Here is a 72,089-nt window from a genome sequence, read left to right as displayed (position 1 = left end):
GAAAGCATGTAAAGAAAACGGGTCAACTACGAATAGTTGGTGAGTTTCACTAATTTAAATAAACCATGACAAATCATTATAAAAATCATAAATAAGCGATGTAATTATACTGAGTTCACGAGTAAAAACTCTGTTAACCCCGAAACACATCAAATTACCCCTGGGGACACTGTTAACCCAGAAACATATCTAATAACCTCTGGGGACACTGTTAACCCAGAAACATATTTAATAACCTCTGGGGGCACTGTTAACCCAGAACATTTCCAATATCCTCTGGGACACTGTTAACCCAGAAATACATTTAATAACCTCTGGGGACACTGTTAACCCAGAACACTGTTTCGGGCCTTACAATATTAGCAACTCAGTTAATTACCATCTTAATACATTACCGTACGATTTCCGTACAATAAACATTATATAAATACATTCGTTTCCATGCGATTAGCATGTACTTAAACACTTTGATAGAAACATGCTTTCCGCCCCGGGAAAATATTTAAAACAGTTCAGTAAAAAGGGGCTCGTGAAAACTCACCTTCTTGTGAGCAAGATGTACTACGGTGCACGGCTACTGGTACAGATCTGTAATACGATCCCCCAAATCGTTACTACACAATTTCTATCAATATAACTTAAATTCGTGTTAACCGGTACGTCTGGGGACACTGTTAACCCAGTACCGTACACGATCCGGGGACAATGTTAACCCCGAAATACTTTTCAGGACTTAGATTGTGATATCACTTAGAGTTCTTTAGTCAAAACTACCGTTAGTTTGTTTTCTCGTTTTGCGTGCCTAGCACGGTTATCCGTCTTTATGTTTTCAAAAATGAGTTTGACCACACACGACCCGAAAATAGTTGTTATTGATATTTTCATTAAAGTGGTGAAATTAGAGATCGGTTAGACACCCAGTTTGGCCGCGGGGCCCGTTTCCGTCTTTAATACACCGGAAACGGTTAAATCGGGTAAAATTACCCAAATCATCCGAATTATTTTCGGATGATTTATTTTTACTTGATTAACTTAGTTTCATGAAAATAGTCCATTTTTAAGGTTTTTATGCACCAGTCAGCTCGCTTAGGCGAACTTTGCCAGTTTACACGTTTTAAGCTTTAAAAGTTTGTTTTTAAGTTCCATTTAGCACAAATAAATATCCGTTTAGTCTCGGATCTTGAAATTTTGTACAAACCATATTTTGACAGTAAGGAATTTTATAAAATTTTTTCCAGAATAAATTTTTATATCTAAAATTTATTTAACCATTTTTAAACGTCATTTAAACACCAAATATGTCGAAAATACCAAACGACCTTCGAAAAATCCCAAATTTTTCTGGGATGACCCCTGTCACCCACATAGTTCCCTGTAATTTTTCCAGAACCAAAAACTCATTTTTCATGCCATTTTTAACAAAACCGAGCTAGAAATCCCTAGAACTCGTTTTACCGAAAAGCCTACTTAGACTTCTCCAAAGAACCTGAAATTTTGAGTGTGACTTTTATATGTTATAAAAAGATTATCTTAAAATTTCCAGAATTTTTCATGATGTTTAGCTATTTTTCACCATTTTTGGCCAAAACCGAGCATTAAATTCACCAAATATTCATCATTTATCCAAAAATTACCAAAAATTCACAGATCTCATATTTTCATGTGTAAATCATCTCTGTGAAATTTCGTGATCCAACTCTAGTTCTATCACAATCTGTCCAAATTATCTAAATCACACGAAAACCGAACTATCTTGTGTTTTCTAGCGTTAGATCGCAAAGATCTTGGTTTCTAGCCTTTGCTAGCCACTAGATACAACACTTACAAGCACAACAACACCACACCAAGCAAGTTATACCCACAATCAAGCCATTTCTTTCATGGTTTCGATTAAAACATCAAAACAAAGGTTTTGACCGTAAAAATTCGTTTTTGACTCTTTTAACTACCTTCTTGGACCAAGATCCTTTGTATAACTTGTATACATCACTTGATCCTCCAAGAATCGGTTTCATCTCGGGTTTCCACCCATATTTCACTTGAAACCTCATTTTCTTGTAAATGAATCAAGAAAAGAAGAATAACACGATTATAACTCGGTCTATACCTCGTTTTCTTGCTTAAAAACTTGGATCTTTGGATGAATGTTGAAGATTGATGAGAGAAAGTTGGGGTTGGGATGTTAAAAAAAGGAAATGAAATGTGTATTGGTGAGGCTATGGACCGATCGGTCCATAGTAAGGTGGGGAGGGGGGCCCACAACTCCAACCATGGCCACACATTTGGATTGTGTAATCCAGATAACGTTGTGGATAATCTGGTTCAGTTCGTTTTTCGGTTAAACGCTTAATTCGGCTTAAAACGAGGCTAAAACGGTCGTTTTTCGGCTTAAAAATAAAATTTATATAAAACCGATTTAAAATCTTTAAAAACTTAAACCATGACATTTATTGACTCAACACATCATATTGTCGGTCATTGTGCATCTTTTTCGGCTTGATCGATCGTCTCTTGCTTGGTTTGATGTTAAAGGTTTCGTTTAACGTACCGACGTACTAATAAATCGAAATCCTTTTTCTGTGCTATAATTCACTTATCCCGAAGCCTTAATACTTCGTAAACCTTACTAAACATCATATATTTCATCTATGACGTAATCCCCGATTCGTTCGGGTTTCAATAACCGTTCATCGGTTAATCGTAATTCTAATACGACTAACTGTTCATTCGAGTATAATTCGTACTGTGAATCTTATATACTCGTATAAACACATTATAATTCATATATTCAGTATTGAATAACACGTAAATAGTATATTCCGGCTAGGTTATACCTGAATTTGCCGAAATCGTTACATTCTCCCCCCGTTATAAAAATTTCGTCCTCGAAATTTTACGCGTCAACTACTTCCTTTTGAGGAAATAGGTGGGGGTATTTCTTCCGAAATTCGTCCTTTCGTTCCCATGTATATTCTGGGCCTCGTTGCGAGTTCCATCTAACTTTGACCAACGAGATCTTATTGTGTCTAAGTTGCTTGATTTTCTCGTCTACTATTTCTATGGGCTCCTCTACAATGTTGAGCTTATCATTTATTTGAACACCCTCTAAGGGTAACACCGATGTCTCATCCGACAGACACCTTTTCAGGTTCGACACGTGAAACACGTTGTGAACTGCACTCAGTTCATCAGGCAGTTCTAATCGGTATGCTACAGGACCGATTTTCGCAGTAATATCGAATGGTCCAATATATCTAGGGGCTAACTTCCCCGCCTTTCCAAATCTAACCACACCCTTCCACGGTGATACTTTCAAATACACTTTATCACCTTTCTCGAATGACAACGGTTTCCTACGGGTATCGGCATAACTCTTCTGCCGATCCCGCGCGGCCTTCAGATTGTTCTTAATTTAAAGGATTTTGCTGGTCGTCTCCTGGACCAGATCTGATCTAATAACCTGTGTGTCGCCCACTTCAGTCCAGCAGAGTGGCGATCGGCATTTCCGTCCATACAATGCTTCGTAAGGCGCTGCCTTTATACTGCTATGGTAACTATTATTATAGGAAAATTCAACGAGTGGGAGATGTTGATCCAATTTCCCTTAAAATCCAGTATGCATGCACGAAGCAAATCCTCCAGTGTTTGGATGGTCCTCTCAGACTGACCGTCGGTCTGAGGGTGGTAAGCTGTGCTTAGATCAATACGCGTTCCTAACGCTTCTTGGACAGCTTTCCAAAGGTTGGAGGTGAAATGACTATCCCGATCGGAGATGATCGAGATGGGTATACCATGACGAGACACAATTTCATTTATATAAATCTGCGCAAGTCTCTCAGTGTTATAATTATTTCTAATCGGAATAAAATGTGCCGATTTGGTTAATCGATCCATGACTACCCAAATTGCATCATGTCCTCGGGACGTCTTGGGGAGATGTGTCACAAAATCCATCGTGATCTGCTCCCACTTCCATTCGGGGATTTCCGGTTGTTGTAACATTCCCGAAGGTTTCTGGTGCTCCGCCTTAACCCTCGCACACGTCGTACACTTGCCGACGTATGTGGCTATATCCTTTTTCATACCCGGCCACCAGTAGAACTCCTTCACATCCTTGTACATCTTATCCGAACCCGGATGTATGGAATATTTTGATTTATGCGCTTCGTCCATGATTAATTCACGAAGGTCATGGAGGGTCGGGATCCAAATCCGATTTTTGAAGTAGAGAATTTCGTCCTTGCGCTGTTCGAAATTCTTCTCGTTACCGAAAAGTCCCTCTTTTTCCAATTGTTCCTCTTCCAACGCCTCGCGTTGAGCGACTCGAATCAAATCCGAAAGGTTCGACTGGACTATCATCCCCAGCGCTCGCACTCGCAATGGCTTAACCCGATCCTTCCTACTCAAGGCATCGGCTACGACGTTAGCCTTGCCGGGGTGATAACGGATGTCACAGTCATAGTCGCTTAATAATTCGACCCATCTTCGTTGTCTCATATTCAGTTCTTTCTGATCGAATATGTGTTGCAAACTTTTATGATCGGTGAAGATGGTGCACTTTGTACCGTAGAGATAATGTCTACAGATTTTAAGTGCGAAGATAACTGCTCCCAGTTCTAAGTCATGAGTAGTGTAATTTTTCTCGTGTACTTTTAACTGTCGGGAAGCATAGGCTATGACTTTATTATTCTGCATCAACACACATCCCAATCCTCTACGGGATGCGTCACAATACACGACAAAACCATCGTCTCCGTCGGGGAGACTTAAGATCGGCGCTTGGCACAATCTTTGTTTTAGCGTTTGAAACGCCGCTTCCTGTTCTTCTCCCCAATCATACTTTCGATCCTTTTGAGTCAGGAGGGTTAAAGGTTGGGCGATGCTGGAAAAGTTCTCTATAAATCGACGATAGTATCCAGCTAAGCCTAAGAATTGGCGGATTTCCTTTGGCGATCTAGGCGCTTGCCAATTCTTAACCGCTTCAACCTTACTTGGATCGACGTGTATTCCTTGGTGATTTATAACGTGACCAAGGAATTGCACTTCTTGTAACCAGAAGTTACACTTGGAGAATTTTGCATACAACTTCTCCTGATTTAGAAGCTCTAAAATTAATCTTAAGTGTTGCTCGTGCTCTTCTTTATTCTTCGAGTATATCAAAATATCGTCAATAAACACGATGACGAATTTATCGAGGTAGGGTTTACAGACTCGATTCATGAGATCCATGAACACTGCTGGCGCATTTGTTAGCCCAAAAGGCATAACTAAGAACTCGTAATGACCGTAGCGAGTCCGGAATGCGGTTTTTGGGATATCCTCCTCCTGAATTCTAACCTGATGGTATCCCGATCTAAGATCTATTTTTGAGAAGTAGCTCGCACCTTGTAGTTGGTCGAACAGATCATCGATTCGGGGAAGAGGATACCTATTTTTGATTGTCAACTTGTTCAATTCCCTGTAATCGATGCACATTCTAAGGCTCCCGTCCTTCTTTTTCACGAATAGTACCGGTGCACCCCACGGGGAATAACTAGGACGAATAAATCCTTTATCCAACAATTCTTGCGACTGGTTGGATAATTCTTGCATCTCAGATGGTGCAAGTCGGTAAGGTGCCTTAGCAACAGGGCCAGCTTGAGGTAACAGATCGATTCTGAATTCGACCTGTCGGGTTGGCGGTAATCCAGGAAGTTCCTCTGGGAAAACTTGTGGAAATTCGCGTACCACGGGAATATCGTCCACCCGTTTTTCCTCAGAATCAGTGGCCGTCAGGCTCGCTAGATACGCCACACATCCCTGACGTATATATTTTAACACCTTGAGGTGGGATATAAATGGTATCATGGTGCCGGATTTTTCTCCTTGCACTAATACCTCCTCGTCATCCGACACCCGGATCTTGACGATTTTCTTTTCACAGTTTATTTCTACCCTGTTACGTGCTAACCAATCCATTCCCACTATCACGTCAAAACTACCCAATTCTACCGGTAACAAGTCAATCAGAAAGGATTGTTCGTTCAGAATAAAAGGGCAATTCCGAACTATCTGATTAACTATCATGGTTTTACCGTTAGCGACTTCTACGGTGTAAGGTTCTATGGTTTCACCAATAGGAAAGTTTGCTATCGAAAGGAATCTAACGGAGACAAAACTTCTATCGGCGCCTGTATCAAATAATACAGAGGCGTAATGATCAGAGACGAGGAATGTACCTGTCACTACGCTGGGGTCCTGGCGTGCCTCGTTCGCCCCCATCACGAATGCTCGGCCTCGCGCCGGATTGGACGACGATGCCTGACCCGCGGGTTGCCGCCCATTTCCTCCCTGGTTCAGCTTCAGACAGCTTTTCTTGAAGTGATCTGTGCTACCGCATTCAAAGCAAGCACGACTGGTGGTCATCACTTGATTTCCTTGTGGGTTTTGTTGTCGGGCTGATTGGGTCCTAAATGGCTGCGCACGGATAGGTTGCGGTTGCCGGTTCAAGTTGTTCAGGTTTGTCCTACAGCTCGGTGCGTAGTGCCCAATCCTGCCGCACTGGTGGCACACCACCTCTTCGCACACGCCACCATGGTGGTAACCACATTTCCCACACTTAGGAAACGTTCCCTTCTGCGGTTCTTGCCTTCCGCCCGAACTAGTCATGGCGTAGTTCTGGGCAGTGGGTCTAGCACGTTTACCTTGCTGCCTTTCCTGGGTCCTATGGTCATGTGAACTCCGCTTCCCCCCAGCGGACTCTCCTACCACCTTCAGTGACCCGCTCCTTACGAAATCATACGTGACGATACCAGCTTGCGTCACCGCACCCTCATACGTCTGGTGTCCCCCAGAATTGACTATACTCCTTACAACTGGAGTTAGCCCCCAAATATAACGCTCCACCCTCTTCGACTCTGGGGTGACCAACCATGGTACCAATCGCGACAACTCATTAAACCAGTTCGTATAACCCAAATGGTCTGCCCCCTGCATCTCCAGGTTCCACAATTCATTTTCTAATTTTTGCAATTCGTTTTTCGGGTAGAAATGTTAAAAGTACAAGAGCCTTGAGCTCCGTCCAGGTCATGCGGTTTGTCGCCGCCTGGCCCCGGGTCTGCACTATCGTGTTCCGCCATGTCAAGGCATGGTCCGTGAATGTACAGGCAGCATACTTAACAACACAATCCTCGGGGCAGTTGCTGATATTCACCACGGATTCTATTTTCTCAATCCACTTAACCAACCCATTTGGTCCTTCAGACCCGCTAAACTCTAGAGGTTTGCACAACATGAAGTCCTTGATCGAACATCCCCTGGATGCACGAATCGGTTCAGTACGGTTCGTCTCTACCGTAGGTATAGGGCCATTACTGTCTGTAACGACCACCCTAGGCGGTGCGTCATTACTCGGAATCGTGTTATCATTCTGTGGAGGATTACATTTTGTTCCCCGTCATTATTGGTGGTCGTTTGATTGCTCGGAGGGGTTGGATTGGCCGAAATGTTAATACTGGCGGCGATGCGCGATACTATATCCGGTATCGCCGCCTCTAACTGTTGAGCAATCAAACGACTCACGTCCACTTCCGACAATTGGGCTGAACGTTTTGGTGCCATTCTACACAACATCAAGAAAATATATATAATCAATACAAGTTCCAATCATAAAACACAACAAACATTCCATTCATTAATAAACGTTAGTACATATTACACAAACATCCGTTCATATTACTTTCCTGTCACTATTACATTAGTTAAGTTTTCATACGTAGGGCCTATGTCGGCATCATCTCGACATAACCCGCAACGGGTCAGTGCTTGAATGATACCCAAAAGTATCTATACTGATATGCCCCAAAAGAGACCCACCCTAAGGGCCAGTGGTTGTATTATAACTAAACAAGATTCACTCCATGTTAGCATCACCACTAACTGCTTACACAGAGTATAAAAAAAACGGTCCCTGTCTATTCCCATCCCAACACAACTAAACACGGTGGTAAACCAACCCCACCAATATCGCCACCAACACCACCAACACAGCCATCATAACCCGGACCCGCATCTCCATCCGGCCGAGCATCCATTGGGAGTATGAGCACTCCCTCTTCAGCTGGGCAATCGCATACTGATGGTCCAGTATGCAATCACCCAAGTACATCCTCCTCTGGACTCCCACCGTCAGGGCGGCGGAGTGCTCATTCAACTGTTCGGTGAGCACTCGGAGCCAGGCCGCCGCGTCCCGTTCCTGTCTAGGAAGACCCCACACAGGTGGAGTCGCAGGCTCGGGCTGAGAGCGGGAGGACTCGCCCCTGCGGGTAGCAGGTCTGGGTGGGGGCGAGGTAGGTCGGACATGTGGGATACTGATCCGCGCCGTGAGGCGGGGTCCGAATCCGGGGGGTGCAGGGGCGGCCTGTGGTGCGGGTGGGGTAGGGGATCTGGCAATCCTAGCTGGGGAGGACTGGCCGGAACTCCTAAGGCTAGCCTCGCTAGGCTCTGTGCTAGATGCTACGAGTGGGCTCCCAGAGTCCCCGGAGCTGACCTCCTCCGGGTCCTCCTCAATCGACAAACTAGGAGTTCTTGACATTTTACCTGCACACAAGTTAACAAACATATAGTTCTTTCCATAGTGTAAATCATAATCAAATTAATATACACTTACTTATACAACTTGACCACATAACAATATTATCACATATTTGCACGTATGTTGCCAATTTTACCTATTAAAGTCCCCCGTGACTTTCCCCGAATTCCCTCGTGCAGACAAGTCTGTTATTATGTTCCGGACCATAATAACCCACTTGTCCATCCAAGTTCATCCCGATCTCGTCACAATAAATTATTAGTTGATATTCAGATCCTATAATACTTGAGCTACTGGTTATATTTTAGGTATCTTTTAAAGACATCCTAATTTTTTATAACCAATGGCTCTGATACCAAGTTCTGTAACACCCCGTAACCGCAGCGGAAACGTACACGGGATGCAACAGACACATTTGATATCAACAGCATTGTTTATAAAGAAAACACCACTACATTAATTTAAACGTATTACATTGTTCTGAGTTTCATAACCATCTAAGCGTTATCACATAAGTGTTACCGATAGTACATTAACATATTTAATGAAAAATATAAATCTCTAGACTTCCACAAAATAGCACACAGCATCGAACACATATCACTCATTCCAATTTGAGTGTACCTAGAAAACATGTAAAGAAAACGGGTCAACTACGAATAGTTGGTGAGTTTCACTAATTTAAATAAACCATGACAAATCATTATAAAAATCATAAATAAGCGATGTAATTATACTGAGTTCACGAGTAAAAACTCTGTTAACCCCGAAACACATCAAATTACCCCTGGGGACACTGTTAACCCAGAAACATATCTAATAACCTCTGGGGACACTGTTAACCCAGAAACATATTTAATAACCTCTGGGGGCACTGTTAACCCAGAACATTTCCAATATCCTCTGGGACACTGTTAACCCAGAAATACATTTAATAACCTCTGGGGACACTGTTAACCCAGAACACTGTTTCGGGCCTTACAATATTAGCAACTTAGTTAATTACCATCTTAATACATTACCGTACGATTTCCGTACAATAAACATTATATAAATACATTCGTTTCCATGCGATTAGCATGTACTTAAACACTTTGATAGAAACATGTTTTCCGCCCCGGGAAAATATTTAAAACAGTTAAGTAAAAAGGGGCTCGTGAAAACTCACCTTCTTGTGAGCAAGATGTACTACGGTGCACGGCTACTGGTACAGATCTGTAATACGATCCCCCAAATCGTTACTACACAATTTCTATCAATATAACTTAAATTCGTGTTAACCGGTACGTCTGGGGACACTGTTAACCCAGTACCGTACACGATCCGGGGACAATGTTAACCCCGAAATACTTTTCAGGACTTAGATTGTGATATCACTTAGAGTTCTTTAGTCAAAACTACCGTTAGTTTGTTTTCTCGTTTTGCGTGCCTAGCACGGTTATCCTTCTTTATGTTTTCAAAAATGAGTTTGACCACACACGACCCGAAAATAGTTGTTATTGATATTTTCATTAAAGTGGTGAAATTAGAGATCGTTTAGACACCCAGTTTGGCCGCGGGGCCCGTTTCCGTCTTTAATACACCGGAAACGGTTAAATCGGGTAAAATTACCCAAATCATCCGAATTATTTTCGGATGATTTATTTTTACTTGATTAACTTAGTTTCATGAAAATAGTCCATTTTTAAGGTTTTTATGCACCAGTCAGCTCGCTTATGCGAACTTTGCCGGTTTACACGTTTTAAGCTTTAAAAGTTTGTTTTTAAGTTCCATTTAGCACAAATAAATATCCGTTTAGTCTCGTACCTTGAAATTTTGTACAAACCATATTTTGACAGTAAGGAATTTTATAAAATTTTTTCCAGATTAAATTTTTATATCTAAAATTTATTTAACCATTTTTAAACGTCATTTAAACACCAAATATGTCGAAAATACCAAACGACCTTCGAAAAATCCCAAATTTTTCTGGGATGACCCCTGTCACCCACATAGTTCCCTGTAATTTTCCAGAACCAAAAACTCATTTTTCATGCCATTTTTACCAAAACCGAGCTAGAAATCCCTAGAACTCGTTTTACCGAAAAGCCTACTTAGACTTCTCCAATGAACCTGAAATTTTGTGTGTGACTTTTATATGTTATAAAAAGCTTATCTTAAAGTTTCCAGATTTCTTCATGATGTTTAGCTATTTTTCACCATTTTTGGCCAAAACCGAGCATTAAATTCACCAAATATTCATCCTTTATCCAAAAATTCACAGATCTCATATTTTCATGTGTAGATCATCTCTGTGAAATTTCGTGACCCAACTCTAGGTCTATCACAATCTGTCCAAATTATCTAAATCACACGAAAACCGAACTATCTTGTGTTTTCTAGCGTTAGATCGCAAAGATCTTGGTTTCTAGCCTTTGCTAGCCACTAGATACAACACTTACAAGCACAACAACACCACACCAAGCAAGTTATACCCACAATCAAGCCATTTCTTTCATGGTTTCGATTAAAACATCAAAACAAAGGTTTTGACCGTAAAAATTCGTTTTTGACTCTTTTAACTACTTTCTTGGACCAAGATCCTTTGTATAACTTCTATACATCACTTGATCCTCCAAGAATCGGTTTCATCTCGAGTTTCCACCCATATTTCACTTGAAACCTCATTTTCTTGTAAATGAATCAAGAAAAGAAGAATAACACGATTATAACTCGGTCTATACCTCGTTTTCTTGCTTAAAAACTTGGATCTTTGGATGAATGTTGAAGATTGATGAGAGAAAGTTGGGGTTGGGATGTTAAAAAAAAGAAAATGAAATGTGTATTGGTGAGGCTATGGACCGATCGGTCCATAGTAAGGTGGGGAGGGGGGCCCACAACTCCAACCATGGCCACACATTTGGATTGTGTAATCCAGATAACGTTGTGGATAATCTGGTTCAGTTCGTTTTTCGGTTAAACGCTTAATTCGGCTTAAAACGAGGCTAAAACGGTCGTTTTTCGGCTTAAAAATAAAATTTATATAAAACCGATTTAAAATCTTTAAAAACTTAAACCATGACATTTATTGACTCAACACATCATATTGTCGGTCATTGTGCATCTTTTTCGGCTTGATCGATCGTCTCTTGCTTGGTTTGATGTTAAAGGTTTCATTTAACGTACCGACGTACTAATAAATCGAAATCCTTTTTCTGTGCTATAATTCACTTATCCCGAAGCCTTAATACTTCATAAACCTTACTAAACATCATATATTTCATCTATGACGTAATCCCCGATTCGTTCGGGTTTCAATAACCGTTCATTGGTTAATCGTAATTCTAATACGACTAACTGTTCATTCGAGTATAATTCGTACTGTGAATCTTATATACTCGTATAAACACATTATAATTCATATATTCAGTATTGAATAACACGTAAATAGTATATTCCGGCTAGGGTATACCTGAATTTGCCGGAATCGTTACATGATGGCTCGGTTTTATTAAAAGAATGTAAACAATTTGATTTGTAAAATCAAACGAGGTTTATAAATTAAACACTCGGGTATTTATTATCCGAGAAGCTTTTCAAACAAATTAAATATTTTACAAATGTTTCAAAATGATATATTAATATTTTAATATAATTTTCAAGACTTTCGCTAAACTTTGATACATTTTCAAAACATGTACCAACTATTGGTCACACGCCTATGCCCTAAGTGAGGGTGTGACATGTTGGTATCAGATCCATCGATTTTAGCGAATTAGGTATTTAATCATACCTAGGCTTCGATCAGAATTTGGTTTATAATAATCATTAGTATCCAAGCAAGGATATCATATAAATAATTGAATGATTAAAAATTAAATACGGATAAGATATAACAAGTACGGATAAGATAGGAAAAACGCGCTCATATACCTAATATAACCTCGTATAGATGTCCGAACGTCAATCTAGCGAAGAATCCGTTCAGCTTCGATCTGGTAAAGTAAAAGGCTACATAGGAACATCTTTTCTCCCGATTCCTATATCAAGTGATGAAAGTTCATACCAAACAGCAATGGAGGAAGACTCAGATTCATTTGATTCCAAAATCCCGCTAGCTTAGATTATTCCAAATGGGCACACATATGGAGACGTACCAAGTAGAACCGAGAAACCAATAATGTCGAAAGGAAATGAAGTAATGATTTATCCAGAAGAAACTCCTTAGGGACAGGAATATTATTCAACAATGCAAGATCCTTACTTTACTCACACTAAAGAAATGGATACTGAGGAAGTGCGAAAAGAAAAGGAGAAAGGAGAAAACACTAAGAAGGAAAACAAGATCAAGAAATTGATTATTCGATGGAAGAAATGAGAATCTTATGAGTTGTAAACACATGCAAGTGTAATAAATGTCGTGTAATCTTGTAGTAACATAAATAAGAGATATATTTAAAATTTCCTCGTAATTAATAATATATCTTTTAAAAAGAATTATGTCAAAGAAAGATTACACAAACTCTCTAGATAATTCTTCCAAGTACATCTGGAAGTAAGAGAGTAATAGCTAAGAAATAAAGGAAAGATCCAGGTGGAAAAAGTCTAAAAGATGACTAAACTCAAGTCAACGCTACGTGAAATAACTAGCAAGGATTAAATGAAACATGACCTAGAAATAAGAATTATAAAAACTCTTAGGGGTCTATTTGTACACAAGGTATGTACTAACTATTTCAAGAATATGCAACAAGAAAATATTGATGCCTCTCAAGAACCCCATCGACTATTAAAATATTTGGAAAGTAATATTAAATAATTATCGTTTCATACGAGTATTTCAAACATCAAATTCTCAAATAAAAAATAAATAAATAGTTAGATTGCGTCATTACAAGGCGAACAAAAGATTAGAAAGAATCCTCTCGAAATGCGACAAGCTTAATTGAACATTTCATAAACAAATCAATCTATTGTACTTATATCAATGTCACACATCCGTTGTAAACATTCAATCATTAGTATATAAATAAAGAATTTCGTTCATACTAAAATTTATTCTATCTACAGAATGTCGAACCCAAACAATCAAGAGAATAATGATGAAGCTTCAACTCATAGAAGCAACAAGGATATAACAAAACCTGCACAAGAGATTCCTAAGCAGTATCTGGTTAAATCCAAGACATGACTCATAATGCAATGACTCCCTTCATAGATGCAATGAAAGAAGAGTCACACAAACGTAAAATAGAACATTCAAATAAATCTTCTAGAAGTCATCCATATCAAAATCCTTCTCATCATGAAGAAAGTGTTCATAGCTCCAACGCTGAGAGCAAATTCAAGAAAAAACTAGTAATTCAAGGCAGTATTTTTAAGAACTTCAAGGAATTTGGACCAAAAGAATTCTATGGCGATAAAGGTGCCATATCAGCTGTACGATGGCTTGAAGAAATCGAGTCCATTGTTATCATCAACAAATGTACTGAGATTCAAATGATTCAATACTCATCTCAATACTTTAGAGGTGAAGCTTTTGAATGGTGGAATACCCTGATCATGTCAAAGGGTAGAGAAACGATGTATCAATTGAAGTGGGAAGAATTCAAAGAACTAGTGTTACGAAAGTTCTCTCCCATGCATGAAATCGATCTTATTCAAACTAAGTTTTTGAACCTCAAAGTGGAAGGCACTAATATCAAGGAATACAATACTAAGTTTCATGGGTATTGTAGATTGGTACCACACTTGGTAATACCCGAATCCAACAGAGTAACCTGCTATATTTGGGGTTTACCTCGGAAAATTAGAGATATGGTATGATCTCATTTGCCTCAAACCGCTGATTCAGCCATGGAATTAGTCGGTTATCATATGAACGGTCTTATCAGAAATCAAGAAGAGTATAAGATTGACAAAGGAAAGAAGGAAGAAACCGAGGAAAAGAAAACAAAGAAAGGCAAAGAAAAGGAAGAAGGGTTTTTTAAATTTACAAGACCAATCTGCCAAAGCCATGGCAAAAGACATCACGGGAAATGTTTAAGACCAACCAACTTTCCCAAAAATACTCCATTGATCACATGCAACTTTTGCAAGAAACTCGGTCATTCGGAAGACGATTGCAGAAGGAAAACAGTTGTATGTTTTAGCTGTGGAGAAAACGGACACTTCAGCTCAGAATGTCCGAATAAGACAAACAACACAAATGAAAGCAGTGCTAAGAAAGGAAAGGCTAATATGTTAAACATACGAGAAGCAGCCGACGATCAAGAATAGAAGTAGACAAGAGTATGCCAACGAAAGTTATGATCTAAAGGCATTAGAAATAACTAATAGTTAGCTCTTGTAAAGTGTTTGTAATCTCGTTTTAAAAGAGAAATTTTGTAATCATATAAGGGTATTTAAATCCCTAATGTATAAAGAAAGATATTAGCATATAGATCGTGTATTTACACAAGAATGCTTATATGCAAAGGAAAAGAGATAGTAAAATTTCCAAAATACAAGAAAGTATGTTATTTAATAATCATCATCTATAGAAAGATGAACTAAAGATGAAACGAATAAATTAAATTAAGACATAAGAACATGTCTACTCAAAGAAAAATCAATTATCCTAACATTTAAAGTTCCATAGTATAATTGATAAATTTCGTCAAAATCATGAAGTAAAGGAATATCATTACTCAAATATAAATATCTTGCAAGGTATCGATATGAGTAAGTTATAAAGATTCGATAGACTGAATCCAAGAAGCAGTCTTGTTAACATCAGTAAATGTTTAGAATACAAAAGGTAAGGTAAATAGTTAAACACAACTGGCCACTGTGCTTAGCAATTTACAATTACTTGTGATATTCTAAACTATTAACTGAATACATCACCCAAAGATATAAGTTAACAACAAATCAGGAGTTGCAATCATTCAAATGGTTCGAGTTAAGCTCAAAGAATCTGTTAACAAATCGATAAGCAAGAAATCACTCACAACGAATCTCGAGGACGATATTCATTCCAAGGTGGGGAGGATGTAACATCCCCAAAATTTCGACCCCAAAGATGACGAATTTCAAAAATAAGGGACCAAACTAAAAAATTTTTCCTTCACGTCCGATCGCAACGCGCGATGGCTGAAGACCCTATGTCATCGCGTATCGCGAGGACGAGGTCTAATAGGGTGACACGTGGCATAAAGCCATAACGAGGTGACACGTGTCCCGCCACGTGTCACAAGGTGGCACCATGTCTTGCCACGTGTCACCACGGGGCGCCACGTGGCGAAGCTACTGGCGAGTCATCAATGCTACGTCGTGATACACGACGGGGTTATTATCAACCATCGCGTATCGCGATGGGACCCCTGATCAAGTCTATAAATAGAGGCATGTGGCCTCTCATTTTCACACACCAAAACCCACTCTCTCTCTAGAAACTTTCTCTCTCTACCTTGATTTCCGTGCCACCGACCCGGCAAATTATAGTTTCATAATCCGTACCATATACCGACGACATTTCGAAGTTCGTACCGACAATCCCGATGACCGGCGCACCTTGTTTTGCGTGCCGACCTCGTAACACGTGATGACCTCATTTTGCGTGCCGACCTCATAAACTGTTCTGACCCGAGACGACCCGACATCCCGCCTCGAAGTACGTGCACGACCCGGCGACCCCTGAACGTTGCCTCGATTTGCGTGCCGAGGAGTTATTGATCAAGATTCTCAATATACGTGCAAGCGTCGAAGTGCTGCCCGAGAATCTAGAAAAAAATAAGCTAAGCAAGGTAGGGGTTTTGTCCAAATAAAATATTATTATTTCAAAGGCTTAGACCCGAGTCAGGGATATAGCCTAGACCTTGATCAAAATTAAAAGGTAACAATTAAACAAAGATTTCTTTATTAATAAGAAATACAAAAATATATAAACAAATATTATAGCAAAAATATAGTTTCTTTATGATTAAGAAACCTAGGCTTTTACATAACAAATGGTATAGTGAAATATATAAGAAAAATAAAAGTTTATATATAAAGGTTATAGAAATGACGTTTCTTCTTGAAGAAGAAACATATCATAAACAATTCTTCTTGAAGAAGAAACATAGTACATGATTGGCAAATAAAGAGAAAGGAATTCATGTCCAAAATAATATATAAACAAACGATCAATCAAGGTTTAAGCTATCAAAACCAGACTAAATGTCTGTAGCCGGATTAAGAGACGATCCGGGTATTCATATATAAACTTATTTTATTATAGGTCAATCAATCAATCAATCATTAATTCATTCACAAAGGTTTTCAACCGAGATCACCACATCATTCAGAACAGAGAGTCACAGGTGAATACGTTAAACCTTTTTCAATCAGTCAAGATAAACGGGCTGTTTATCTTAAAAGAAAAACAGTCAAATAAATATTTATGGGATTACGTGATCCCTAATAAAATACAATATATAAAATAAAAGCAACTCAGACCGAGTACACATGTGTCCGGATCCAAACATAATCAATCTAGTCTATCAGTCAAGGCTACGTGGCCGTAGACTAGAGATCATAATAAAAGTTCTTCAATGGGCATCAGTTCCCAATGGGCGTCAGTTCCCAATGGGCATCAGTTCCCAATAGGCGTCAGTTCCTGGAAGAACCGTAATTGTGTGTGTATGGAAAGTGGTACAAATCCCAGAAATAATAAACGTTTCTGCTGAGATTGTTTTATGAAAACTATCTTGTCAGTCAAAGAAAGATTTATAAAATGTTTTTAGAGTCAACGATTCACCAGCATATCTCTGACGTATTTTTTTTCCCAAACATTTCAAGAAAAAAAGATAGTTCAGGTAGCAAGGAATATAGCCATCCAAGAAGATAGACACTCACAAAGTAGTGATGGCTCGATTTTATTAAAAGAATGTAAACAATTTGATTTGTAATATCAAACGAGGTTTATAAATTAAACGCTCGGGTATTTATTATCCGAGAAGCTTTTCAAACAAATTAAATATTTTACAAATGTTTCAAAATGATATATTAATATTTTAATAAATTTTTCATGACTTCCGCTAAACTCTGATACATTTTCAAAACAGGTACCAACTATTGGTCACACGCCTAGGCCCTAAGTGAGGGTGTGAAATTACTCAAGCACATTGATTTTGTATCAATAGAAACGGGTCCACATCTATTTAGTTGTTTATATTTTCATGCGATTTGTAATGCTCATCATTTACATGTGAATTATAATTTACCTATCTATATATATAAACTAAAACATATGTATTCTCACCAACATTCGTGTTGACAAACTCTATTTTTAAACATGTTAAAGGTACAAGAAATTGTCATAGTTCACGATCGAAGAAATTAGTTTTACCTTAGGATATTATTCAATATACAAAAAACATGATGTATTTGTTTCTTATTATTGAATATATGTACTTGTTTAATGTTAATTAAATGAAATAATTATTGTCGCCTTACTTAGTGTCTTATGAGCTACTGTCCAATTAATACGTAACGCCCCGACATGTTCCACAGTATTTGGTCAAGGTGTGACAGATTCGTATCAAAGCCGAAGAATATAAGATAGGTGGTTAGATTTAATGACCTAGTAGCATACTTAGGGTCCTTGTACGTGATATGCCTTTATGTGTATGCAACCTGAATTATATTATTGATTGCAGTAGCTTAAATATTATTTAATGATTTAATATTATTCTTGTATACAAAAGCACACACTTATTCCGTGGCTATGCCTCACTCTCAAAATTATTTTTAAAACTCTAAGAAGATTTTTAATCAGGAAATTCCTTAAGAAATCCCACCTTTTTATTCCCCCCTCCTTGAGGACGATTCGAGTCAGATATGTAGTAAACTGTAAAAGGGACACACTTGTTCACCGAACCCTTGACACAAAGGCTTGCGAGCCTAAGGAAGTGCAATGCGCATAAATCTCGATCAACTGCGAGACCCAGTTGCCTTCCTTGAGTGTTCTGTGAGGGTGTGAAACTTATTAAGCCAAAGCATATCACACTAAACGTACCCAAATCTACTACCCTCATTGTATCAAACGTGGCCATGTGACGATCATACCCTTAAATCATAACTGAATTCACTGTGATACGTGGTTAAACTCGGTTCTTCCTTATGATGTTTTAGTTGAAAGAATGAGTGGGAAAAGCCATGGTGATACATGAATACTCCAACCATTCACCTCAACCATTCACCAAACCATTAATACTTACGCCACCCCCCGTGAATCAAAACCCAACTACTTGCTCCTTCAAGCAATTCATGAATGCTAAGCCAACCGATTACGTTGGAGCCGTGGGTGATACTACCCTCCTACAACTATTTGAACATATGGAAAGTGTGTTTCTCCATTGTGCATCTCTGGAAGAGAAAACTACGTGTCAAGCGCCTTCAAATCGAGTGCCCTCACTTGGTGGAATGGTAAAAAGTACGCTCTTGGGGCTGAGTTTACCACGGCTTTGCCATGGGACGATCTCAATAAGCTCATGCTAGAATCGTTCTGCCCAAAATATGAACTCCGTAAGTTGGAAGAGGAGTTTTGGAACTTGAAGCAAGAAGGTGGTGATAATACCGTTTACAATAATTGCTTCCACGAATTAATCATTGCCATCCCGCACATGGTCACTCCCTTGGAACGGGCCATTGATAAATACATCTCGGGTTTGCCTATGCAAATCCAAGATTCCCTCCTGAGTCGTGGCCCAAAAGTCCTTTATGATGTGATCATTCTAGCCGGTACCCTCACCGAAAATCATGTTAAGGTCAGGACCTTGACGCGGAAGAATTCCAAGAAACCCATGACAAGCCTGCACCCGATCCCACTAAAGAATCCAAGACCAAATCTTCTAAGCCTGAATACTCTAAGCCTGAATCCTTCAATCACAACAACAACTCTCCCCACTACCGCAACAATCAAAGAAAGTTCAATTCTCAGAACTATGTCTTGGCCCAATAGTAAGCCCAACCCACTATGAAGCCCTACGTATGACCCCACCCATAATTTGATAAGTGTAAATTTCACCATTCTTCTAATATCATGTGCCATCAATGCACTCATTGTGGTTGTTTTGGTCACCTCTTTACCACATGCTGTGAAATCAACCAACCCATGATTCAACCATTTACCTCTACCCCAAACTTTATCTTATGCTCAACCTTTTATTCAAGAACCCACAACTATTAGAGCATTTTACAGTTGTGGAGATCCTATCCATTATCGTAATGCATGCCCAAGACTCGCACACATGAACCAAATTTAATCCCACCCAACCCAAACCACTTAATACCAAGCTTACTATGCCCAGGTCTATCCAACCCAAGTCACCCGAGCCCAATTCAACCAAGCCCGAGTAAATCAACTTCAACCAATCCAAACTCAACCCATCCAAGAAATTCAAGCCCAACCCATTCAACCAATTCAAGCCAACCAAATCCCAATCAACCAACCAAACTCAAGTAACCAAGCTACTTAAGGACAAGTGTGTTACATTAACGGTTCCAAAGTCTAAGCCTCACCTTTGAAGAATACATCCTATACAAGAGATGTTTATTTTATTTCTAGTTCCTTCCATTTAAATCTATTGTAATGACATCACTAAGTTTCAAATTTTGTTATGAATAAAAATTTATGGTTATTTATGTTTTAATTCAATTTCCCATCTATTTCTATTATGTCATTTATTGCACACATTTATTGTGTTAAATCAGTCCTTGGTATTGCTGTCAACTTAAATTTTATAACAAATATTTCGGAAATTTATGTGATATGATTTAAAGTTCAACTAGGGCACAAGATATCAGAAGCTATCAGCCTCTAATCTCGACATTCTTAATTTGATGTTTTCCATGTCTCCCCAACTTGACTTAAACCTTGAAATCAGTTGATCAAAATACTTTGAATTTCAGTTTTCGTAATCTAGCAAATAATCCCCACTACAAGATATACCCCCGTTATCAAGCAATAATTCAAGTCTTCCCATGGATGAGTATACACGATTCCATCTGTATGGCTTACATACATTTTGTTCCATGTGGTTCGTTTCTTATTGGTAATAAGACGCGAGCAAGGGGACAACGTATGATTCACGGCGTGGTTTGATTAAGTCAGTAGTGAATTTGTACAAAGTACAACTGTTATCAAGTTTAATGACTTATAATCGCAGATAAACTAGACGCTTTAGTCATTTAAATTTGTAACATTTTTGGTCATCAAACAAATTTAAGGCTTGAGTATGACAGGCTATTACACTTCTGTCTTAATCACCAAGACTTTGTAAGAAACTAACACATCTTTCAATTTGACATTTTTTATGTTTTATATCACATACTCTTCCTTACATGTTTGTTTAGGCCTACCAATGCACTAACACAATTAAGCACACGGTCTTTTTCGCATATTTTTTACTGAATTTAGGATACAAATGATCAATGTACTATCATTTTTCCCTTTTGCTTCAAAAGTCATTTTTAGGAACAATTTTTCAATGTTTTTGAAATTTAAAATATTTGAACGTTTTTTGGATTTTATCTATACAAACAGAAAGCAAAATATATTTGTATTTTTTCTATTTTTCTCCCCCCCCCCCCCCCCCTAAAAACCAAAATATTAAAGAAAGAAAAATAACTTAAAAATAAACTGTACAAAACAATACAAATGATTAACCAAGCTTAGGAATATCAACAAATGATTTTAAAACATTTAAACCAAGCAAAAATTTAAATATTGTTTTATCAAATGCGTTAGTAAAAAAGTCTACCCTTTGATGATCCGTGTGTACCTTGTCAATGTTAATTAGTTTCTTTTCGTAACAATCACAAATAAAATGGTAACGAATTTCGATTTGTTTTGTTTGTGCACGGGGTTTTTCGTTATGCATGTCGCATCAAGATTATCAATAAAAATTGGAGTAGTAAGAAACTTCAAGCCATAATCACGCAAATGTTGCTGGATCCATAGAACCTTTGAACAACAACTCGAGGCTGCCACATATTCAGCTTCAAATGGGTGATCTTGAGTTTTTTTTTAGGATGGAAAGAAAAGGAGTAGGAGGAGTTAGGAGGGGTTAAATTGATGTTTTTTCCCGATAAATTATCCTCTTAAAAATGGGCCGATTACTAAGGATAACATAGTTATCATTTCCTTTCCTCTAATTTCCTTCCAACTCAAGAACACACCTAATTAAAAAATTTTCCTTCCCTTACCTTCCCTTTCTTATCCTTCCCTCTCCTTTCCTTTTCTTTCCTTGGTTAAAAAACTCAAGAACAAGACGTAAGAGAGAAGTATGATCAAAACTATCATCCTTGAGATATAATAACCCGATGTCATGATTACCCCTCAGATAGTGGAAAATATGCTTCACAGCCTCCTGATGAGTCACTTGGGGAATCCCTTGATACCTGGCACAAAGACAAACAACAAACATTATATTATGACACGATGCAGTTAAATATATTAAAGAGCCAATTATTGCTCGGTAGAGGGTAGGATCGACGGTATCCTCTTATTCGTCCGGTGACAAATTGTGACCCACGGGAAGAGGAATAGAAGGGACTTATCCGGCAGTTATCTTGAATCGGCTCAAGACATCGTTCACATACTTCTTTTGATGGATAAAAATCTCTTCGTCAGAATGAAGAACCTGCAACCCTAAGAAGAAACTCATATCTCCCGTCGAGCTTATCTCAAATCTTGTTTGCATCGATCTCTCGAAGTCCTTATATAAATTTTCGTTTGTTGAGACAAATATAATGTCATTGAGATAGATCTGGACTAGGGGAAAATCTTCTTCGACCGTCTTGTAAAAGATAGTACAATCGGCAGTCCCTCGTTTGAAGCCACTATCAGTCAAATTTTCAGCAAGTGTGCTATACCAAGCTCTCGGGCTTGATGAAGACCACATAGAGTCTTGTTTAATCGGTAAACACGCGCAGGATAGTCCGGATCTTCAAAACCAGGAGGTCGCTTCACATACATTATTCATGAAGCTCCCCATTAAGAAACGCACTCTTAACATCCATACGATAATCTTGAAATTCTTAAAGGTAGCATAGGCTAAGAAAATGCATATATCCTCCAGTCTCGCAACTGGAGTATATACTTCAGTGTTATCCTCACCCTCTTGCTGATTAAAACTTTGCGCAACTAATCGTACTTTGTTGCGACAATGACCCCATGATCATCTTTTTTGCATTTAAATACCCACTTTGTCGGGATAGTCGTTTTAACCCGATCTGGTTTATTGATGATATCCCAAACACCTGGTCTCACGAAATGGTACAACTTTTCTTGCATCGCTTCTACCCAAGATGAATCTTGAAGTTACATAGGAACACTTGCCGGTTCAATCTGAGAAAAGAAGCAGGTGTATCTAGTGATACTCATGATTCCCGAAGCATGCATATCCGCATATGCACACAATATATTATCGTTGCAAACGTTAGTAACCTGTCGTCGTATGTTAACACAATCATTCACATCACCAATTATATTTTCCTGAGGATGATACGAATTAATCCGAAGTGCCGGATTTTTATAAACTAAAATGCTATCTTGAAGATTGGTGACGTTTTCTTCAGCCGATTGATCAATCAAAGATGGGAAGATTCTTCAACATGTGACTCAAGAACATCTTGAGTTTCAACACTTCGGTACTCAATTTTACATCTAATCGCTGAATTTCATGTGAAACCAATCATTATATCATGTTTGATTTTGATTCCAGTTTGTTCGGATTGAATTTCAGTTAATTCGGAATATAATTTGTTGATATTGACGTTTAGAACTGTTTAGGATTCATCCAGGAGTGTATTCGTATCCAAATCAGAGTTCAAATTGATGTTCGGTTGAGTTTCCAATGTGTTTTCGGGCATATAACCGCATCTCCGGCGATGCAACTACTTTTCCGGCGAAGTGTAACAGTTGTTCCGGCATATTTATTCAGATTGTGTAAGCTTTTCTAGCGGTGGTAACTGGATTTTCCATCAATTTGATTTTCTGTCAGCCGCCTAAAAGTAATTTCCGTCAAGAAAACTGAATTTTCCTGTTACTATAACAAACTGTTCCGACCAAAACTAGGGATGACAGTTAAACCCGGACCCGATGGGAATACCCGAAACCCGACATATTGGGACGGGTTTGGGATTATTTTCGAAATTTTTTGCAGGTCTGGGACGGGTTTGGGATTTATAAAATACCCGGTTACCCGACCCGATTACCCGATAACATTGACCCATTTACCCGATATACCCGGCATAATTTTTTATATATATTTATATATATATATATATATATATATATATATATATATATATGTTTAGTATATAATAATATTAAAAATAATATATTTGTTTGCTTTTGTTAGTTTCGATAAGTCATCGAATGTTTAGATATTTGTTTGCTTTTGTTATATATGCTTTTATATATTTGTTATATATATATATTTATATATATCGAATGCTACACGTACTGACATACATATTTCTAAACTCATATATATATACTTAAAGTCATCGTAACATTGAAAAGTTTAATATTTAGTGTGTGTGTGTGTGTGTGTGTGTGTGTGTGTATTGTCAAAACCCGATAGATACCCGATGGGTTTAACTTGGGTGTGCCCGACGGGTATGCCCGAAACCTGCGGGTTTACCCGATACCCGATGGGTAATTACCCGATAAAAACCCGGCGGGTCTGGGACGGGTTTTTATAATCGGGTTCGTCTGGGAATACCTAGACCCGTCCCAGACCCGACCCATTGCCATCCCTAACCAAAACATAATTTTCCGGTCATCGGAAAACTAAGTCTGTTTTTCATCCTGCTGTAAGCTGCTTGTTGTGTTATACATATCAGTTTGTGCATTTGAGAGAAACCCTAGCTATTTGACCCCGATCTCCGATGATGTTAAATTTTGATTCCGCGTTATTCTGATTTGTGTTTCGATGCTTCGATAGTTCATATGATTCTAATTTGATCCATGTATTCGCTGTTGTAAATATGGTGTTCAAATAATTGAATATGAATATAGAACAAGAACACGCTGATGATGTTAAACGAATTCTTTGATTAATAAATTTTGTCTGATATAATTATAATGATCGATGGAGGGGTATATAAACCCTACCAAGCGATGCAACGTTTCATCACAAACGGTTATAACCTATTTACAATACTAACCCTAACATATTTACAATGGCACTTTTAACCTAAACATACTTTAAACTAATAACAAACAGATCCTTAATGTTTATAATACAACTAATATTTTGTTTAACTTCAGTATTCCCCCTTAAACTAAATATAGTTCAAGTGAGGTCTTCAATCTTCTTCAAAGTAGAGTTGGTTCCTCGTCCTCCTCCTGGATCAGATTCGCTTCCTCTTTCTTTTCCCATGTTGGACATTCATTCATGTAATGCCCAAGTTCATGACACTTGTGACACCGTATGTGACGCTTGTCCTATTGTACTCGACCATCGCCTCGACTTCTACCGGACCCCCGACCTTTTCCTTGGCCACGTCCAAAGCCCTCCTAATATGAGTTCCCACAACCGCAATGCTCACATTTATGGTGTTTGCGCATTTCCTTTTCATTCATTTTAGTGAATAGAAGTTTTCCTGACATGTCTTCCTCCTTAGTTTGCTTCTTAGTGCGTTCCTCGAAAGTCTTTAATCTCCCAACTGCTTCTTGGAACGGCATCGTGTTAAGATTTGCAAACTGTTCGATCGCTGCTACTATATGAATGTATTTTTCTGGTACAGACCCAAAAGCTTTCGAACTAATCTTTTATCATCCAAAGTGTGCCCAAGACTACTTGCTTGTGATGCGATTTGACTAATCTTTCCAGCATAAACATCGAGTGATTCATTAACATTCATCTTTAATGATTCAAAATCTGACTCGAGTGTTTCAATGCGTGCTTCCTTAACTCTATCAACCCCCACATGTCGAACCTTTAATGCATCCCAACTATCTTTTGCTGAAGTAAGATTTTTAATTTGCAAAACCATATTTTCTGGAAGTGCTTGGTATAGTAATGCAATTGCCATATTATTTTTCTTTTCATCCACTTCCGTTTCTGTTTCCGCATTTGGTTCCACTACTTCCCAAATTCCATGGACGTTAAAAATTGCTCGAATCCTTACAGCCCAAATTGTGTAATTTGTGGAATTTAGAATTGGACATTGAAAAGTCATTGACGTTCCTCCTTCCTTAATAACAACTGGTTCTTTGTTAGATGATTCATCCCCCATAGTGCGTGCCTACTTTCTATTCTAAACTAATAAACACTTCTACTAAAAATAACTTTCCTTATCTTCCCACAAGTACTAATCAACTATGATAATACTTGTACAAGATTTAATAAAACAAAACCTGGTTATCCTTTTAGTTCCTAATCTGATCAAACCCGCTTCGCTGTTGAAAGTCAAACCCTCCTGCTGTTGATGCCAATCCCGCCAATATGATGTTGACAATCAAACCCGCCTATCTGATGTTGACAATCAATCGTGCTTCTCCGCCGTTGATCACGATTCCCCTTGACCAAAAACCTTAATCGTTTGTTACCATTCCTTTTCTCTTTTACTCAATATTCAAAACTTGCAATATTTGAGGTTGAGTAAAAAACAAACACGTACATACAAAAACTTCCTTATACTCCTTATCAAGAAAACAAAAGCCACTTTTGACTTTGACCTTTTTTTTTCTTCGTCAAACCAACGAACAACTAAACAACAATATTTGATGATGATGGCCAATAAACAAGAGAAACTTTCTGCCCCCTTTTTTCCAAACCCAACGATTTCAAAATTTCAAAAGAAAACAACAATTCTTAATGGCATTTAAACCAATACAGGACAATCTGTTGTTTTCTCAAAACAACCTAATTCTTAATTTATGGATTTTAAATTGAGAATTCCAAAGAAGTGCAGTAACAATTCAAATATCAATAAGCCACTGCTTCAATTTAAAATTGTTAATTCCTTTATTCGTGAATTTGATAACCACACCATCGATGGAAATCAAACCAGAATATTCTAATCCAACGAAAAATCAATCCTATATTAATAATCAAACCTTTTAATTTCAATTGGCGATGACTTCTGATTTCAATTTCTGCCTATGAACGATGCGAAACATAATCAAGTTTGGATTCAATTGAAAGTGTCATCTGCTTCTATTTTGAACGATCAATCAAAACAACGTCCTTCCAATTGATCAAACAATCAATTTCATAAACAAACCCTTCTGTGTTACGCAATTATAAGTAGGGGGACTAAAATAGTTAATATTGAGTAGTTAGGGACTAATTGGTAATAGTCTGAAAGTTGTAACAATTACTGGTATATGACAGTTGAACCGAGCTAACAAACTCAGGCTTGGATTTGATTAATTCTTTTCTTTCTCTTTGTTCATTTCTCTAATTCTAAACCCAAAAGTGGTATCAGAGCTGTTCGAACCTCTCGGACACTCTTCCACCGGCGTTCAATTTCAATCAACATTCAATTTAAGGCAAAATACCCCAAATTGAATCAATGGCAACAACTCGCAATCAAGATAAGAATCAAGAACTGGAGAAGACTGTAAAGGAACACGAAAACTCGTTGCTTCGATTAGAATCAACGGTTAATCGTAATCAGCGATCAATTGAAGATCTTCATGAAGTCTCGAAAGGAATTAAAGTTGCAACAAACAAGAATACTGCAGATATGGCGGAATTGAAGGCAATGATGGCGGAATTACTCAAGAATCAGAAGAATAACAACAATGGCGGTACCAATTCCAACAACCACAACAATGGCGGTGCCAATTTTAACAACCATAACACCAGTTTCGATCATGAAGCAGGCCCTAGTCATCACAACAATTACTGTAATCAGGCAGATGATTACGAATCATGATTGTCTCGGAATTTCAATCGTTTCACTAAGCTTGATTTTCCACAATTTGATGGCACAGAAGTGGAAGAATGGATTTACAAATGTGAGCATTCTTTGCAATTGATGAAACACCTGAAAGATTGAAGATCCGATACGTTGTAGTAAATCTTGAAGGTAAAGCACTTAAATGGCATCAATCTTATATGAAAATAAGGCAAAATTCTGGTGTAGCCTTACTTGGGATGAGTATGTTCGATCTGTGACTTCAAGATTTTCATCGGTTTTAATGGAAGATGGAATGGGAGCCCTAAAATCACTAGTACAACAGATTCATTGGAAGAGTATTTTGAAGCCTTTGACCTATTACTTAACAGGGTCAATATTATTGAAGAATATGCTGTAAGTCTCTTCATCCAAGGGCTTAAACCTGAAATTCGTTGTTATTTGAAACTTTTCAAACCCACCACCCTGAAAGATGCATACCACTTAGCCAAATTACAAAATGATGCTAATATCACCATGTTGAATTACAACTCATCTCACAAACCTATTTCTAGCTATACCCCTAGAGCTCCTACATCTTTTTCAAAAGGATTTGCACCTGCTGCAAATACAAATAAACTGTCCTTGCTACAAAGACCACCAAAAGTTCTTAATCCTAATCCTGTTCCTTTAAACCACATAATCACAGGAGAGTTTTTAGTAAAGAAATGGATGAGAAGAGGGCACGTGGTGAATGTTTTTGGTGCCCTGAAAAATTTACATCTACACATAAGTGCCCAAACGAGCCACTGTATATGTTTGAAATAAATGAGGAGGTTGATAATGATACTTATGTGGAAGAATCAACAACTTCTGTTGGTGCATGATGTCAGTAGTTCAGTCTCTTGTGTTTTGTATGTGTCTGTAATCGTTTTAGATTGTTTGTTTGGTTTTGAATATTGTTTGTATAAGTTCGCCTAGGATGTAAGCGAACTTGTGAAGCGAAGTTATCACAACTTCGCCTAGTATGTTAGGCGAAGTTGTCGAGGTCTATTTAAACCTCCACTTCGGCTTGTTTGATAAAAGATTTTTCCAGAACGTGTTTTAATGATCTTGTGCATCACGTGTTGGAAATTGAAATACATCAAGTTCTCAAGTATTATCTCATGTGTTTACATACTCATTCAACGTATTGCTTATCTTACACTTGTATCGTATTACGTGGGGATTTCGCACCCTCGTGTTACGAGATACTCCTGTGTAGATCCGGCTGGGAACCTACAATTGGTATCAGAGCATTTTTCTCGTGATTGTGTGGTTCGGGATTATCACACGGATGTTAAGATCGTTCCGTTTGACTATTCGCGGAACGAGTTTACGTTGATATACTTCGTTTTTGTCTTTTTCCCCTCTTCCCTCATCAAATAAACCTCCAAATCACCCTCGCGTCCCTCGCAATCAACCTAACCAAACCTGCAAAAACCTTTGTTCTTTGGGCAAACTTGCCGTCACAGAACGTAGGGTTTAAGCAAAGTTAAGGTCCAAGCAAAGTTAAGGTCCAAACGAAGTTAAGGTCCAAGCGAAGTTAGGTCCAAACGAAGTTAGGGGACAAGCGAAGTTGTCATAATTCCGCCATTTTTGTTCCCAGAATTCTGTTTTTGACTCTTGAATCACAATTCTTTCAACTATGACTTTGATAAACATCACAGAGCTGGTAAAGATGGTGGTTGAAGCCGGTTCAGCAACTAAAGCTCCGAAACTGCTTAAGGGTACCAATTTCGTTGCGTGGAAAGATAGATTTGAACAATATGTGAAGTATCAAGACGCAAAGATGTGGGTTTGCATTCAAGACGGGTACATTCCTACAACGTCCTTGTTTGAGGGTCGTGAACAGATTAAGAAGTACAGTAAGATGGAAGATAATGAAAAGAAAATGTATGAGGCAGAAAGTAAAGCGCATGCAGCTATAACAATGGCACTTCCATAAGAGATTCTCCATACTTTCAAAAAATACTAAACTGCTAGAGAGCTATGGGAAGAACTAGAGAATAGATATGAAGGAAATGTTGGGATACGTACCTCCAAGACAAAGCTGCTGAAAACTCAATTCTCCGTATTCAAGTATCTGAAAAACGAATCACTTGATGACATAATCACACGATATTATCATCTGATGACCAAGCTAAATAACTACTCCATTGAATACAAGGAAGAAGAGATAGTGGAAAAGCTTCTTGATGCTCTCCCACCAAAATGGGAGATGTACACAGTTCTAATGAGAGAATATAAGGACTTTGAGAAGATTGATTTGGAGACAGTGGTAAATAAGTTACAGAATTTTGAACTTAACATGGCTCGAAAGGAGACATCTACTGATTAGGTTCAGGATCCGGGAATGTATGGTGCTAAGGTCACTTCAATCTCAAGTTCAAAAACAGAATCCAATGCCTACTACTCAAAGGGGGAACCAAAATCCACTCCAGATGGTCATGTGATTCTCAATATGGATGGTGACGTATGTTTTGTAGAAGGAGGTAGTAGTTCCTCAAAACCTCAAACCACATCTGGTAATTTCTCAACCAATGCTTCTAGCAAGAACTACTCACAGATGCCTATGAGTGTGAAATCAGCTGAACAATAGCTTGCTCTTTATGCCTCCTTCATTGCATCTTATGAGAAATACACCAAAGGAAAAATAGTCGACCCTGCAACTTTGGATGAAGACTATGATCAGATAGATGCCGATGATCTTGAAGAAATAGATCTGCAGTGGCAGATGGCTATGATAGTAAGAAGGGTAAAGAGATTTATGAAGAAAACTGGTAGAAAGTTCGTTGGAGAAAGACCGGGGTTTGATAAGTCAAAAGTTCGTTGTTATAACTGTCAACAAAATGGTCACTTTGCTAAAGAGTGTACAAATGAGAGAGTCGAACGAAGCCAAAACAGACCTACTCAACAGAATGGGGGTGGAAGTGAAAACAAGGCTATGGTATCTCAACAAAACGGTGGATACAACTGGAATATACAAGTAGAGGAGGTGTTCGAACAGGCAAATCTGGTAAACATCGAAACTGGAGGAGGTGATAAAGAAATGGGAGAAGATCAAGCGTACATGGCAGAAGTGAACGATCAGCTCTCTGAGGTAAGTTCTGAACTTCATTGTGAACAATGTGAAAACCTGTCTGATCAGTTGAAAACTTAAACTGATCAGTTTGTTAGTTTGGACACTCAATTTAAAAACTTAAAAGAAGATCATCACTATTCTAAAACTAAAGAAAACAGTTACTCGGTAAAAATAAAAGCTAGTGAAAAGGATATCAGAAGTCTTAAAGCCGCTCTAGCTAAAAAAATACAAGTGATTGATCTTAGTTATGAAGTGTTAGAAGAAAAGACCAAACTAATTGCTGAAAAAGATAAACAGATAGCTGATTACCAGGTAAAAGTGGTGGAACTGAATAGAAAAATTGAACAATTTAGAAATTCTTCTGCGATGTTAGATCACATCATAAGTGTTCAACGTTCCCCGATTATCAAAAGGGTAATTGGATACTCTGAAGTTCCACCACCGTACAACAATAATTACACATTTAATCCTAGTAATAAGCAATCTGAGAATGTTGAAATTAGTCAGACAGTTCCAATAAAAGTTTATGCTAAAGAAACCGAAGTTAATGAGAGTGAAACAAGTAAGACAACTTCTAATGTCACTGGATCTGTCTCTAGTTCCGTCTCATCAAATTCAGACAAGTCTTCTGAATCTGATGAGATAGAAGAAAAGGTTGTGTTACTAAAACGTGGGGAGGAATATAAGCCTGATGAAAAGAAATCTTCCCTAAATCTGTTTGTCCCGCCATATGTTAGACAAACGGTTAGTAACGCAACCTCGACATCTGCAACAACTGTTGAGACGAAAGTTCAAAACAGAAGTTGTTTCAGATGCAACAAAGTAGGACACCTTATCGCTGATTGTCCTCTGAAACAGAGAAAATTTAGAAGTATGAGGCCTCTGAAAACTGAGAATAAGACGAATACTAATTATGATGCTGGTAAGAAAGTGAACACACCAAATTTCAATCATTGGACTAATCCAAGATTTCAAAGAAATCAGTCTCGTTTTTTCGCAGTAAACTACCAAACCAACAATTATAATTCAGTTAATTCACGAAGGTTTGGATGGCCTCATAGCCAGTCCTCTAGAAGTTTTCCGGTCAGAACTTATAGAAACTATCCTCAAACTGACTTTGGGCAATCAAGGTACTGGATACCGGATAACAGGTTTACTCAACCCAAGACCAGAAGGTCTTGGGTCCCCAGATTTTAATCTATCTCTTTAATTGTGCAGGAACAGTCAAACATGGCTGTAAACAATATGTGGGTTGTTGACAGTGGCTGTTCCCGGCACATGTCTAGTAACAAGAAATTGTTACGTGATTGGAAAGTTGTTCAAGGAAAAAAATTAAGTTTTGAATGAGAAAGTGGAGGGAGGTTTACAGGCATTGATATGGAAGAAAGGATGGATACTCAGATGTTGATTGACGAAGAAGAGGGTTTCAGGCATAACTCAAAGGGTGAAGATAAAAGACAAACCGTGGATTGTGCTGAGAAGAAATTATTCGTGCTTAAGAATGTTGATTCTTTTGATAATTTTGCCGATCTTTTTACTAAAGCGTTTGGCCGATCCCGTTTTCAAAATCTTGTTGGGCTTAATGGGATGATCAATCCCGAGTAACCGTGTTTTCTCTATTTTTATTATTATTAAAACAAAAAAAAACATTATCGCTTAAAATTATGTCGGTTGCTCTAGTTTGAAGGACATATCCAAGGATATGTTTGTTCCTTACTTCTACCTGTAGATTATAAGGATAGCCATTAACCAGATGACTGAAAGCGATCGGGGCGGTTTATGATGGGTTTTTATTCTTTTGCTTAAAATTAGTCGTTCATACTTAGTTAAAAGGACATATACTTGTATGTGGTCGGTCCAGCTGATCCATTGGATCTTCAGGAGAGCCATTTACCTAAAGACTTTGACTTGATCGGGGCGCTAGAATTTTAAAATATTTTGGGGGAGATGATATAATTTTTCAAGTCTATAACTTCGTAAGAAGTTTCAATACGATGTTTAAAAGAAAATTGATCCAACCTTGGAAATTGATAGAAAAACTGATTCTGTGTGCTTAACTGGTGAAGTTATTAGGCCTAAAAGACTCTCGAACAGTCATTGTATGTAATGGTAGCTTTCTATGGTGCGTAAAAGTAGAAGTGATACAAACTAAATCTTCTCGATTTAATGTGGAGAATCATTCTGAGTTATGTATGTCTCCATATACATCTTTCCGAATGATAGGCAGAAAAGTGATTACCCAGTCATACACGAGCCCGTGAGTGGTCTGATTCCCAAGAAGATAGTATTATGTAATCTGCAGTGATCCAGATTCGGGACTTGCAGGTATATTATGGTCTTTAACTAAAAAAAATAAATAAAAAAATAAAAAAATATTATAGTTGAGCCTTTGAAGCTAGTCTCGTTATAAATATCAAGAAAGAGGCAAGAAAGAATATTTTCTAAGTATAAGAAAGAACGGGAAGAAGACTCCGATGATAGACTTGTGCTCATAGATTAATCAGACACTACAGGTCGAAGTCAACTCGGGGTGACTTGGGAAAGCCAAATACGCTTTGAGAATAGATAGGAGGCATCACAATCTCTCATGTGATGTCCATCTAAATTTTGAGCTTAATTGAACCTAATCCGTATCACTGAGCAATGAAAACCATACTAAGTTTTATACCTGCCTACAACCTGCTTCTTTATGTCATAATACCGCTGAACGTGAATCTGAGTGACAGCCGCTTAATCATTATGATTCCTGTTCGGATCTTTTCAAAAACATGCAGGATTTCCTCAAGACTGAAATTTGATCCCGTCAATGTTATTTTACGTCTTTCTATTTTATACTATTTTATTTGTTTATCTTAGTTGTGTATAAAATAAAGTATTGGGTTTTTCATAAAGTATAAAAGGAAGACAAGAGTCAAAATCGGTCAAACTTTCACTCTTAAAACCCTCGGCGAAATTTATCTAAGAATCATCTTTGTTCAAATCTGGCTCTGGAACGTTTTGTTGCCGAGCGGTAATGGATAAGTACTTGGCTTCTCAGGGGGAGAGTAGCTGCAAACGTGATGAGCTGAGAACAAAGACAAGACAAGACAGAGACAATGATCCCAATGTATCGAAAGATGCAGGTGGTGAGCTGCTGTAACACCCCGTAACCGCAGCGGAAACGTACACGGGATGCAACAGACACGTCTGATATCAACAACCTTGCTTATAAAGAAAACACCACTACATTAATTTAAACATATTACATTGTTCTGAGTTTCGTTACCATCTAGGCGTTATCACATAAGTTTTACCGATAGTACATTAACATATTTAATGCAAAATATAGATCTTTAATCTTCCACAAAATAGCACACATCATCAAGCACGTATCACTCATTCCAATTTGGGTGTACCTAGAAAGCATGTAAAGAAAACGGGTCAACTACGAATAGTTGGTGAGTTTCACTAATTTAAATAAACCATAACAAATCATTATAATAATCATAAATAAGCGATGTAATTATGCTGAGCCCACAAGTGAAAACTCTGTTAACCCCGAAACATATCAAATAACCCCTGGGGACACTGTTAACCCAGAAACACGTTTAATAACCTCTGGGGACACTGTTAACCCAGAAACCCATTTAATAACCTCTGGGGACACTGTTAACCCAGAATTACATTTAATAACCTCTGGGGACACTGTTAACCCAGAAACATACTTAATAACCTCTGGGGACACTGTTAACCCAGAACTATGTTTCGGCCTTACAATATTAGCAACTCAGACAATTACCATCTTAATACATTACCGTACGATTCCCGTACAATAAACATTGTATAAACACATTCATTTCCATGCGATCAGCACGTACTTAAACACTTTGATAAAAACATGCTTTCCGCCCAGGGAAAATATTTAAAACAGTTTAGTAAAAAGGGGCTCGTGAAAACTCACCTTTTTATGAGCAACGATGTAATACTGTGCACGGCTACCTGTCCGGATCTGTAATACGATCCCTAAGTCGTTACTACACAATTTCTATTAATATAACTTAAATTCGTGTTAACCGGTACGTCTGGGGACACTGTTAACCCAGTACCGTACACGATCCGGGGACAATGTTAACCCCGAAACACTTCTCAGGACTTAGATTGTGATATCACTTAGAGTTCTTTAGTCAAAACTACCATTAGTTTGTTTTTCTCGTTTTGCGTGCCTAGCACGGTTATTCGTCTTTATGTTTTCAAAAATGAGTTTGGCCACATACGACCCGAAAATAGTTGTTATTGATATTTTAATTAAAGTGGTGAAATTAGAGCTCGGTTAAGACACCCCGTTTGGCCGCGGGGCCCGTTTCCGTCTTTAATACACCGGAAACGGCTAAATCGGGTAAAATTACCCAAATCATCCGAATTATTTTCGGATGATTTATTTTTACTTGATTAACTTAGTTTCATGAAAATAGTCCATTTTTAAGGTTTTTATACACCAGTCAGCTCGCTTAGGCGAACTTTGCCGGTTTACACGTTTTAAGCTTTAAAAGTTTGTTTTTAAGTTCCATTTAGCACAAATAAATATCCGTTTAGTCTCGGATCTTGAAATTTTGCACAATTCAGTTTTTGACAGTAAGGAATTTTATAAAATATTTCCAGATTTAATTTCTATATTTAGCATTTATTTATCTATTTTTAAACGTCATTTAAACACCAAATATGTCGAAAATACCAAATTACCTTAGAAAAATCCCAAATTTTTCTGGGATGACCCCTGCCATCCACATAGTCCCCTGCAATTTTTCCAGAACCAAAATCTCATTTTTCATGCCATTTTCACCAAAACCAAGCTAGAACACCCTAAAACTCGTTTTACCGAAAAGCCTACTTAGACTTCTTCAATGGACCTGAACTTTTGTGTGTGACTTTTATATGTTATAAAAAGCTTATCTGAATTTTTCCAGAACTTTTCATGATGTTTAGCTATTTTTCACCATTTTTAGCCAAAACCGAGCATTAAATTCACCAAATATTCATCCTTTATCCAAAAATTACCAAAATTTCACAGATCTCATATTTTCATGTGTAGATCATCTCTGTGAAATTTGATGACTCAACTCTAAGTCTACCATAATCTGTCCAAATCTTACAAATCATACGAAAAACCGAACTACCTTGTGTTTCTAGCTTTAGATCGCAAAGATCTTGCTTTCTAGCCTTTGCTAGCAACTAGCTACAACACCTACAAGCACAACAACACCACACCAAGCAAGTTATACCCACAATCAAGCCATTTCTTTCATGGTTTCGGTTAAGACATCAAAACAAAGATTTTAACCTTAAAAATTCGTTTTTGACTCTTTTAACTCCTTTCTTGGACCAAGATCCCTTGTATAACTTGTATACATTACTTGGTCATGCAAGAATCGGTTTCATCTCGGGTTTTCACCCATTTTTCACTTGAAACTTCATTCTCTTGCAAACAACTTAAGATCATGGAATCAAAACTATGAATCAACCATTATAACCATGTTTTTACCTTATGATTCTTGTTAAAAATCAAGGATTTGGATGAATGTTGAAGAGTGTTGAGAGGATTGTGGAGTTGGGGTGTTAGAAAAAGGAAAATGAAATGTGTGTGTGTGTACTAATGGACCGATCGGTCCATGTAAGGTGTGGGGTGGGGCCCACATCTTCAACCTTGGCCACACATTCGGATTGTGTAATCCGGATAATGTTGTGGATAATCTGGTTCAGTTCGTTTTTCGGTTAAACGTTTAATTCCGCTCAAAACGAGGCCAAAACGGTCGGTTTTCGGCTTAAAATTTAAATTTATATAAAACCTATTTAAAAACTTTAAAAACTTAAACCATGACATTTATTGACTTAACACATCATATTGTCGGTAATTGTGCATCTTTTTCGGCTTGATCGATCGTCTCTTGCTTGGTTTGATGTTAAAGGTTTCGTTTATCGTACCGACGTACTAATAAATCGAAATCCTTTTTCTGTGCTATAATTCATTTATCCCGAAGCTTTAATACTTCGTACACATCACTAAACATTATATATTTCGTCTATAATGTAATCCCCGATTCGTTCGGGTTTCAATAACCGTTCATCGATTAATCGTAATTTCAATACGACTAGCTGTATATTCGAGTATAATTCGTACTGTGAATCTTATATACTCGTATAAACACATTATAATTCATATATTCAGTATTGAATAACACGTAAATAGTATATTCCGGCTAGGGTATACCTGAATTTGCCGGAATCGTTACAGCTGCCAAGAACTGAACAAACTCTTGGAGCCTCCACATCCCAGGGGGAGTGTGCTGGTCCGTCAGGCGGTGCAGGTGATGAGTTAGTGAAAGGAGAGTATCAAAGAGGAAAAAGTTTGAGTTACTAAAGCTTCAGAAGGGGAAGCTAGTCGATGACAAGGATCGAGGTATGAGGGCTGTTGGTAAGCTCTGGATGGTAATGAAGTATAAGCCAATTCGTTGCTTGAAAGAGGTTCCGATGAAGATGATGCCAAAGACGTGTTAAAGAATCTCAAGTGGTTGTACGTTGATTGTCAGACAGCTGAAGCTGTTATAGAAGATGAGGACGAACAGGAGATTCTCAGAGTGTATGATCCCATGCACTTGGTTAATTTGTCTCAAGCTGATTTGCATGTACTGAATGATAAGAAGATATTCCATATTCCTGCGTGGAAGGATGAAGCCAAGAAGTACCAGAGGGTGGTCTCTGTCTGTGTAAGGCAGGGCGTCCATGCTTGAAGACGAGTGGTATGAAAGTTTTGGGATTACATGACACGAGAATGAAGATAGATATATGAAGCTACTGCCAAGGGGGAGTCTGTTGGTTCATGATGTCAGTAGTTCAGTATCTTGTGTTTTGTATGTGTCTGTAATCGTTTTAGATTGTTTGTTTGGTTTTGAATATTGTTTTGTATAAGTTCTCCTGGGATGTAAGCGAACTTGTGAAGCGAAGTTATCACAACTTTGCCTAGTATGTTAGGCGAAGTTGTCGAGGTCTATTTAAACCTCCACTTCGGCTTGTCTGATAAAAGGTTTTTCCGGAACGTGTTTTAGTGATCTTGTGCATCACGTGTTGGCAATTGAAATACATCAAGTTCTCAAGTATTATCTCGTGTGTTTACATACTCATTCAACGTATTGCTTATCTTACACTCGTATCGTATTACGTAGGGATTCCGCACCCTCGTGTTACAAGATACTCCTGTGTAGATCCGGCTGGGAACCTACAACCAACAACTGACCCTGTACAAGATCAAGATCCTCAGATTTCATTGAATGCAATTACTGGTATTCTTTCCTTTTCCACCATGAAAATTGTGGGAAATATAGGAACTAAACCATTACAAATATTAATCGATAGTGGTTCCACACACAATTTCCTTAATGATAAGTTGGCTACAAAACTTCAATGTCCTGTGCAAATTGTAAGCAATATGCCAGTTACCATTGCTGATGGTAATAAACTAAACTGCATGAAAATCTGTAAGGATTTCCAATGGAACATGCAAGGTAATTGGTTTAAGGGTGATATGTTGATTATTCCATTAAGCAACTATGATGTTGTGTTAGGCATACAATGGTTGCAGACCTTAAATGACATCACTTGGAACTTTAAAGAATTAACTATGAAGTTCACTATTGACCAGCACAATTTTGAACTAAAAGGGTCAAAATCCAAAGGTGTAAGTCTATGTTCAATGGAAAGATTAAATTCCTGGTTGCAGCAAAAAGATACCATTGTCCAAGCCCATCTTTGCAGCTTATCTACAGATTCTGATCTTCTTAACCAACACCAACCCACTATGATTGGATCATTTGATCAGGTAGCCTTAAATGCTCTTTTAAATCAGTTTGATGATGTATTCGCTATCCCGAAAGGACTCCCTCCTAATCGTCCTTGTGACCACAAGATCAAATTGAAAGATGCAAATGTCAATTTGAACTTGAAACCCTATAGGTATCCTAGTGCACAAAAAGATGTAATTGAACAAATGACTCAAGAGTTAATTGATTCAGGGGTGGTGAGGAATAGTACAAGTGAATATGCTGCTCCTGTAGTAATAGTTAAAAAAAAGATGGTACTTGGAGGATGTGCACAGACTATAGGAAGTTAAACGAAGCAACAATTAAGAATAGTTTCCCTATTCCTTTAATTGAGGATTTATTAGATGAACTAGGTGGGGCCACTATTTTTTCTAACCTGAGATCTGGCTATCACCAAGTCAGAATGTCTGAAGAAGATGTTCCAAAAACTGCTTTCAAAACTCACCATGGTCACTTTGAATTTCTGGTATTACCATTTGGCCTCACAAATGCTCCTGCAACCTTCCAAGCCTTAATGAATGACACCTTTAAATATGTCCTAAGGAAATCAGTTTTGGTGTTTTTTGATGATATATTAGTATACAGTCATTCTTGGGAACAACACCTCAAAGATTTACAAGTGGTTCTTTCCCTCATGAGGCAAAATGAATTAAGAGCAAAAAGATCAAAATGTTCTTTCGGGGGTCATCAAGTGGAATATTTGGGATATGTGATTTCAAGTAAAGGGGTAGCTACAGATCCTTCAAAGATTAAAGCCATAAATGAGTGGCCTACTCCCACCACTGTTAAGCAACTTAGAGGATTTTTAGGCCTTGCTAGTTATTATAGGCGTTTTATCAAGTCCTTTGGGTCTATTGCAAAGCCTATGACTGACTTATTAAAAAAAGATGCTTTTGTGTGGCATCAAGAAGCTCAGAATTCTTTTGAGCAGCTTAAAGTTGTCCTGACTAATCCACCTGTTCTTGCATTACCAGACATTTCAAAAACTTTTGTTATTGAAACTGATGCATCTGCAAGAGGCCTAGGAGCTATGTTAATGCAAGATAATCATCCAATTGCATTTATAAGTAAGGGTATTTCAGTAAAGCAACAAGTTTTTTCAGTTTAGGAAAAAGAATTGTTAGCCATATTGCTTGCTGTGAAACACTGGCACCACTATTTGATAACAAAACACTTTATTATCAAAACTGATCAGCAAAGTCTTAAATATTTGCTTGATCAGAAAGTGGTCACACCCTTACAGCAAACTTGGCTTTCTAAACTCCTCGGATATGATTATGAGATCAGATATAAACAAGGGATTTCTAACCTAGTTGCTGACGCTCTTTCAAGGGTACAAGGATTAGCTCTCTTCCAACTCTCAGTTAGTTCATTAAATCCCTTGTTGTGGGACAGAATTCAGAAATCTTGGGCCGATGATTCTGAAAGTCGAAACCTAATAGCCAAATTGTCCGAGGGTATTTTGGTCAAAAATAAAACTTGGGATGGCAGGACTCTCAAAAGAAAAGGGAAGCTTTTGATTGCTAATTATGCTTCTCTTAGGTATGATATTCTTACTTATTGTCATGCTTCCTCTATGGGTGGTCATTCAGGAATTAAACCTACTCTAGCAAGATTGAAAGAAACCTTCTATTAGAAAGGATGCAGTAAGGATGTTCTCCAGTATGTCCAAACATGCAATATCTGTCAACAAGCCAAATATGAAACCTTAGCCACACCGGGTCTCTTACAACCTTTACCTCCTCCTCAAACAATTTTTAGTGATCTGACCATGGACTTCATTTCGGGTTTACCTAAAGTCCAAGGTAAAGATACAATTCTGGTAATTGTTGACAGACTTACCAAATTTGGCCATTTTATTTTACTATCTCACCCTTACTCAGCTCCACAAGTTGCTCAAGCCTTTATGGACACTGTTTACAAGATTCATGGCTGTCCGAACTCCATTGTCTCTGATAGAGACCCAATTTTTCTCAGCAATTTTTGGAAAGATTTTATGAAATTGTTGGGAATTACTCTATCTTTCTCTACTGCGTATCACCCTCAGTCGGATGGGCAGACTGAAGTTTTAGATCGGTGTCTGGAATCATACTTAAGAAGTATGACAATGCATCAACCCTTTGGAACCTTTGGCACAATGGTGGTACAATAGCACTTTCCATTCGGCTATTAAAATGTCTCCATATGAAGCCCTTTTTGGTATAAAACCCCCTATTCATCTACCTTTTATACCAGGAGACACACAAGTAGCTGCAATAGAGGAAATCCATAGAGACCGTGAAGCTATGATTCAGCAATTAAAAGCAAATCTTGAAGTCGCTAGAACCCGCATGAAACAACAAGCAGATGCCAAGAGAACTGAAAGATCTTTCCAACCTGGGAATTGGGTCTATCTCAAGCTTCAACCGTTTGTACAGTCCTCACTGAAATCACAGCGTCATCAAAAATTGAGTCCACGTTTTTATGGTGCATCTTTGGTTCTGGAAAAGATTGGCTCTGTGGCGTATAAGTTGGATCTACCCCCGGAATCTCATATTCATAGCACATTCCATGTTTCATTACTCAAGGCAGATAAGGGCGAAATTGGTCAGATTCATCCATTACCCACAATTCCTCGATTTCAATTTCAACCTCGTGCAATTGTGGATAAACAAATGGTCAAACGGAATAATCGAGCTACAATGAAGGTTTTAGTACACTGGGAAGGTTTACCTTTATCGGATGCTACCTAGGAATTTGTTGTGACTTCAAATTACGATTTCCATCTTTCCATATTTGAGGACAAAAATGTTGTTAGGAAGGGAAGTATTGTTACGCTATTATAAGTAGGGGGACTAAATAGTTAATATTGAGTTAGTTAGGGACTGATTGGTAATAGTCTGAAAGTTGTAACAATTACTGGTATATGACAGTTGAATCGAGCTAACAAACTCAGGCTTGGATTTGATTAATTCTCTTCTTTCTCTTTGTTCATTTCTCTAAATCTAAACCCAACATTCTGATTGATTGTGTTGATGTCAGTGCTTTCCAAGAATGAATTTGATAAACTGACTCTAATGCCACTGTTGCAAATATGGTGTTCAAATAATTGAATATGAATATAGAACAAGAACACGCTGATGATGTTAAACGAATTCTTTGATTAATAAATTTTGTCTGATATAATTATAATGATCGATGGAGGGGTATATAAACCTTACCAAGCGATGCAACGTTTCATCACAAACGGTTATAACCTATTTACAATACTAACCCTAACATATTTACAATGACACTTTTAACCTAAACATACTTTAAACTAATAACAAACAGACCCTTAACGTTTATAATACAACAAATATTTTGTTTAACTTCAATATTCGCGACTGTTCATTCGTTGGCCGATTAAGACCGTTCATTCGTTTGAAACTAGTTATTTGTTGAATATTGAATAGAGGGCAAATTACTACAACAAAAGTTCAGATTTGTGTTAAGTTGTTTAAAGATAACTTTGGGATGTTTTGACACAAGTTTGGGATGTGACAACTCAAGGGTATTTTGGCCGGTTGCTGAAATTGACTGTTAAACGAAAGAAAATTACAAGTTCAGTTGTGAAAGGGGCCAAAACGTGCTGAATTTAATTGTTTTAGTACTGAATTGCTGACAAAACGGGCCAAAACGCACTAATTTAAGTGCTGATTTTTGTCGAAAAGTTGCCGAAACGAGCTGATATACGTGCTGAACTACTGTTTTAGTGCTGAAATATGTTGTTTTAGTGTTTTAAGGTACTGTTTTCGCACATAAACTGCTGAAATGAGCTGTTTTCATGCTAATTTTGCTGCTGAAACTGCTTGTTTAGTGCTAAAACGAGCTGAAATCAACTGTTTTTGCATTAAAACGTGCCAAAACGAACCAAAACGTGCTAATTTTGCTGCTGTTTCTTGTTAAACGAGCTGAACTTGCTGAATTTTACGGATTACTCGAGTGATGATATTTTGGGAACTTTTTGTTTAAGCGGTCAACAGTTAAACGCCAGGTCCAAATCTTTGAATTAAACGTGAGGGGTATATTGGGCGTTTGTTTGAAATTTGGTTAAAAGTTTTGTCGTTGACTTTATTTGTCAAACAAGCCAAAGCAGAAGAAAGTTTTATCGAGTGTTTTTCGGTGAAATGTTTGAAAGTTTTTCGTCATCGCTTGTGTAACTCGTTCAAAGGAATGTTCGGAGAATTTTTATTTTTCGGGTCAGCTCGTACGCTAGATTGTTTAAGTTTTAGCTGCTGGTGGCGTTTTTGTAATTAACTGTAGTGGCAGTTTCGTAATATTGCAGCAGTGACAATTTGGTAATTACTTAGCAGTGACAGTTTGGTAAATACTGAAAACTCAAGTTGAAAGTTTTAACGGGCTTAATGAGCGTTTTTTTTATCAAACTTTTCAATGGAATAAAGTTTGATTTGGTCAAAGACGTCATTTCAAGTTCGGATCAAGAAAATTTTTAGATTCCCGTTTTGGTGCTCAGCTCGCTTATTCGTTAAATTTCAAAGATGAAATTGTTTTATTCTTCAATTGCAACTAAGTCGATTGGCGAAATCAGTTCTTCTTTCAATTATAATAAATACTAAAGACTACAAGGACCATACCAGTTGCAACTAATTCGATCGACGAAGTGTTTGACTACGAGTCCGACTCCGACTGAAGACACGAGCTAACGGAACAAATATTAAAGACTAGAGGGAGATTCTTAGGCCCATTTTGTTATTAGTCTATTGTATTTATTTGTACCTTAACGTTTATGTAAGTTAGCTAGTCGGTTTGTCTTTGTTTGTATATTTGGGCCCGAGGCCATGCAACTTGAAGCCCATTGGGTCGTATTAATACAATGAATGGTGCATGAGAACACACACTATAAATAGTGTGTGCATCTCATGCAAACACAACCTTTTGCCAAAATACACAACCTTATCCTCTTACCAACCTCTCTCTCTCTCTCACTCTCTTTCTTTCCTCTTTCGGCAATAACAAAACCAAACAAGATCCGAGATCTCAGTTCCTCACTAGTGATTTCTGCTAGCTAGTATTGAGATTGATCCAAATAGACTAGTCGTTGTGTTGTTTGATCCGTCCATAGGACCTACAATAATATATGAATCACCAATCCATAAAATAAATTTACTTACTTGACTAACACAAGTTAATCATAAAATCTTCTAGCCCTTAATCCAATTCCACTAACAATTATGCAAGTATGGGTGTGTGATACCTGAGAGAAAAACAAAAAGAGAGTATGTGTGCGCGCGCATATGAGGGTCGGCCAAGGGAAGAGAAAAAGAAATAATTTCCCACTCAAAAGTCTTTCCACTTACACGTTCATAAATCCCTCGTAGTGTCAATGCTCCCATTAGTCTTTAGCTTTATAAGTAACCAAAAATATACTTAGGATAACCTTTATATTAATAAAAGATGCTACATATACATATTTTTCTAATATACTTTCTCTAGGCATAACATAACATAAGTTTATTATACACATAACATGTAGCATATGTAATAAGTAACAAGTAATACTTTTATAGCATGTAACATGTATAACAAAGTTCATAATTACATCTTGCACTTATATAATTTAATGTGTTTCACTGAAACAAAAAGAGAGTTTGTGATTTATTAACTTTTTTTTAATCACCAACGTACGTGAACAGACTCATGTGTGTATGCTCACGTGGCAAGTGGCATGCATGTTCTTTTTCTTATAGAGTTAACAAAGATAACATAGTTTAGCTAACGGAGTTAACTTAAAAGTGTCGGTTGACATATATTGATTAAGGTGACCTGACCTAGAATTGTCAGTCGCACAAAACCCTAGAATGTTCTGAGCGTTGATTGTAATATATAATGTTCTATTAGTGGAAATATTTTGAGGGAATCTTGTTATTATGTTCATTAATTACTTTCCTAAATTAGATCTAAACCTATTTTGTGGATTCCGCACGCTTACAAGCTAGACCTGTTACCGATGAGGATAGTACTTGTCGTGAGAGATAGAATAAGGCACCTAAGTAGATATGTTACCAATTTAGGGTACTTTTCTTTGAATTCCGTTCAAGTAAAGATGGAAAGGTACAGCAGGGATATGAATAAGCATCTTTGATTAATTGGATAGGATTTCTACCCGCACGACTTCGGCTGAAAATATATCCAGATTATTTCGGTTTTGTGTCAAAATTGTTTGGATGTTCCGGAAATTACACCTGATCATTTACTCATTAAATGTGCAGTAGCAGATACTGTTTGGAAACACATCTCTATACTGTTATGCCTTCTCGGTCAACGACTTCATGTAATGTTACGAGTTTGTGAATATTAGCAAGAGTCAACAAAACTTGTTCCAAAACCATCTTTTGCATCACGAGTTGGAGCATTTCGGAGGTTTGAAACGACAATCTTTTTAGCCAACTTAACATACCCGCAAACAAAAGTGGTCAGGAAGTTATCTCTCTTTAAGTTTTGTTTTGTTTTTCCTTTTTTTTTCACAAGAAGATCAAAATGAGCAACGGTGTAAATTTGATATTACTTTGTAATCTTTTTATGCGTTGGGAGTCGGTTTGGCTAGTTTTCCCTTGATCTAATAAAATTCGCCACTCAATTAAAAAAAACCCAACATGCATATGTACGTGTTCTATCAAAATGATTACAGATTAAAGGAATGTTGTGAAATCTAGCGTGATTTACCCAAAATGATTACGTGTTTACAAAAGAAACATATTAGGACAAACAAATACAAATAGATTTATGATAAAGTAGATGAACATGGGAAGAAAAAAATATAACAAAGGTTTTAACCGTAAAGGATGTGTTTGGGCTTAAAGAGATATCTAGATCCAATTGTCGAAAAATAAACATCCTTTACGAGACGGAATTGTAGTCGTAAGAATACAATGACTGGTAGGACGGCCAAACCAGTGATAGTGATTGGCACCCACTCAACCTTTTTATTGTAAAGTACAAAGAAACTCGCACTAAATGCGACCATCATGGCTACAATAGAGAGGAAGAGCGTTAAAATACCAAACATTAGTTTATAGGGTAAAGAAGTCAAGAAATCATCTTCGGCATAACGTGATGTGAGGATAGACAAGAATATGAGGACCGAGGTTGATGAGGATATCAAAGAAAGCGCGTCTGCGATCACGAAAATAATGAGGGATGGTTCTTTACGGAAGAAAGGAATGCCGGTGTCCTGGTCGTATCCACCCGGAAGTGTAAAAGCGGCCGCAAATACGATGGTGGCTATGAGGGTTGCCGCCACCATACACTGAGATGCTGTATTTTTCATCCATTCCTCCCCTTTGGTTACCAAGTCTGCGTGCTTTCTGGTGAACAACTCTTTTGGTGTTTCACCAGCTTTATTCTTCCTTTCTCTATATTGAGGTGGGATCATCTTCTCTACCTCCTGCAACATATATCAGGTAATTAACTATTCAAAACAATTCCCTAGCTCCATATGTAAAAATTGTTTAGGCAGGAACGGTTAACATGTCACATCAAGTTAATTAGCCTAAAAATATGAATTAGTAAACTAAAGTCTAAATAAGATGATTTAGAAGCTCATATATGCGTATTTTTTGTATGCTTGTGCCAACATCAGTATGAATATAGAAAGACGATGTGTAAGCTAGAAAAGAAAGATGTACCTTGTACCATAATAACTCTCGTTGCATTTGTAAGACAACTCCAGACACTTCTTTAAACCGAGTTTGCTTACCACTCTTTGAAACCATATGCAACATGTTGTTACCACTTTTGTCACTGATGGTATTAATCAAGTCTTTCATCGCACCAATCTCATATAACAAATTATAGATCTTTGCATGACGACGTTTGATGGCTAAGTGAAATATAGTTTTCCCTTTGTCATCTATTTTCCATATCGTATCAGGATATAAGCGAATGATCTCCGTTATAAAAAGTGTGTTGCCCATTTTAGCAGCAACAAAAAGTACTCGGGAAGGGTAGGTATCTATTGTATTAATTCTGGCCTGCACTTGATTTTCCTTCTCAATCTCACTCTTAGCACTAGCACTGTCCATTTTTTCCCAGATTTTTTTTAAGTATGGCAGAGCTTCACATTCTTTTTCTTTATTTTCCTTATTAATTTTAACAAGCTTCCCTCGGAGTATGTCATCAACATCATCTTTGGGCAGTTTTGCCATTTTTCTCCAAATTATTTTTAATAATTGCAGGGCTTCAGTTTCTTTTTCTTTATTTTCCTTCACCCGAAACACTACAAAAACTAGAAAAAGAAGCTCTAGTCATCCAGACATAACCTAACTACTTTCTTCTGATTCTTAATTAATTTGTGTGTAAACTAGATTATTGTGATAACATATAGTTTAGGTAAACTATTTAACATTTCAATCATTTAAAAAGGTAATTAACTACAAATCACAAGCATATATTTATACAAAATAATTGAGTGTTTATGTGTCGAAAGTATTAAAGCAAAGAAAAGACAGTAAGGAGCACAACTTACAATACTTGACGACTCTGAGGACAACATTTGGTTTTTCTCCTTCAAATGCCTTAGTCTTTCCAGCCAAAGAAAACAGAATATCCCAAACTAGCCCCCTCTTATCTAGTAGTTTGGGGATATCATTGACAATTTTTATAGCAACATCTACAAAAGAGTTGGTTTAATTTAGGTTGATGCATAAATTAAATGGACTAGAAAAAAATGCTAGCTAGGGAACATGGTTAGTACCAAAGATCTCAGATTCCACACATTTTTGAAGGGCCCAACCCCGGTTATTATCATTCCAAAAATCGCTTGCCATTTTGTTGGATATACCATACAGATGCCTCACCATCTCAGGATGCGCAAACAAAGCTGCAATATAGAGCGGCATCAAAGTTTTTTTATTCGGGATGTCAATCAAACCCGGATTCTTTTTCAGCATTATCTTTGCTATTTCTATGTTGCCAGCTTGAGCTGCTGAATTGAGGGCAGTATCGCCCGTTTTATTTTGTAACTCCAGATCATCTTTTCCCATAAAATCTACTAGATTTTTCACAAATTCTTTCACAGCCTTGGTGCTTACTGCTGACGCTGCAATGTGAAGAAGTGTTTCATGGTTTTCGGTGATTGCAAAACGTACCAGATCATTCTGTATATCGAGTTTGGCTTTAGCAGCCTTCCAATCTCCTTTGAGAGCAGCTTCATAAAGAGGAATACCATCATTGATGTATTTTTCTCTACTATTTCCTTCAATATTAAGTACAATTTAAATTCAGTGCCATTTCAAAGTTTCTTCTGATAATTAGTATAACATCCTGTTAGAGAAATTACCTTTCAGTAGTAGATCCAAACGAGGGTGTTTCGGATCTGGTTGTGCAGCTGGCAGATTCGCTGGTGGAGGAATGGAAATAGAATGGTTCTCCGGAATGGTTGGAACTGCTGGACCAGAGCTTGTACTTGGTTGGCTCATCTGGAATACAATCACAAGAACATCCAATTTGAAAATACCTTGTGATTTTCAGAATTAACTTTTAACCCTGAAGATCCATGAAATGAATTTATAGACGTGAATGAAGTCAACGTCCATAAAAAAGTATTTTTTTAAATAATCAGACGACAGGCAGGCCATTATTGCCAAAAGGGACCCCATCAACACAAATTGAAATAAACAAAAGTTACATGACAATACTTCAAATATATAAAAGCTGAAAGATTAAAACAAACTACTAATGATTTATAAATATGTAAGATGGCCAGTACAAATTTAATTGTTATAGTGTACAATTAATTTCCAACATACTATGTTGGATTAATTTCTATTTCGGGTCACAAGTCAGTGAACCGGGCCTAAGAGGTTTTCATAAGTCAGTTAAAGTTTAAGGGGTATTATAAAACATTCCATATGCTTGGTAGCCAAGTTCACCTTGGTGGCCAAGTTGAGTGGTGACCACATACTATGCTTGGTGACCAAGTTGGGTTACTAGTATAAATAGATGTTCAAAGATAGTGTTAGATACAACAACACAACAATCACCACCATCACTACCAAAGATATTGTAATCAGTTTTTTGAGTTATATTTTCTGGTTATAATATAAATCGGTTATTTCTAAGTTGTGCGTTAATTATCGTTTATCATTCTTGAATTGGTATCAGAGCCCGGCTCAAGAACGCGATAATTAACGGCCAACAAAGGTGTCTCGATCGAACAAGTTGGTTTGATTTCCTGAAGAAGTTGTTGTCGTGGTTGATCGAACAAGTTGGTTTGATCTCCCAAAGAAGTTGTTGTCATTGTCGACCGCATAGTTCGTTCAGTTGTTACTTTATTCAAACAAGTTGGGTTTGAGTAGCCATGGGTGACACGACTCCACCGCCTCCGCCAAAGGGGAAAGAGAACGGGCCGTCTTCGGTTCATTGTCCAATGTTAACTGCAATGAACTATACCGTGTGGGCTATGAGGATGAAAGTAGTCCTAAGAGTTCACAAAGTTTGGGACACCATCAACTCGGGTGTCCCCGATGAAGACAAAAATGACATGGCTATGGCCTTGTTATTTCAATCCATACCCGAAACCTTGATAATGCAAATTGGAGATCAAGAAACTGTTAAAGCCATGTGGGACTCGATTAAAACCCGACACTTAGGTGCTGAACGGGTTAGAGAAGCACGTCTCCAAACCTTGTCAGTGGAATTTGACAATATAAAGATGAACGAGTCAAATTCCATAGATAACTTTGCGGGCAAGTTATCGAGCATTGCCTCGAAATCCGCATCTCTCGGTGAAGTTATAGATGAAGCAAGGTTGGTAAAGAAGTTTCTCAAAAGTCTCCCAAGATCGAAGTATAATCAGATGGTTGATTCGCTTCAGCAAGTGTTGGATCTCAATAAAACGGGATTTGAAGATGTTGTAGGCCGACTCCGAGCCTATGAGGAGCGAATCCGAGAAGAAAAACTTCAAGGGGGTGACCAAGGTAAACTTTTATTCGGTAAATATGATTCATCAAGTCATAGAAGTTTTGAATCTAATGGGGGACGAGGACGAGGAGGTCGAGGTCGTGTTCGAGGCCGTTTCAATGGCCAATACCGAACCCCTAGTACCAAACAAGGGTCATCAAGTCGGGGAAAAACAAGGGTGAAGAAAGATCGGTCAAAGATTTTATGTTACCGATGTGACCAGTTTGGTCACTTTGCATCCGGTTGCCCGGACCGAGTTCAAAAGGGTCAATAAGCAAACAAAACCGAAGCCCGTGAAAATTTTGATGATGCAGCGTATATGCATCAAGTTGTGTTCTAAAATGAACAAAACCTAATACCAAAGAAATACGAGACCGAGCGAGTCGAAGATGATGTATGGTATTTGGATAATGGGGCAAGTAATCATATGACGGGAAACCGGTCATATTTTTTAGAGTTAAACGAGAACATAACCGGGAGGGTTAAGTTCGGAGATGGGTCATTTGTTCAAATCAAGGGAAAAGGCTCAATTCTTTTCCAAGGAAAATCGGGTGACCAAGACTTTCTAACCGAGATTTATTATATTCCGGAGTTAAAAAATAATATAATAAGTATCGGTCAAGCAACGGAGTCCGGATGTGACATTTGGATGAAACACGATCTTCTGACCATGTACGATGAGAACGGGAGGTTACTCATGAAGGTCAAGAGATCCGAAAACCGACTCTTCAAAATACGAATGAAAATTGGAGCTCCTGTGTGTTTGCAATCAAAGATTGAAGATGATGCATGGCGTTGGCACACAAGACTTGGGCACATCAATTTCGAGTTAATGAAATCGATGGCTAAGAAGGATCTTGTACGAGGTTTACCACATGTTGAACACGGAAATCAGTTGTGTGAATCGTGTTTGGTGGGTAAACAAACGAGGTGTTCGTTTCCTGCTACATCCTCGTTTTGAGCATCCCAACCTTTGGAGTTAGTTCATGGTGACTTGTGCGGTCCAATAACCCCATCCACTATCTCGGGTAATAGGTATGTCTTTGTTATTATAGACGATTACTCACGATATATGTGGACGTTTTTATTGAAAGAAAAAGGTGAAGCGTTTAAAATTTTTAAGAGGTTTAAAGCCCTAATCAAGACAGAGGCGGGTTTACCAATAAAAACTCTTCGAACCGACAGGGGAGGAGTATAACAACTCGGGTTTTCCAACTATAATATAATATCCAATATCCGACCCATCATAGTTATCGGGTACTTTTAATCAACGAAACTTCACATTTATCGAATTAATTGATGTGGTATAAAATATACATATTATTATACAAATATTTCCTACATTTTAAGTACTTTTGAGTCGGGTTTTATTGAATGTTATTGTTAACTGGTTCGTATCTGAATTTTAAGAATTTCATGAGATAGCGGGCTTAAACGATGTATTAAACTAAGCTTGAGACAACATAGTAAACCGGTTCAACAATTAACGCCATTAGTTGGTTCATTTTATTTACTCTTGTCTACATACTAACTAATTCATTAATATTATTATATAATATAAGTGAAATTTCTTTTACGTTGGATTTAAAGAAATTGAATCAAAGGTATTTCTTAATTAATGGAAGTCAACCAAGTTTATTTATGTGCATAACTTCAGTCATTTCAATTTTAAAGTAAACTAATGTCTCATTGGTGGTATAATGGCAGTAAACATATAAAAGTTATATGGGCTGTTAAAGATTGAGAGCTAGGGAATTGTAATAGGCCGGTGGAATAAAAGTTTGTAGCCCACATGAACCAAGTATGTTAACCGACTATCATTGGAATATATAAAAAAGCCCCTAAAGGAACAAGGATCGGAGGTTGAGAATAGAGATTGTGGGGACAGCAGTTGCATACGAGAGACAAAAGAGAGAATTTTTCGAAGGTCTGCTACTGCAAAGGAGGTATTTTTGTTGGTAGAGAAATCAACCACCTTTGGGAAAGTGACGCAAGAAAGCACAAGTGAGACTGCCATTATTCTTGAAGTGATATATTGATTACTTGGTTTGGTCTTCATCTTTATTTTAATTTTAATTCATGAATATTGTGAACAAGAGTTTTGCTACAAGAATTTATTTGTTTTTGTTTCTTATTATGAGTAGCTAAATATCTAAACTACCTAGGTTGAGATGATTATTGACATTGTTTAGCGGTTTATTTGGTTTTAACGAGTTATACGACGTATTATTATTGAAAGCTTTATATAATGTAATCTTTGATGTGTTAAATATTGTCTTTATATAATTATTGCTTATTGATTCCGCGTACTACTTTGATTGATTGATTGTGTGTCGTTCGGTTAGGGTTCTACGTTTAGGTCTTAGACTTGGTGTTTTTGATCTGTTTGTGGTTAGCGCGACTATAAGAATCTTGAGTGCAATTAATTATTAAAATTCAATAGTTTCACCTTCTTTGCGACCGAGAGGTTATAGGGAGTCGGTTTGTCTCGCTTCTTTATTCGGTTAGGTTAGAATTGCGCGAGAGCGAGTTTGGGCTTATCCGGTTTAGTTTTGCGTGCAAATATGTGTCTTAGATTAATTTAAATATTGTTACCCCTTTATCCTTTTATTGCTAGTACCAATTTTAAGCGGGTTTTGTGTCGTTGAGTCCGAGAGGAGATGCGTCATTTGGGTACCTTAATAATCTTTTTCCCGGTGCATTTATTCAATCTTCTTAGATTTGTGAGGGTTAGTTGGTGAGACCGAGAGGTGATATAGCGAACGTTAATGAGCTTTAGTTGATTATTTTAAGATCCCGGTGTCGTGTGATTAGTTAATTCCGTTAGCCGTTGAATTGTCAATATGATTCTTGCCTAGGTAGTCGTTTCTCCATATTTGTTAAAACCTTGTTAAGTTTTGTTAAGTTTTCTCGTTTGTCTCGTTAAGTTAATTTAAGTTAGTTACAAATTAATAAAAATAAAAAAATAAAATATAATAAAATCAATCAAATATTTTAAGGTAGGACTTGAAGTAGGGTTTATAATCTGAGCCTTTCTCACGTGTCTTCGAGTTCGATATCCGGACTTTCCTTTTCTTTGCTATACGCGACCGGTGCACTTGCCGTTTGTGTGAACTAGGATAGATTGTTTGGTTTTTAAAGCTTAGTTGCGATTCGTGATTATTATATATATTTTCGCACACCATTAATAATATTTCATTATTTATTGTTTACTATAGTTATTTGTTATATATAAATAACTTTCATTTATATACAATTTACACCATACAATATATTTTAACCCCCTTATTGTTTCCACCACCATACTACAAGGACTAAACTGCAAACCATGTTAAATATATTCACCCAACCCTTTAACTCATCAGTCAAACCCGTATCCATGATCCAACATCAAACCCGAAACTCGTTTTGATTAACTTGGCCCTTAATTCTCGTGTTTAACTTGGAATTGATTTAGGGGTTTTAATATAGACGGCCTACCGACACAAATAATTTGGAAACAAAGACCAAAGTGATACGAATTTTGTAATAGATTAAACCGTCTATGATATAATCATCAATATACAAAATCAACTGGTAATATTACAATTAAACTCTGCCGCACCCTCTTCTCCACCTCGCGACCAATAACCCTAAGGTTAATTACGTTATAACAGCCCGTCGACGTCAGTTCGTGTACGTGTTCAGGCCGACGATGTGGGTTCGTCGTTCTCCATCTAATCGCCTTTTTATCCGGTAATTAATCTATGTTCTAAGATCGTTTTTAAGCACTGATCATTAACCCTAAACTTAATTGCTCGCATATAACATGGATTAATCGATTTTGAATGCTAGGGTTCTTATATTGATTTGGGGTTAAACGTTGTCCTTATATATATATTTTCGTTTGCGTCTGGTTAACAACAAACGCACCATCTCAGCTGGTGGTTGTGGGTGAGGGTTGTGCACGTGAACCGGCCATCTGCCCAGGTTCGAGTCCAGGCAGAGGCGGTTTTTATTTTGGGTTTCTTTTTCTTTTACTTTTTATTGTTTATAGGATTAAATAATTAATTGTAATTAATATTAATTATTAAATAAATATTAGTTTTTCTAAACCGACATCTTGGAGTTTGTGTTTCTTTTCAAAACTCGTAAAAGCTTTCGTTTACATATACATATACGCTTATATATATATATATATATGGAGGTATTATAAATATATTTTAATAATAATAAATCATCGTTATTCTATTAAAACCATGTCACTATTTTTGGAGTTTCATTGTCGTTGAACATCTTTATAATTTTACTTATATTAAAATCATATATATTTATTCTTTAAAAATGGTAACAATTGTATTTTAAACGTATTAATTATATTTATAACAAATTGGATTTTCGTTAAATAGTCAAAGATGTTTACTGTATGATAAATATGTATATTTTAACGTTTATCTTAAATTATTTAATATATTACGAGTTATATTTATATAAGTACTCGTCTATAATTGCATTACATTTAATCAAATATGGTTTAAATAATCATATAATTATTTCAACTCATTTTTTTATTCATTTAAACTAATCAATAATCATTTAATCATAACATAACTCAAATCATCGAAATCTTAACTTATTAAACCATGCTAAATCATTTATAATTAATTTATATTATCCTATCTATCTAGGAAATCCTTGTCGGTGTATCCCGAAGGGTTCATCATTCTCACATCATCATTTTTATTTTGTTCATTCGATTAGGTGAGTAATCACTCCCCTAATTTACTTGTTTTCAAATGTTTTGGGGACACTTGCGTACCATTTATCAAATTATTTATCTTATTATTTCTCAAACACAAACTGTGATCTTTGTGTTGTGTATCAATTGAATGACTGTTTGTTACTTGCTATTTGCTTACTTGCTTACTTGAATCGCATTCGGAGATGTCCAACATAATCTCATCATAGTATGATCATACGATCGTCGTAGTGTCCGGAGCCCGATCGCATTGGCAATGGTTTCACCGACACTCATTACTTGCTTAACACTTTCATTGTTTATACTCACAGATAACAGTTTTGCTTATTTTTACTCTATTATTTATATCATTATATATGATCATTTTGTTCGTGTCAAAACTGGTGAATCTACTCAATCAACATGTGTTGTTGACAAATATATATATTTTGTACGCATTTGCAGGTTATAGATTGGATTGCTTATCAATATGAAGCTCACGTAGAGATGACCTTAGGATGTTAAACATAAACAAGAATAGTTGGTTTTTTATTGTAATTTTCTCTATTTTTGTTGTACTTAAATGTTCGTTGACATCTAATAAATTAATTAGATATTGTCGCTTTACAATTGCATGATAATACCTTGTGAGCTGTGGCAATCAGCTCATGCCCCGAAATTTCCGCCGTAGGTTGGGGTGTGACAAGGAGAATTCACTTCACGTGACTTCAATCGGTTCTGCGATGAAAGTGGAATTATTCGGCATTTAACCGCCCCGTACACGCCACAACAAAATGACGTGGTAGAAAGGAGAAACCGGACTTTAATGGGGATGGTGCGGAGTATTCTAAAGGCGATGCATGTACCTAATTATATGTGGGTAGAAGCGGTCCGACATTCAACCTTTTTAATCAATCAGGTCCCAACCCGGGCCTTGGTTGATCAAACTCCATATGAACGGTTCAAGAAAAAGAAACCGATTATTGAACACGTTCGGGTATTTGGGTGCATGGCGTATGCTAAAGTTGATAGTGTACATCTAAAGAAACTTGATGATAGGTCAAGACAACTCGTTTATCTCGAGTCAGAGACGGGTTCAAAAGCATACCGTCTCTTCGATTCGAACACCCGGAAAATTGTTGTTAGTCGAGACGTTGTGTTTGACGAAAACAAAGGGTGGAATTGGGTAAAGAAAGTCGAGAAGAATGACTACGAGCCGAGTATGTTTTCTATCGTTTGGAGGGGGGTCCGGTTGACAATGGAACTGGTCAAATCGAACCCACTATTGAAGAAACGTCTATAAGCAACCCGGGTAGCCCAAGCTCTGAACCTACATCACTGGTTCAACCCGAGTCCAACGACTCAACCGAACCAAGTCATATCGGGCCTAATTCCTCAACCCGCTCTCAAGTTCAGTCGACGAGTAATGGGTCACAGGTCAATTCAGGTGAAAATGAGGCCCAAACGGGTCTAAGACGTTCAACCCGAGTCTTGGTTTTACCAAGAAGATTACAAGAATATTATGTGTTACATATTGACTCTGACTATGAGCAATTGCTTCTCACAGCAAGTGGTGAACCGAGTAGCTATTTTGAGGCTAAGTCGAACCAAGAATGGGTTCGTGATATGAATACCGAGATCGATTCGATAAACAAGAATGAAACATGGAAGTTAGTCAAACTTCCAAAGGGTGCAAAATGTATCGGGTTGAAGTGGGTGTTCAAATCAAACGAAATGCGTATGAAACGATAAACAAGTACAAAGCTCGGTTGGTTGCAAAAGGTTACGTGCAACAACCCGAGATTGACTTTGATGATGTTTTCGCTCCGGTAGCCCGAATCGAGACTGTTCGGCTACTAATCGCATTGGCTGCATCAAACAGGTGGGAAATCCACCATCTTGATGTAAAAACGGCTTTTCTACATGGTGAATTGAAAGAAGTTGTGTTCGTTTCACAACCCGAAGGATACGAGAAAAAAGACGGGGAGGCAAAAGTTAACAAGTTGTCAAATGCCTTGTACGGATTAAGGTACAAGCTCGAGTATAATATTTGATTTCAAAAAGGGTATGGAGACCAAGTTTGGGATGTCGGATCTTGGGAAGTTAACCTACTATCTCGGAATCGAAGTATTCCAACGAGAGGATGGGATAGTAATTACACAAGAAGGACGCCAAAAGAATTCTGAAGGATACAGGTATGCAAAACTGTAATCCGTCTCAAGTCCCGATGGATCATGGTGTGAAATACTCAAAATCCGATAATGAAGTCGAACTTGATGCAACCGAGCATCGAAAGGTAGTGGGTTGCTTACGGTATTTATTACACACTCATCCGGATATGGCGTACTCTGTGGGTATTGTTAGTCGATATATGCAAAGCCCACGAGAATCTCATGGTATAGCAATACGACACCTATTGAGATATTTGAAGAAAACGACGAGTTACGGGACCAAGTACGGGAAGAATGGGTCCAAACGACTTGTAGGTTATAGTGATAGTAGTCACAACATAGATGAGGATGATGGTAGAAGTACCCACGGGGCACGTGTTTTATTACGGGCAATCTCCAATTACATGGTGCTCACAAAAGCAAGCGACAGTTGCACTCTCATCGTGTGAAGCCGAGTACATGGCGGCTTCAGCAGCCGCATGTCAAGCTGTATAGCTTAGAGAGTTGTTGAGCGAGTTGACTGGAGAAGCGTTGCAGAAAGTTGTGTTGAAAGTTGATAACACGTCCGCAATAGCCCTTGTGAAAAATCCAGTTTTTCACAACCGAACAAAGCATATAAAGTCTCGCTTTCATTTTATTCGAGATTGCTACAATGATGGCGAGGTCGATGTTGAGCACATTAGCGGGAAAGAGCAACGGGTTGATATCCTCACTAAAGCACTCGCAAGAATCAAGTTCACGGAGATGCGCGAGTTACTTGGAGTTGAAGACCTGTCTAATCCGAATCAGAAATTAGGGGGGGGGGGGGGAGGGGTGAATGTTGGATTAATTTCTATTCCGGGTCACAAGTCGGTGAACCGGGCCTAAGAGGTTTTAACAAGTCGGTTAAAGTCTAAGGGGTATTATGAAACATTCCATATGCTTGGTGGCCAAGTTCACCTTGTTAGCCAAGTTGACCTTGTTGCCCAAGTTCACCTTGGTGACCAAGTTGAATGGTGACCACATATTATGCTTGTTGACCAAGTTAGGTTACTGGTATAATAGATGTACAAAGTTAGTGTTAGATACAACAACACAACAATCATCACCATCACTATCAAAGATATTGTAATCAGTTTTTTGAGTTATATTTTCTGGTTATAATATAAGTCGGTTATTTCTAAGTTGTGCGTTAATTATCGTTAATCATTCTTGATACTATGATTATAAGATTAATATTATTATTACAACACAGACTAAGTATTGTAATTTTTTTTTACTTTGATTTATAACTTTTTAACTTTACAATAGTTTAAAGTAAATTAAAAGTTAAAGAGAATAACAACTGATGTACAGTAGTTTTGACAGATCTTCAATCGCGAGTTTGTGTTGACTATAATTGTCACACTAAATCGAGCAACATGAAACTTAGAAACCGAAAATGCAAACATAGTATGTTTAAGAAGTAACAATCCTTGAAGGGCACTGACATGAATGATTGATCACTTATGCGGAGGAGAAAATACAGTCTCACACGGTGCTTATCATAGCTCTGCAAATTCTTGAATTTATAGCTCTCTCGAGTTAACTTAACTCTTTATTAAGATATTCATAGAAAAATCAATGCGATTTATCGTCTTAATTACGTCAAGAGAAACACTGCCGAATAATAACCAAGTTTCAAGATGTTAGTATGAGGTAATGAAATGAACGAGTGAATGGAATGGACAAAGGAATGGAATGAACAAAGGAATGAAATGAATCATTACTATTCCATTGTCTTGTTTGGTTACCACATAGGAATGAAATGAATCATCACTTTATTAATTTTTTTTAATTAAATAGTATACTATTCAATCATAATATTTTTTATCAATTAATAAAATGGTTATAAGATAATGCGATATAGTAATAAAAGTATAATAACAATTATAATTTAATAAAATTTATACTATAATAAAATAATAATGATGCTGATAAATAGCAATAATAATAGTAGGAGTAATAATAATAACAAAAATAATAATTATTTTTATTATTAATTATTATTATTATCATTATTATTATTATTATTATTGATCATTTTTCATTTCATTCCTAGAAGGAACGAAAGAAAAACCACATTTTACCAAGAAATGAAAAATATTATATATGGAAGGGTTTGCATTCATTAGGAATGATTCATTCCATTAATGAATGGTAACCAAACATGTTTTCTTTCATTCCTTTGGAATGAGTCATTTCATTCCACATCTCATTACTTCATACCAAACACTACCTAAGTCACTCATAATTTGTTTTGTCTAAATTAGGTCACTCAAATTTTAGTTTGTCTCGATTAGGTCACTTCACTTTCAATTTATGTTCTAAAACGAGAGAGACAGCTACTATATTACCGCAAGTGATATAAAAAATGTTGGTTTAATAACGTTTTAGTTATTTTTAACATCAAATATGAAGGTAAAAAAGATAGTATTAGAGTATTTATAAAAAGTCGAGTGGTCTAATTGAACTGAAATTGAAAGTTGAATGACCTAATTAAGACAAAACTGAAAGTTGATTAATCTAATTGAGACAAAATAAAATACAAATGACTTAATTGAAACAAACTTGAAACTTGGTTAGTACTATTATACATAGTTGTCCCGTCAAGGTCAAAGTGTATACGTTTGATAAGGTTACTAAACCCTTTTTGATGCAACACTTCCACCCATGATAAATCTCACCAAATATGGATGAAAATATTAAACAAATTGAAGAAATTCCATATACTTCGGGAATTAGATCTTTCATATATTTCATGTCATGCACTCGCAACTTATCTTATGCTTTAAACATGACTAGACCAATCTTGCGAATCCATTTACCATATGAGACATGTCCAAGTTTCATTGGCTTTCCTATACTTTTTTCTTGAACCGCAAAGGTCTCGGCACCTGCCTCATCCTAACAAATAGACCACCTTTCATCCAAAGAACAAAACGTGTCACCTGGTTCACCCACCCACAAGGAAAAACCCACAGCTTAGGAAACGCCGTATTTCAATCCGTAACAAATTGGTTTAGGAGAGACGAGAATCCACAACCTCCTCCACGAGACCAATTGGCCTTTAAAATCGGCTTTACTATAGTAGTTATTGGGTATATTTTTATTACTTGGACATTTCTGAATATTGTAAATATCATAATTTATTTGATTTGACATGTTGTGTACTGTGTCTTAAATGAATGTTTAATATGTTGCATATTTTGATCATATAAATCCGTGAATAAAATGTTCATTATATTTTGTCTGATATACTTTAAGAATGTGAGGAAATAATTAAAGATTCGAAAGAAAGTTTCTCAGTTTTCCATTCTTCTAAGGTTTCTTAATGAACACATCCCTATATATATATATATATATATATATATATATATATATATATATATATATATATATATATATATATATATGTGTGTGTGTGTGTGTGTAAAACAAGCGGGTCAAATTATATAGAACGTTCTTTTACCCTCTTGGTTTTTTAATAAAAATTTATGTCGGCGCATAGATTAAGAAACACTTCTCAATGGTGTGTTCGGATTTTAGTAAAACTTTAAAAGTTATAAAAGAAAATTAATTATTGGTAAAATTAAATAATAATATAATATTAAGAAAAATACCAAAAAAATCATAAAAAACTCGTCTAAACTATTTTTTACATAAAATAGTCGTCCCGACAAGCTTAGTTCTTTAAAATCTTAGTCCCTGAAATTTTCTTAGTCTAAAATAGTCGCCGCGACCAGTTTGTATACTACTCGTTGAAACCAAGAATATAGTCGTCGCGGCTAGTTTAAAATACATATTTATGAAATTTTTTTATAAATAATACTTAAAACTATAAACTATAAACTTGTTTTTAAAAATATATTTTTTAGGAATTTCTCTTTTAATTTTTCAGCTGCAATGATTAAACTCATTTAAGCTGCTTTAAAAAATTAATAAAAATTAGACCGTGGTTCTTAAATTGTTTTGGGTAATTCCCGCATTTATGGTCGGTTGAATCTCATTTGTATTACTTTTAGGTGAATATTGGTAATAAAGGATTTGAGGTAGGTTTTGTATAAAGGTTGTCGGTTCGAACCCTAAGCTCACCCGGATTTTGGACCCACCGTGTGTTACGCCAAAAAGTTCTGCCCTTGTGGTGGCACGACTGTCAAGTGGCAATCGACGCATGGTTTCCCAGGGGAACGCCCAAACCAAACTCTGAAATCTGCGTGATTCCAGTTAAAACAACATAGTCTGGTCAGAGTTTTGGACATCGAGACTCTCTAAATTCGAAGAATACAGTTGCCTAAATTCTAAGAAAGTCATCGTTAGAAAAGAAGAAAAGAAAATGTTTTGGGTAAAAGTTGAAGATAAGTAAATATATATAAGACATTAAGACTTGCAATAAAGTTTGACGTAAGAAACAATATCTACTATTATAATAAACAAAAATCATTATTGTGTCGCATGGCACCTAATTGTTCAATTTTTTTTGCTAAATGACATCATTATTGTTCAATTTTAAAAGTCATAACTATCTAATTAAAACAATTAATAAATATTTTAAACATTCCATGTTAATAATTTATCTATAATTTTGTAGTAATAAGTAAATTAAAAAAAATCATAACTATCTAAGTAAAACAATTAATATATATTTTAAACATTCTATATTAATAATTATTTATAATTTGTAGTAGTAAATAAATTAAAAAAATCATAACTATCTAACTAAAACAATTAATAAATATTTTAGACATTGCATATTAATAAATTATCTATAATTTATAGTAATAAATAAAGTAAAAACAAATTAGAAATAACAGAACGCATGCAGAACTTTTGAAACTCATTTTAGTGTGTTCAAATTTGCGTTGTATGTTTTGAGTTTATTAGTGACCGATTCAGAAGGTGTCATGATTCGTCTTTACTCTAAGTAATACGAAAATGGTTCATCTCATTTGATTATTTTTTACTATTAATGTGTTCAAATTTGCGTTGTATGTTTTGAGTTTATTAGTGACCGATTCAGAAGGTGTCATGATTCGTCTTTACTCTAAGTAATACGAAAATGGTTCATCTCATTTGATTATTTTTTACTATTAATTCTATATAATAAACTTTTTTATATGTATTGACAACTTTTGCTAAAGTGGCATAATTCAACACTAAAAAAGAATAGTAGATTGATGATAGTGCATACAAGTACTGTTTCTTTCAGATCTAATAATTATTTGTATTTTCTTTGTCATATGTTAACTAATACTGAAATTCATTGTACTTATTCATTGTCACAAACTTGCATCAACTATGATTTCGGGCCAAACTAATATAGAAATGAGCTGATTTGATCACTAAAATACACTATTGTCATTGTGAGTTTTGTTTCCTTGATGCTATCCATTTATATTCATGAAGCAAAATTCATATCTTCTCGAAAGAGTATCCTGGTAGTGATGACATTGTGTTATTTGTTATAGGCACAACACTCATTTTTTTTTAATTTATAGCTTAAGGCCTTAAAGTATACTTAACTAATATAAATGATAGGAAAATGGTTGTAATTATAGGTGTTGCAAACCGATTTTATACAAAATCATTATAAAGAGTAAGATTATGAGTAGGGTGTTCAAAATGCTAATATGTTTCTTTTAAGTTGGTTGTTTATTATTATTATTTGTTTGTGTTCTATATTCTATACAATAATCTCAAAATTGTTTGATATATGAGAGAAATGATGGTTTGGTTTTCAGTGAAATACTTATTAGTTGTTAATAAAATCTTTGCAACAATTTTGACTATGATTTATTTAATGGGTCACAACAAGTTTAATTTGAAACATGCCCACTTTTAATATGACTTGGAGCATTTCGGGTAAGTTCAACTTGTATTCAAGCCTTTAAGTAAATTGGTCAAATTTCCTACTTGTTTTCTCTTAGAACTGGCAAAATGGACGAGTCAACGAGCCGTGTCAATCGGCGCAACGCACGAGAATCGGTTTGGTCGGTACAAATTAGGGTTAGAACTGGTTATTTTAAGAAAATTATTACTTTTGGTTCCGAACATGTTTTCTTCACACTTTTTTTTATATTTACACATAAATATAAAACTCACTATAACTGTTTAGTTTCTTGTATGTTGTTGTGATTGAGTTAAATGTGTTAATAACATGGCATGTTTGAAATTGAAAAAAATTGTTATAAAATGCCTATTACTTTATTAGTATTACAATGTATTTGTCGATATTACAAAATATACAGTTGCTATTGCTTCTAATTTTATAACCTAAGGCATGGATTAGAAAAAAAAACATGAAGTCAGCCACACAACTTTATTTTTTGTTGGTTATGGATGGTTAATAATTTAATATCATTAAACCTCAATTTGAATTCTTTGGTCATTTTTTTACCGATAAAAACTCTTACAACTGTTAGTTCAGTAGCAATATATCTTAAAATTAATACAACAATATAATTAGAAACAGTTTTTTTTACATTTTTCAGCTTTTATGACTTTTAAGAGTTTTGATGTGTTTTTTATACATGATTATTGCAACTTGAAAAGCCGGAATCATATAATAAGATAATGAATGAGATTCACTTTTTTAAACCCGTGTAATACACGGGTTTATAACCTAGTATTTTATTATATAAAAATGATATGCGTAATATATTATTTTAAAATGATATGCGACTTGTAGCACCAAATGGTAACGTCATATAATTAAATCATGGTGACGTCACATTTTGTGAATGTATAAACACCAACTTGATGAATGATTATAAGGCTCTTCATTATAGATGGTTTTAAAGCCCTTACACGTTATTATCCCGTTATTATCATGTAAAAATGGAACTTCGAAGTCTTTTTTTATAACGTCTAGCTGTGGTTTAGAATCCTAATTGGGTGTCTCAATATATACATATATATATGTGTGTATAGGGGGGGGGGGAGAGAAACATAAGGCCCACCATTTAGACCCAAAGACGTTGGTGGTTCCAAAGCCCCCCCCCCCAACCCATTCGCCGCCTTCTTCTCCACGCCCCTCGACGATGTGCCGCGCTTTCCACACCCCATAGGGCACCGATAGCGGACCGCCTAAGTAATATCCATTTTAAATTGGTTAAAGATTTAAAATATATATATATTAGAGGCATCATAGTGAATGCTATAGATAAGCCATATATATATCTATCTATACAAATGTGTATCAAAAAAATCTCATGTGCTACTCTCTGATTGTTCTTCACCCCTTTTTAAACTATAAGATTGTTTAATTTGTGATTTGAGACTTCTCATGCGTCTTATTGTTAGGATTAAACACACACACGAAACTGAACACGACACGAAAGTAATAACGAACACGAGGATTTAACGTGGTTCTGTCTAAACTGACCTACGTCCACGGGTGGCAACTAGGTATTTCTTTATTGAGTGACAACGATTACAAGTACATGACATCAAATATATAGAGATGCGACTAGGGTTAGTATCTTATTAAACAAGAAATCCAAACCTGGCCGGGCTTGCCCTTTGGACTTCAAATAATAAACCGGGCCTACACCAAAAAAGGCCTACGAAACCCAACAAACTCCCACTCGGAGGCCTTGAGTACTCTCGTCTGCACTCCTGATTGTACTTATGTAATCTAAACATTTAACTTCTAGTTGCCACCCGCCTTCTCATAAAGTAACCTGAAGGCCTGTTGAAGCTCCCCGGGGCTCCAACACATCAGTCACGGCTAAAACTGCCCCTGACCTGTTCACTGTCCCTACCGGTTCCCACTGAAACAAACTACCGGATCCTGAGATACCCTGAGAAGAAACACTCTCCATATTCGGCAAGTAATTCACTGGAGAGACTTTTACAGCTGGAATACTGCTTTTCTTCATCCACTGTCGACCTGGAACTGTAACTGAAACACGACCTGTGCTCCCACTGTCACGATGTCCTCTGATTGATTTAACCTTCCTAGCTCTTTCATCCTGAATCTTCACTTTGGCTCTGGGTTTGTTACTTGCAAAACGAACATTCTTCTGCTCACGAGATTCTGTGAACCGGACTTTGTGTTTCACCAAAACTAGATCCACTCCTTTCGGTGGAATATCGACCATATACAACGAACCCATTTTCTTGCCACGAGCAACCGCGAGATTCCCTTTGACTACTTTCCACTGCCCATTCTCGAACTTAACTTCATGTCCCTGGTCATCCAACTGCCCAACTGAAATCAAACGTTTCTTCAAACTTGGAATAACCCTCACGTCTTTCAAAGTTCAAGAAGTACCTGCTGAAGTTATCAAATCAACATCTCCCATACCCGTAACATCTAGAATATCATTGTTTGCTAGTCGAACCTTTCCAAAATCCCCAATCTTAAGATTCTTCTTCGTTTCACTACAGTGAGTGACATGAAACGATGCACCAGAATCCATCACCCAAGAATCAACGTTACTCTCAACACTAAGAACTAAAAACTCGTCACTACCGACTCTGTTATCTGTGCCGTCTTCTGTAACGTTCACCTCTTTCTTACCATTCGGACACTGATTCCTGAAGTGTCCCTTCTCTTTGCAACCCCAACTTTCAATATCTTTACGAGTCATAGACTGACTCCTCTTCCTACTCCCACTGCCTCGTTGTTTTTCCTTACCTCTGCCTTCTGTGACTAATATATTACCTGCTGATTCACCTGAACTTCTGCGTCCTGAATCTTCTCCAAGAATCAAATCCCGAATCCCATCAAAAGTAATTTTTGTAGACGAACTACAAACCGCAGTCACTGTTTGTGACCAGCTGTCGGGCAAAGAGGATAATAACAAAAGACCTTGAACTTCATCATTAAACTTAATGCCGACTGACACTAAGCGGGAGAGGTTCTTATTAAGATTATTGATATGCGTTGTAACTGACCCACCCTCTTTCATTCTTGTTGTCACTAGCTCTCTGATAAGATAGACTTTATTAGCTGCCGAAGGCTTCTCATACATGTTGGATAGTGCCTCCATCATACCACGGTGTAGGTTCCCAGCCGGATCTACACAGGAGTATCTCGTAACACGAGGGTGCGGAATCCCCAAGTATTACGATACGAGCGTAAGATATATTAAACGTTGAGACGATACGCAAACACACGTTACAATACTAATAAAATACGTTGTATTGCAACCCTTAACACGTGATATCACAAAAAACAAAAACCCGTTCTGGAATCCTTAAGTAAACAAGCCGTAAGCTGAACTTATATAGGCTTCGACAACTTCGCCTAACAGACTAGGCGAAGTTGTCTTTAACTTCGCTTGTCCACAAGTTCGCTTACATCAGGTGAACTTGTGTGACAACTTATCTAAACACAACACAAACAATCTACCACGATTACAGACACATACAAATCACTAGATACTGAACTACTGACATTATGCACCAACAGACTCCCCCTTGGAAGTAGCTTCATATCTCTATCTTCAATCACGTGTCTTGTAATCCCAAAAATCTCGTGTCACACATCTTCAAGCATGAACGCCTTCTCTGACACAAACAGAAACAACTCTCTGATATTTCTTGGCTTTATCTTTCCATGCAAGAATATAGAATATCTTTTTCTCGTTTAGCACATGCAAGTCAGCTTAAGACAAATTTACCAAGTGTATGGGATCATACACTCTCAGAACTTCTTGTTCATCTTCATCCTCCATAACCGCTTCAGCTGTTTGACTATCAACATACCACCATTTAAGATTCTTTAAAACATCCTTGGGCATTAGTTTCATCGGCACTTCTTTCAAACACCGGATCGGGCTTATATTTCATTACCATCCAAGGTTTGCCATCAGCTCGCATTCCTCTTTCCTTATCTTCAACTAGCTTCCCTTTCTGCGGTTTTAGCAACTCAAACTTCTTCTCTTTGATACTTTCTTTCCACACAATCTTCCCAATAATTCTGGCCATATTATCATCACTTCTATTAATCAACCCCAACTTAGCCAAATCCTTCACCTCACACTCAGGTAAGGTATTCAAAGATCTCAACATTCTCTTAAGGTACTGAATCCCATCAAAACGTTTAATCACAAATAATCTCAACTGCTCATCATACAACCAGCATATAATACCCTTCTTTGATTCAGCATACCCTTTGATATTATAACTCTTCTTGAACATGGTTGGAACCGCTGGCTTCTTTGTCTTTACAAACCACTGAGCGTGTAACGCCCTGAAATTCGATTGGTAAACTAGGATCGTGAAATCATCGGAAACTATAGACTTTGGGATTCTGGACGATAAGTTCGGAACCCATATCATTGGAAAAATCTGCTTTTATCATTTAAAATGTTTATTTTATAAAACGACATTTACGCCTGAAAAATATTAATTTTTATGCTTTCGAAAAATTAAATGTTCTTATTTAAAAAGATTTCAAATAATTATTCGGAAAATGGTTTTATAAAAGTTTTGCTGAAAAAGTTTTAGTTTGTTTAAAAACTTATGAACTCGACTAGTCTTGACCCGTCGGTAGCCTAAACCCGAACCCGAGTCACCCGAGTATTTAAGCGGAAAATCAAGTATTCTTACACCATCTCTTTCTTTTCCACCAACACTTCCCACCCAAACACTCTCATTCTAGAGAGAGAAACTAGAGAGAGAAAGTCTTCAAACTTCAAATCCGAGTCCACAAATCTGTTTGTTGTTATTCTTGGTAAGATCTTCTTGAAAATCATCCATTTTCATAACCATTTTCGGCCTCAAATCGAGCAAAAACACCCATTTTCGTTTCTAGAGTTTTCGGGTCAAAAACCGTCTTGTTTTGGTGTCAAAATGCAGGCTCTTGTGTTTAAAATCACTAGGAATCGATAGCCCTTTCAATCCCGAGCATTTCCATGTCAAAAACTTCGATTTTGGGTCAAAAATCTGGAAAATCTGAAAAACCCGTAGGTTTCTCCGTCGCCCAGCTTGAAGGAGTCGAATCAGACTCATTCGATCGAACCAGTCGATCGAATCAGTCCAGTCGATCGAATCAGTCCAGTCGATCGAATAGGAAAGCAACCGAATGGTCTCCAACTCATTCGACCGAATGAGTTTCGTATTCGATCGAACGAGTGTCTATTCGATCGAACAAGTTCCATGTTCGACCGAACGAGTTTTTCCAACTGGTTCGACCAAATGTGTTTCTAGTTCGATCGAGTGTGCCACAGATTCGATCGAATGTGTGTCTATTCGATCGAACGTGTTCCTATTCGATCGAATCAAGCCAGAACCAAGCTGTTTTCGTCTTTAAAACCCAGTTTTTGCTCGAGGCCGCGTAAGCTCGTTTTCTTAGACTTATAGCACGTTGTTAACCTTATATATATGTTCAACTCTAGGCTAAGGAGATCTATTGTAGCACCATCCTAACCCGAGATCAAGGTGAGTTCATAGCCCCTATTTAAGCTTTTCAAAACTATGGGGTGGAAACATGGTAACTTTACACGTTTGGATAAAATCATTTATGCAAACCCTCTTTAAACTATAAACTTTTGGATTTCTACACACGTGCGGAAATCCACAAACTTTTAAGAATCTATAAACTTTGGAAATCTATGAACATGGGGAAAACCCATCAACTTATGGAGATCTAAGAACATTGGAAATCAATGAGTATGGGAAATTCTATGAACATTGACATCATGGAAATGGGAATCATATTCATATCATCATAGTCATTGTGTCAGCATGGAAATCTAGAGATCAAAGCATCATGAGTTGAATTGGACGCGAGAGTCTATTCTACTCTCGGTAGAACTCGCGACCATGAGTGGCATTCTATTCTCGGTGGCACTCGTAACTCATGGGATTTCATACTAGTCTCGGTGAAATCCATAACTCTTGAGGACCTATACTAGTCTCGGTAGGGACCAAGGGAACCCAGGATTCTTTGGGGAGTCTATCCTACTCTCGGTAGAACCTAGCTGAGTCCTGGATGACAAGAACGAGGTAGTCTTGGTTTAAGTCTTGCGTGGGATCAATCAAGTCTTGTGTGACCATTGAGTTTCATCTTCATTCATCATCCTCATCATTTATTCACCATCATCTTGGATACTAGTAAACAGTGGGATCTTGGTGTTGGTTTATCTAGTAAACTTAGCATGCTCAAATCTATATGTCCTTACTTATGCTTAACTGCTATGTGCTACATGTACCGTTGGGAGACCACAAATCTTTGAGTAATCTTATCACAAACGACTCTAATGGGAGAATAATAAGCCCGCTGAGAGTCCAGGAGAACATTTCATGTTTTACTTACTACAAAAACCTCTTTGGGAAAACCAAGAGACCTTTTCTTACAAACCATCTTAAAACCGGGTATTATATCCAAACATAGTAGTATAAGTTGTAGGAGTGGTGGGTTAGCCGCAGGTACACCCTATATATAAACCCCTACAACCTATACTAGTATGTTTGTGTATAAACTCCTTTTCTTTAAACCTATGAATTCACTCATCTACTTTATGTAGTTGACAGTTTGTTACATGTTTTCAGGAAATAATGCAGCAAGAAATCCCTAGCAAGTTTAGAGGCCTTAGAGAGATGAAGGCTAGTCTAGGAGTTGTTTGGAAACTTGATATTTTGTATTAAAACAGTTTGTTTCATGTTACCTGGATGGTGTAATTTTTGACATTTTGGTTATGGTTATGCATTTAGACTTTTATACTATTGTGCTCAACAATCACGACTTAGTCGCCGCGCCTCGATTATTCCGCCATCACGATCGGGGTGTGACAGATTGGTATCAGAGCCAGTGGTTATAGGGAATTAGGAAACCGACCTAGACTATAACCTAGGATCCTTGACTCTAGATAGCTCATGCATCACAATCACATGTCTACACTTATATACGTGCTGCGTGCTTATGTGTTGCATATTAACTGTTAATCTCTTGAGCCATGTCATTCTGTGTTCTTGGTATAATCTATGTCCTCTATTCTTAATCTTTGGCGTGTCATTGATTCTATTTAACACTCGTTTTTTTTTCGTTTTCGTTTTGTCAAGAATGCCTCCCAGACGTGCACCCGCCCCCTTGGACTCCGCTGATCTAGCCAACCTTATAGCCCAGCAGATCGCGGCTGTGTTACCAGGCATGGTAACAGCCATCAGCCAGGGGCTGAGGCAAGAAGGAACCTCTGGGGCCAACCAAATTCCAGCTCAGAACGCAAATGAACCAGCAAATAAGCCATACAAGGACTTCATGGCTACCAAACCCACCAGCTTCAGCGGTTCAGAAGGCGCCGTTGGTCTCCTCCAGTGGATCGAAAAGTTGGAGGCTGCCTTTGTTATTAGCTCGTGCCCTGAGACACTGAAAGTCACGCACGCGGCAAGCATGTTGTCTAAACGCGCGCTGACCTGGTGGAACAACGAGATAAGAACCCGCGGGCGTGAGGCTGCCTTGGCCATGACCTGGTCGGAATTTGTAGCTTTGGTTACCCGCGAGTTCGTACCTCGCAGTGAGGTGCAGAAACTTGAAGCTGAGTTTTGGGTGCACAGAATGAAGGGCGCTGATCACCAAGGGTACACGGAGCGTTTTCACGAGCTCTCCCTTCTCGTACCACACTTGGTCACCCCTCCCTCCCGGGCTATTGAGCTTTACATCAATGGCCTACCTGACACTGTCCGTGGAATCGTTATCGGGGCTGACCCATCAACCCTACAAGCGGCCATTGAACTAGCTGCCCGACTGACCCAGGACCAGGTTAAGACTGGGGTCCTAGCCAAAGGTACGGGCAAGGCCGCCGAGGGCTCATCCAAAAAGATCAACCGCATCAAAAAGCGTAAGGCTAGCAGTTACGCGATGGTTACTCCCGCAACCCCAATCAGCTCTGTCGCTCCTGCTCCCACCCCTTCTGGAAGGCCAAAGAGGGAGTACACTGGGGTTCACCCCAAGTGCGGCACTTGCCAATTTCATCACCCTGCCGGAACCCCGTGCTGGAAATGCACGAACTGTGGACGTTTGGGGCACCTAGCGGAACGCTGCAGATTTCAAGGTAATCAACTGGCAATACAGAGCAGCAGTTCCCAACCCAGCAACACTCGAGGCTGTTTCGAGTGTGGAGCCACGGACCACTTCAAGAGCAGGTGTCCTCGTCTTGCAAATCTTCCTCCGGCCCGAGGCCGAGCCTTTACTATTGGCGCTGCTGAAGCTCGCCAAAATCCTGACGTCATTACTGGTACGTTCATTCTCAACAATCTCTGGGTTTCTATTCTATTTGATACGGGTGCAGATAGAAGTTTTATTTCTAGCGCATTGGTCCCATTGCTTAATCTAGGAACCTCTGTCTTAGATCCCGCTTTCTCTGTCGAAATGGCAAACGGAGAGTCTACCCAAGTGAACAAAATCGTTCGCAATTGCACGCTTACGTTTGATCAGACGTCTCTTAACATTGACCTCATCCCTATGCAATTAGGAAGTTTCGATGTAATTGTTGGGATGGATTGGTTGTCCATCAACCACGCGGAAGTGGTGTGTGCTGAGAAGCTCATTCGCGTTCCTTGTTCTTCTGGCGAGTCCATAATTATTCAAGGAGAAAGATCAGGTAGATGTCTGAAATTAATCTCCTGCTTTAAAGCTCGGCGATGCCTTCGAAAGAAGTGTCTCGCCTTCCTAGCTCATGTCTCCATCAAGAAATCTTTGGGGAAGAAGCTCTCTGATGTCCCCGTTGTGCGTGAATTTGCAGACGTTTTTCCTAAAGACTTACCCGGACTACCTCCTAGCCGACAAGTCGAATTTCACATCGAATTAGTTCCCGGTGCAACCCCCGTGGCAAAATCTCCGTATCGTTTGGCTCCGTCAGAAATGCAGGAATTATCGAGCCAGCTACAGGAACTACTAGACAAGGGTTTTATTCGCCCTAGTTCATCTCCATGGGGAGCTCCAGTCCTCTTCGTCAAGAAGAAGGACGGATCTTTCCGGATGTGCATAGACTATCGTGAGCTTAACAAACTCACGGTCAAGAATCGGTATCCATTACCAAGGATTGACGATCTTTTCGACCAGCTGCAAGGAGCCATTTACTTTTCCAAGATCGACCTACGCTCAGGTTATCACCAAGTACGCGTCATGGAGGACGACATCGCGAAAACCGCTTTCAGAACTCGTTATGGACACTACGAGTTCCTAGTCATGCCATTTGGTTTGATGAATGCTCCTGCGGTGTTCATGGATCTCATGAATCGCGTTTGTCGTCCATACCTGGACCAGTTTGTTATCGTCTTCATTGACGATATTCTCGTTTATTCCCGCTCTAAAGCCGACCATGAGCTTCATCTCAGGCTTACCTTGGATCTGCTGAGGAAAGAGCAACTCTACGCCAAATTCTCCAAATGCGAATTCTGGCAAAGGGAAGTTCAATTCTTAGGTCACATCATTAACAAGGAAGGCATTCATGTCGACCCTGCCAAGATTGAAGCCATCAAAAATTGGGGAGCGCCTACAACGCCAACCGAAATTCGTTCATTTCTTGGTTTAGCTGGGTACTACCGTCGATTCATCTCGAACTTTTCAAAGATCGTATTGCCTCTCACAATGTTAACTCAAAAAGGGGAACCATTCATTTGGAACCAAGAGCAAGAAGAGGCTTTCCAAACATTGAAACATAAACTCTGTCATGCACCAATCCTGTCACTTCCTGAGGGTAACGATGATTTTGTTGTTTATTGCGACGCCTCGAGCCAAGGTCTAGGCTGCGTCTTAATGCAACGCGGTAAGGTCATCGCTTACGCCTCGCGTCAACTCAAGAGTCATGAGAGGAATTATGTCACTCATGACTTGGAATTGGGTGCTGTGGTCTTTGCCTTAAAAATATGGAGACACTAC

At 37.6% G+C, this 72,089-nt stretch overlaps 2 protein-coding genes across 2 annotated transcripts; one reads left to right on the top strand and one right to left on the bottom strand.

Annotated features, from left to right (window-relative positions):
* Positions 1 to 44,174: 44,174 nt before the first annotated feature.
* LOC143583118 (uncharacterized) lies at positions 44,175 to 48,103 on the bottom strand. Its single transcript, XM_077065515.1, has 5 exons — positions 47,730 to 48,103; positions 47,145 to 47,645; positions 46,917 to 47,060; positions 46,078 to 46,676; positions 44,175 to 45,836 (listed from the first exon to the last, which is right to left on the bottom strand). The coding sequence occupies exons 1-5, from the start codon at positions 47,866 to 47,868 to the stop codon at positions 45,222 to 45,224; spliced, it is 1,998 nt and encodes a 665-aa protein (XP_076921630.1). The 5' UTR covers positions 47,869 to 48,103; the 3' UTR covers positions 44,175 to 45,221.
* Positions 48,104 to 48,749: 646 nt separating this feature from the next.
* LOC143583119 (uncharacterized) lies at positions 48,750 to 50,312 on the top strand. Its single transcript, XM_077065516.1, has 2 exons — positions 48,750 to 49,368; positions 49,807 to 50,312. The coding sequence occupies exons 1-2, from the start codon at positions 48,750 to 48,752 to the stop codon at positions 50,310 to 50,312; spliced, it is 1,125 nt and encodes a 374-aa protein (XP_076921631.1).
* Positions 50,313 to 72,089: the final 21,777 nt, after the last annotated feature.

This window comes from Bidens hawaiensis, unplaced genomic scaffold (genome assembly GCF_021521415.1).
Source record: "Bidens hawaiensis isolate Kalapana, Puna unplaced genomic scaffold, B.hawaiensis_p1.1 tig00032132_1, whole genome shotgun sequence".
NCBI classification, from domain to species: Eukaryota; Viridiplantae; Streptophyta; class Magnoliopsida; order Asterales; family Asteraceae; genus Bidens; species Bidens hawaiensis.
This window is presented reverse-complemented; position numbering and strand designations above follow the sequence as displayed.

Coding starts and splice junctions, on each gene's coding strand:
- LOC143583118 (XM_077065515.1), bottom strand. CDS start 47,868: ATGAGCCAACCAAGTACAAGCTCTGGTCCAGCAGTTCCAACCATTCCG. Junction 47,646..47,729: donor TTTGGATCTACTACTGAAAG/GTAATTTCTCTA, acceptor TTAATATTGAAG/GAAATAGTAGAGAAAAATAC. Junction 46,677..46,916: donor CCTCAGAGTCGTCAAGTATT/GTAAGTTGTGCT, acceptor TTCTTTTTCTAG/TTTTTGTAGTGTTTCGGGTG.
- LOC143583119 (XM_077065516.1), top strand. CDS start 48,750: ATGGGTGACACGACTCCACCGCCTCCGCCAAAGGGGAAAGAGAACGGG. Junction 49,369..49,806: donor ACTTCAAGGGGGTGACCAAG/GTAAACTTTTAT, acceptor CATATTTTTTAG/AGTTAAACGAGAACATAACC.